This window comes from Arachis hypogaea, chromosome 5 (assembly GCF_003086295.3).
Source record: "Arachis hypogaea cultivar Tifrunner chromosome 5, arahy.Tifrunner.gnm2.J5K5, whole genome shotgun sequence".
Lineage (NCBI taxonomy): Eukaryota > Viridiplantae > Streptophyta > Magnoliopsida > Fabales > Fabaceae > Arachis > Arachis hypogaea.
The window spans coordinates 92,076,402-92,148,490 of record NC_092040.1 but is presented as its reverse complement, the minus strand read 5'-3'; the positions used below and the strand labels follow the sequence as shown (position 1 = coordinate 92,148,490).

Below are 72,089 nucleotides of genomic sequence, written 5' to 3'. Positions count from 1 at the left end.
CAATGGGGCTATCCACTAGCTCCGGGTATGAATTGAGAATGAATGGATAAATGAAGGAATGGTAATGATAATGAAAGTGTATTTTTGTATGTGACTCCGATTAAGATGCAGTGGTGTTATCCACTTGCTCCGGGTAAGAGTCAATAAGTCGGGTAAGATGCAATGGTGTTATGTACTTGCTCCGGGAAAGTTCAAGGCTTCGGGTAAGACGCAAGGACTGTGTTCTATTGTCGCTTGCTCCAGATCGAGAACTATAACACTGCCTGAGTAAGAGACAGGGTGAAGTTGTCCCCTGCTCCGGGTACACAGGTAAGATGCAAGGGTTGCGACGTTGTCCCACTTACTCTGTGTTTGGTGTTCTGTCCAGGGTTAGCTATCGGACATGTCAGGTTTGGCTTTATAATCGACAGATGAGACTCATCAGCCATAGAACAGACATGCATCATATGCATATTGTTTGAATTGCTTTCTTGTGCATTAATTGGGATTGCCTAAGTGTTTATAATATACTATTTGTTATATTTGCTATACGTATTGATTGTATTCCACCTGTGTTTGCCATTGTCTGTTTATTTGTCTTTGCAATTTCATCGGAGATGGAGGAACGGAGGAAAGGCAGAGAGATTTAGTGTTCTAGTTAAAGTTTTAGTTAGATTCAAGGAATTCATTAAGTTTAGGAAGCCTTAGGGAACCACCCTGATTCTTGGTTTCTGTTTTAGTTCTTTAAGTTTTATAATATGAGTGTCGGTGTTCTAGGATTGCCTCTGGCATTCCCAGGACCTTATATCTTATGTACGTGGCACCTTTACCATGCTGAGAACCCCCGGTTCTCATTTTATACGGATATTTGTGGTTTTCAGATACAGTACAGGTGGCACCTCACTGAGGCATACTGGAAGCTTCTGATAGTGGAGATCATTGTCTTTGGGTTTTATTTTGGATATATGTATATATGTAGACTCTTTTATCTCCACTTCTTATGTATTTGATGTATTAACTTCCTCTTAGAGACTATTTTGAAGAAATAGGTTCTGTAACTTTGTATTATGGACTTATTTTGGGTTCTCCTATATTTATGTATATATACTTATGTGCTCAAGCCAGTTTATCTTCGCGAGTCAAGTCTTGAGCCTTGATATTTTGTATCTTGATCCTCTGCTCTTACTTTCCATATATATATATAAGAATCGTAGTTTCTTTTCCCGCAAGTTACGTTGTTTCTGAGCGTTGCGCTTTTAATTTTGCGATTTTGTTTTTTCCCTTTTCTCAAGGCTCCTAGTATACTGCACTCTTTCAATTATTTTATATATATATATATATATATATATATATATATATATATATATATTATTTTAGAGGTCGTAATACCGCACCACCTCTATTTTACATCCTAGGTGTAAAGCTCTGTGTGGTAGGGTGTTACAATAGGATCTCTCATGTATTTATCCTCTTCTAGACCGGATATTATTCATAGTGTGGGTGTGTGTTCTAGATTTTAATCACAATCCAAAGAATCACATCATTCTACTATGAAAAGGATAATTAGATACATTAATGGCACTGCTGATTTTGGTCTTTGGTATCTTAAAACTGATAAATTATGTGTAGTTGGGTATTGTGATGTAGATTTTGCTGGAGATCGTGTGGATAGAAGAAGCACTTCAGGAATTTATTACTTTTTGGACAATCCTTGAATGTGTGGTCAAGCAAGAAACAAGTTACTGTTGCTTAGTCAACAGCTGATGGCCGAATATATCTCAACTTCCTCTTGTTGTTCTCAATTAATTTGGCTTAAAACACAACTTGCATATTACAAATAACAAGTCAATAATATTCTTCTGTTTTATGACAATTTGAGTGCAATAAATATTTTCAAAAAAAAACCCTATTTTACACTCAAGAATTAAGCACATTGAAATAAAATTTTATTTCATAAGAAAACATGTGCTAAAGAGTACAATTGACAACAATATTTCTTTGTTTCTATTTGTTTTTAGTAATTTAGTTTTTTTTTTCCTCATAAGTCTAACTTTGTCTCTTGTATTACTTCTTCAGAATTTCTATCATTATGGATGCAACTAGTTGAGATAGAATCTCCAATAAAAATTAAGTTGTCTATCATTTGTATATAGAGAGGATCTCTCATCCCCACGAGGATCTCTCATCCCCACCTGCATTTTCACTTCTTTATGCACCTAGAAAAGATCTTCATATAAAGCTCCGACCTCTTTTCTTTTCATATTATTCTTTGACCTCATCACTAATGTTGCCATTGTATTGTCTTCTTCTTCTACATTTTGGTGATGACCTATCAATATCTCATATCTTCCATCTCTACGACCTTCATCTTCAATATACTGTTCCATAGCATTATTTTTTACTCTATATGTTTTTATTCCATGCCTGTTTCCTTCACAAAGATATCAAATTTTTTTTCCATTAAGATCCAACCTTATCAAATTATTGATTTAAAGGATCTAGTTAGTATCAATCAATACTGACTGAGTTGAAGTTTTTAAAATTTATCAAATTTTCATCTATTTTTATAACCGCCTACCACACCTCAATAATTTTAGTGAAATTATTTTCACACCATGCATGGAGAGGAACTCCAAAAATCTCGAGTCATATACTCTTCTCGTTCTATTTTTTAACTTTTGAGTTCAACTTATTATCTCTCCAAAATAGTTTAGGAGAAACGATAAATTCAAAGTTTTATTTATATTCTCAATTGATTCAAATGTGAGAACCATCTTAAATGAGCCCAAAATATTAATCTCAATTGGTGTGTGTAGGGTTGGAAGTGAGTCAAGTCAGCTCATGAGTTAGCTCGAGCTCGACTTGTTAATAGCTCGATAAGCTAAGTTCGTGAGCTAGTGAGTCAAGTTTGAGCTTGGAATTGAACTCCTAATTAAATGAGTCGAGTTTGAGCACAAGCTCAACTCATTAGCTCGTGAGCTGACTCGATTATATATATATATATATATATATATATATATATATATATATATTTAATATTATATATATACATATGAAATAGTTATATATAATTATATATATTAATTATCTTAATTATTTAAAATTTCATATTTATTTTTTACATATAATTTTGATGTAGGACATAAATAAAAAATTTATAATTTATTGATAGATAACAATATATAAAATTGATATTTTTAAATATTTTTTAAAATATATAAGTTATAATTTATTGATATAGAATTATAGATTATATATTTATGTTTCTATTATTTGAGCCAGCTCGTGAGCTTTTGGTGAGTCGAGTTTGAGCTTAAGAAATAGGTTCGATTGTTAATGAGTCGAGCCGTGAGCCAAGTTCAATTTTTGTGAGCCGAACTTGAACTTGGTCTAGCTCGACTCAGCTCGACTCACTTCCAGCCCTAGGTGTGTGCCAGTCTTTGAACAGAAGCGAAATGACTTCTTTCGCCTTCAAAGAGATTTCTAACTCTCTAATGATACTTCTTTCAAGTTTTTTTTATCATTGTCTGATCGATTTTACCATTTACTTCTCTCAGTATTACTACTTGTTTCTCTTGTATTCTTACTTCTTCATGTGGATCTTTCTCGGTCTTCTAGTTCATTAAAGTCTCCTTAAAAGTTTTTTTTTATCAATCAATACTCATTTTTGTTCTTCTAGTGGGATGAATCGACTCTCTTTCATATCTACTCCAGTTCTATACAAACCACTATTTTAGTTATTTCCTTATGGATCCCGCTAAGGAGACAATGGAGTATTTGTACAATGTGTACAATGGCTATTAAGTTATGAAATGAACATTCCTATACTATTTAGAATAACCAAGGATCGAACTCTTGACCTTTCAGATCTAGCGCTTTAATACCATGTCATGATACCACTCATCCCAAAAGATTCAGCTGATGGAAAAATGTAACACTAATAATTATATCTCTAATACTCCATAAACCTCCATTGTACATATTGTATAAATATTTCATTGGCTCCTCATACTTTTCCTTTCCTTATTCATTTCTATATTTAACTTTTGATACTATGAGATGAGTGCTATGTAATATACACGAATTTTACAAAAACAAATTTGCTTTACGTGTTTATCCCTTTTTTTTTTGTGACAGATGTCAATAACTTGTTCTTCCATTCTAAAAACCTTCCACAACTATTGAATGTTTGCTCTTTCTGATAGATTATTAATAAAAATTGTTAAAGTATCTTGTTCAATTTTTCTAAATTTATCAATCACTTTTGATTTCTAATACCTACTCCCATTGGAGTTTTCCTTCATCATCATCAACTATGTTGATTTTACTCTGTTTTCCTTTCATTATTATGCAATCACAATAGATGACATTGTTGATTATTAATTATGCAATTAATCATTATTATATTGATTATAATATCATTGTTGACTATTCATATTATTGTTTTAAGTTTTATTATTCCTAGAATTATTTGGAGGCAGTGTTGAGTGGAAAAGGTTTGCATTATTACTTGTTAATCACCTCTTTAATATGCCAAATAAAATTGCAAATTAGATCATTTTTGTGAGTTGATTCATTGATTAGTTTGCTAGTTAGTTATTTAGTTAGTTATGTCAGTTCATTAAGTTAGCTAAAATGATAGCTAAATTAATTACTCTTCCAATAGCTTCCAGTAGAATGTAACTTGTATAAATAGTAGCAATGTAACTAATTGATATGAGTGAGTTCATTCTTCTAATTTACATTAGCTTCATTCTTCTTTTCTGCTTTTCTTTTTTCTCTCCTTAATAATCAAATTTTCTACATTTTTCATTCTTTTCTCAAAAACTCATACCATAGGCTGTGTTTATTTTTAGAGACAAGACAGAATATGATACTGAGATAGAGACAATAGAACGGAGACGCTAAAAATTATTTTTTGTGTATTGTATTTAGATACGATGTACAAGACAATGATGTAATGTCCAGTATTATGTTTAGATACAAATGGACAAGACTAAAATATTATATGAAATGACTAAAATAGCCATGTGATTCCAAGTTTTTTACATCAAATACAAACTAATTTAATAAAGAATGAGAGTACATAAAAGTATAGACGGAATTTAAAAAAAAATGTTTAAAGAGGTCAAAAATTTTAATAAAAAAATATATAATAGTATTTATATTAAAATAAAATTTATAAATATAATTATTTTATTTTTAAATTTATTATGAATATGTAAGAATACATATGGTTAAGATTAACAAAAAAATAAATCTGAGTTTGATTAATAAAAAATTTTGTTTAGGTTAATAAGCTAAATTAATTTTAAATAAAAAATCAGTTTTAAAAAAAATCCGTTTTTACATGAAAAAAAAAAGTTTGCACATAAAAATCTATTTTTATTTAGAAAACCAATTTTTTTATCTAAAAACTGATTTTTCTTTTCAAAAAATTGATTTTTCTTTAAATTATATAAAATCAATTACAACTTATAAATTACTTTTTAGTATTTTAAAAGATCAATTTTACTTTTGATAATATTTATTTTTTAAAAATTTCAAGACTAATTATTTTTATTATTATTTTTATTATAAATCAAATAATATAATACAAGGTTAAAATGGTATTAAAGTAAAAATGATAAGAAGGAAAGAATTATCCACCCCAATAAAAAAATTCCCCAAAAAGAAGAGAGTATCTAAAAAAATAAGAGATAGAGAAAGAGTAGGAAAAAGAAAGTATCTTTCTGGGAACAAAGCAATAGTAAAAATAAGAAGGGATAACAGTGGAATAATAAAAAAATATCTATGGACAAAAAGAAAAACAAAATTAAAAAAAAAAGTCTTTGTCCATCTTCCAAATTCGGTGTCCATCATTGTCCTTCGTAAAAAAGTGGACACAAAAATATAAAAAATTGTCTCCAAAATAATGTGTTCAGTATTTATGCCTCTGCTTCTAAACAATTTTTAAACATGTATTATCTATCTCTGTGTCCTGCCTCCAGAAACAAACGCTACCATAAAAGAAATGAGAGTGTTCCGATCATGGATAATCCAAACGCTAAAATAGCGTACTCATACCACAACCTGAATCAATGGATGCGCGACAACTCGCTAATCTGCTCAATCAATTGAGCACGCTGTAAGCTCAAGTAGCAAAATCGAATCCGTGATTGAGCACGCTGTAAGCTCAAGTAGCAAAATCGAATCCGAATTCGGTTACAGATATATCCAGTCCATAATTCATACATCTAAGTGAAAATTCTGAAATTTTTATTGTTTCGATTATTCTGAACAGTACAAATTATCTTAGTTGGAACAATGCGCGTTGAAAGGAAAGAATAAATTAAAATTCATTGATGGAATCATTACAAAATCGAAACAAAATGATATGATGTTTGAGACTTAGAAAAAATGTAATACGTTCATCGTGTCCTGGATCAATTTGTCGCTGGACAATGATATCGCCGATCACTTTATTTGGATCGGAATAATGTTGCTTCTGATTTGTAGAATAAGGACTTGAAACATCGTTATTGTCAAAAAGACAGATTAAAAGTAATCAAATTGAAGGAGAAAGAAAAAAAAAGAAGAATGAAGCTGAAATAAATTTGAAGAATGAACTCACTCATGTAAATTAATTACTAGGGTGGGCATGGTTTGGATTTTTTTAAATCCAAACCGGATCCATTTTAAAACCAGATTTATGGTTCATAAAACCAAACCAGAACTGGATTAAAAAGAGAAACCGGTTTTAAACCGGTTTGAAAAAACAAAAACCGGTTTTAAACCGGTTTTAGAATTTAAATTCGGTTTTTATTTATAAACCGGTTTTAAATCCGGTTTTTACTTATAAACCGGTTTTAAATCCAGTTTTACATATAAAACCGGTTTTTTTTAATCCAAATCTAAAATCCAGTTTTTTTTTAAAAAATCCAAATCTAAAATCCAGTTTTAAATCCGGTTTTTTTAAAATCCAAATCTAAAATTCGGTTTTTTTTTATCCAAATCTAAAATCCGGTTTTTTTTATAAAATCCACTTTTAAAACAAGTTTTTAGAAATTTAATTTTCAAACCATAATTTTTTTAAAAGTAAAAATTAATACTAAAGTCATTTTAAAGTGTATAGATTCATTACAACTAGAATTTAGTTCTTTATAAATCTAATGACAATAGCTAATCTATATAACATTTAATCATTCTCAAGACATCAAAAGAATACCACCAAAAAATCTCTCTAAAACAACAACCACAAAGTATCAAAAGATGCCAAGTTGCCAACAAAATCATCAAACAACCACAACCTTTGAGGAAAATATATCTGCAAATAACAAAATATACATTTGTCATTTTAAAACAAATCTTTGAATGAAAGTATTAAACCAAATGAGAATATTAAGCATACCTAGTCATCATCAAGATTATCAATTGATGCCGCCATAGAACAAGCACCATCATTAGAGGAAAATATATCTGCCAAGGGAATCAAATTAATTATCAAGTCTATATTCAACAACTTTTAATTGGTAACTAATACCTAAATTCTAAAATAGAAAGATAACAAAAACAAAAATAAAATAAAATGAGAAGAAATATGAAACAAATTTTATACCTTGATCAACTTGTTGAAGAACTTCACCATCATCATCTAAAGCAGAGAAAAGATCTTCCTTAAGCCAATCTCCTGTGCAGACTAAGGCTTCTACCATTCTAGGTGTTAAGGAACTGCGGTATGGATCGAGGACTCTTCCTCCAGTACTAAATGCAGACTCCGAAGCTACCGTAGAAACAGGTATAGCCAATACCTCACGAGCCATATTTCCAAGAATTGGAAATCGGGTTGAGTTGACCTTCCACCAGTTTAGTATATCGAACTTATGGGAGTATGGCTCGCATTCTTCTTGTAAATATCTATCAAGTTCAGATCTTGTATTTGTTCTGCGACCGGTTGCTTGCAGAAAAAAGCCCATGCCATGAAGATCGGTATTAATGTTGTTGGCTTGAACATCTTGCGTATCAGCTTCACTTGCTTCCTCAGAACTTTGGTATTGCTGATAAAGTAACTTTATGCACTTGGACAACTTTGACTTCAATTCGCCTCCTTTTTCTTCTCCAAAAAAGTAATCCAAGAAGTAATTGACATACTCAATCTTTTGCATTGGATTAAGTACGATAGCAATCAATAACAACATATTCACCGAATCAGGATTGCCCCAATACTTCTCATACTTAACCCTCATCCTTTCTGCCATTGACATAGTACTAAAATCAACAGAATCACAAGAATGACGAATAAATCGTCCAATTGCAAATACTTCCTTCATATACATATCACTGGTAACATATAAGGTGCTGTCAAACTCATATAAGTAAAATTTTGAATTGAAGTCCAAGTGTCAGTGGTTAGACATACTCTACCACAATTTGCCGAAAGAAAATCTTGCAACTTCATCTTCTCTTCAGCATAAAGAGCTCCAATGTCACGTGCTAATGTAGTCCGTGAAGGAACTTTGAATCTTGCTTGTAGGGCATACACAAATTTTTGGAATTTCGGGCTTTCAACGAAGCGAAATGGTAGCTCTTCCCCAATAAACATTTCCACAAGTGCCCTTCGAGCCTCCTCTTGGTCAAATTTGGAAGCACTGGGTGAATTTAAAACACCACGCTCATCTATAGTCGGTGTGGTTGTTGTTTTTCTTCTTTTGTTCGAATCATTATTAGGATTTTGCTTGCATCTTCTCAAATGACCACCCATTGAGCTGGTTCCATTCCCATATTGTATTAAGCTACCACAATATTTGCATTTAGCCTTCTTCTCGGTAGCATTCTCTACATCAAAATGATCCCAGACAGCTGACCGATTCTTACGAACACCTGACGGCGGAGAAGATGGTTGAATGCTAGCGGACATCCCTGTTGCTTCAATATTACTGTTTTCAGTCATCTTGCTCTGCATATAAAGCAAGGTGTACATAACTCAAAAATTTGGTGCCAAACATGCTAAAATTAACACAAACTAATTCAAAAAAACAGCAGCCAATAAAACTTCAGCATGATTCATAAACTAATGCATGTTCATATATCTCGCAAAGAAAACACGGCCTAAAGATTATGAAAATTACTGTCCTGTACCTCAAAACAACCATAAATAGTTAAACTATGCATGTTCTTTGGTTTAAGAACAGAGGCATTTGGTGGGTGGTTGTGACAATTTTTTAGTATTTCCTACCATGTTTGTGTGTTACATGCAATTTCCATCTTTGCCATTAATTCTTGTAATCAAAGATCGGAATGGTTTATTATAAAATTAACACATGTAATTATGAAATTATGTTTAAATTAATTTACAATATCATCCTCCTTGCTTTCCAACTCCAAACCTCCATAAGTCCTGGCCACATGACCATTCTCATCAGTCTCAAATTAAAAGAAAAGACAAATTCTTTGGAGCTATCAGATCATATCTATTTATTATTTTTTATAAATTAAAAGAGAGAACAAAGTGGCCCCTCAAAGCAATATGAGGTTGAAGAGATTTCTCAGTATGATTGAACATAGAATTTTCAGGTTGTAGAATAAGCCAAACAGTATCATGCTACAAATGGATGCAAGTTTTAAATACAGTGCTCAAAGATCAAAGTTACAATATAGCATTCAATTGTTCAAAAACTACAAATGAATAATGTCAAAACTCAAAAGGCTACAAGGGATTTCTCATAAAAAACTCACAATAATATTAATGTGCCCAAATTTCAAAGTCTATGCAGGAGGTGAAATTGTAAATTACCCAGAATGCAGGAACCTCTATTTATTATGTCAAATTTCTCAATTGCAAGAACTTAATAGTAATGAGTGCAGTTCTCTTCTAAAATTCAAGAACATGCAAATTTAACTATTTATGGTTGTTAGCTATATATATACCAATATGGACACCCTGCTACTTTACAAAGATGGTTAGTTTCACTTCTGTGCCTTTCAATCATCCAGCAATTCTGGCTGGCAGAACTCTGAAGGGTTCTGTTTTTGGAGGTCTAAAAACCATGTCAGAGCTCTCAATTGTAGCTGACAAATGCCAAAAGGAGGTACTTTAAACTTTAAAGACACTTAAGTCAATAGATACACTACATTATCGTTTCTGGAATATGCTTAATTCATTGATGAAAAAGTCTCACAATTATTTAATGTATTCGGACTATTTATTTACATTTTCACAGGAGTTCCCTCTTCAGGAGCTATTCACCCATGAGGTCCCATTGACAGATATAAGCAAAGCATTTGATCTCCTCAGAGCCAAATTGTGTCAAAGTTGTCATCAAGATATGATTTTCTGACAATTGATGGATGTAAAATTCAAATTATGCAGCTTCAGATAGTTTTATAGGAGAATATTCTGCTTTAAAAATCACAGAAGTTGCAGTCCAACAATTGTTCTGTGTGAATATGAATAAAGAATTGTTTGATGCATGTGTGTATAAGTTGGCAGTTATTTTACTTCACCATTGTAATGCAAAATCAAACAACTTTGTGATATGCAATGTAACTTTTTCTTCAAGTGCAAATGTTTTAATAAAAAGTAAGGTGTTCAGCTCCTACTTTGAAATTTATTCAAACAGACAAATAATCAAGTTTCAGTGAGTAACTTTGCTTATGTAAGCTCCTAATTGCAGGAACAAGTGAACAATGCTATATGATAAACACAAAATTGAGTAACTGAATTCATTGTCAATTTGTCACTATACAACAAAAATAGACATACTCTTTGGGGTTTATTTAAAGATAAACAAAAATAGACATTACTTAATGGTAAACCTATCTAACCTTGAGGGTACCCAGAGAACGGAGAAGAACAGAGCTGGGTCACGGCGAGAAAAGGTGGATGGCGCCTTGAGGGTACCCAGAGAACGGAGAAGAACAGATCTGGGTCACGGCGAGAAAAGGTGGACGGCGCCTTGAGGGTACCCAGAGAACGAAGAACAGAGCTGGGTCACGGCGAGAAAAGGCGGACAGCGAAACCGCGGATGGCGGAACAGAGCAGTGGCGCGACGCGCTTGAGGTGGTGGTGGCAGCTACGAAACTGCAGTGCCAGTTGCCTGCTCCGGTGCGGCGGTGCCGGCTGCGGGCGAAGGAGAAAGGAATTCGCGACGGTGCTCTGGATCTGGATTTTTTGAGAATCAAAAGTTAAGAATTAGGGTTTTGTGAGATTTGGATTTTAATCTGGATCTGGATCCGGATCCGGATTAAAACCGTTTAAATGGATTGGACTTAAAACCAAATTATAAAATAAATTTGGTTTGGTTTGGATTTTTTTTTGTTTAAAACTGGTTTTTTTTTAAAGGTTTGGTTTGGATTTGGTTTAAAATCCAAATTTTGGATTTTTTGCCCACCCCTATTACATTGTTACTATTTATACATATAACACTATTAAAAATTACTATAAGACTAATTAATTTAACTATCGTTCTAACTGACTTAATGAACGGGTATAACCAACTAAATACCTAACTTGCAAACTAATTAATGAGTCAAGTCATCACCGTTCTTTTTTTTTTTTTTTTGGGGGGGGGGGGGGGGTGGTTAGAAGTCAAGTCACCATTCTTGTAATGGTAATCAATCTTGATCCACCAAATGCTTTGTATGTGTTAATACACTCAGACAGTAAGGTTTAGGCCATGATGATTTTAATATTATCCATCTTCCAATTTTCGAAAATAAATTTTTTAGTCCTAAAAGCCTGTATGTTATCCCTTTTACTAGAAAACCAAAAAAACAACCCTCCAATACGTTTCAGGCCCAAGAAGCAGGCATTTGTTGGAATTTATGGAGAGAGAGAGGAGATCGTAAGGAAAGGGAATTTTTTATTTTAATAAATAAATTAATTATAATAATTATTAAAATAAAAATTTAAAAAATATTTATTAAAATAAATATTTTTATTAGATTAATTTAATTTAAAAAATAAAAATAATTATTTGTTAAATATTAATATTTATTTTAATAAATATTTTTTAAATTATTTATTTCAGTAATTATTATAATTAATTTACTTATTAAAATAAAAAAACTCAAAGAAAAGGAGAAAGGGAGAAGAGTATTTACAGTTTTTTTTAATGAAATTAACGTTTTGTTTTTTTATTCAGATGGAGATAAATTTTGATGGATATCAAATTTGTGGGTAAAGTATGTTTTTATTTTTAATATTTGTGATTTTTTTAAAATATTTATCATATTTAATTTTATTTAATTTTATCGTTAATATTTTTTATTTGTATTAAAATTATTTTAGGCGGTTAAAATAAAAAGTATGCAATAATAGTAGTTTTGATATGGAGATAAAATTGAATAAAATTAAAAAATAAAAACTATAAATATCAAAAATAAAAAACATATTTTACTTTTTGGTGACTGAAATAAACTAAACAAAAAATAAATAAATAAAATAAGGAACTGTTTAAATAGAGGGACATTTTCATTTAAGACTATTGTTAAACTCTTTCCAAGGTGAAAGAAGCTCCACATGCGAAAGTTGTAATTTTATCGTCATCTTTGCCATAGTATCTGCACTGTGTTTGCATCTCTTATAATTAAACGAAAGTCAACACGCCAATTCCAATGCATGATATCTCTTATTTTGAGCATCAATAGATCAATAAACCAAAAACCATCTTGAGTAACAAGATTAAATGCTTCCACACAATCTATCTTACAAATAACATCTCGTTGACCCACATCTCAAGGTAAGAGATATCCCCTCTAAATAGCAAACAATTCTCCTTGAAGAATACTATTACTCTCAATCATTCCCAAACACCCCCTTTGCCAACTCCCATTACAATCTCTAATAACACAAGCAAAACCAACACTATCACCCGAACCAAAATAACTAGCATCACAATTAATCTTAAAAGTACCAATGGATGGGGGATTCTAAAAACCATTTAGAGTAGAGGGAAGGGACATATGTTGTAATTCAAAAATATTCCTAATCCTAAGCTCCTTTTCTGAAGTTAATGCCAGACAAATCACTTTTTCTGGAGGCCAAGTTTCATGAGGATTAAAGATGTCATTATTTCTTACTCGCCATATCCACCAAAGTCCCGAAAAAAACTTGAACGGATGCTCTCTGATATGATACAAGAACCAGTTCTTCAAATTTAAAGGATGACAAGAAATATCCAACCTATGCCAGACAAGCTGAGCTTTTGGACAATCCCGAATATAATGTAAAACTGATTTCTGGCTAGAAAGACATCTTGGACACCTATCCAATGACGACATCCCTCTTCTAAAGCGAAAATTTGCAGTAGGAAGAGCCTCCTTAAGACACAACCAAGCCAAAAACTTATGCTTTTCCGGAACAAGCTGATGCCAAAGCCAAAACCAATTCTCCCGCTCCTCCCAACCAAACAGCTGCTTACACAACCACAAGTAACCATTGCGTGAGTCATAGATTTTGGCAGCAGACCCACACCAATACCAACTCACTTCCGGACTTGCTTGTTCATCTAGATTGTAAGAGAGAATATTAACTTTCAGATTTTGAGATAAAGGAGAATAAAGAGTATCCAAATGCTACCTACCAACCGACCAAATATCTTGTATCTGGAGATTCAAATCAGAAATGTGAACATAATCCATCTCATTAGATAACCGTCCTTCTCTCCTCCAGCTAAAAAACTAAAAATTCTGGTTCGAATCTCCAATACACCAAGCAAACCCATCCTTCAACACTTTCCAAGCCTTGCAAAGACACCTCCAAATGGGAGAGTCCTTGGTCTTAGGATAACTAAAACAGTCATATAGAGATGATCGATATTTGGCATCCAACAATTAGACCCATAGCTTGTTTGGCTGTTGGAAAAAAGTCCAAACTAGCTTCCCAAAAAGAGAAATATTTACACAATAAGGATCTCTAATCCCCAAACCTTCATATTTTTTTGGAGTAACCAGTACCTTCTAACTAACAAGATTCAATCCTCTTCCATCAACTTGTCCTTTCCAAAGAAAATTTCTCATCATAGACTCCAATTTACTAATGATTCCTTTGGGAAAAATAGAGACCTGCATCTGGTACGTGGGAATAGCAGCTGCAACAGAATTAACCAAGGAGAGTCTACTAGTCCAATTGAGTAAACTCCCTTTCCAGCTTGCTAGCCTACTCCGAATCTTATCCAGGACACCATTGAAAGCTGAACGAGTCACCCTAGAATGGCTAAGGGTAACTCCAAGATACTTGCCCAAGTCCTGGACAAATCTGATAGAGGATACCCCAATGAAAACATCTTTCCTTGTTGCAGAGACATTCTTGAAGCAAAGCGTTTTAGACTTCTCCACATTAATCTCCATCCCAGATGCTTTGCAAAGTCTCTAAAACCAACATCACATTTTGCGCTTGTCTCTTTGTAGCTTTACAGAATAGAAGCAAGTCATCCGCAAACATTAAGTGAGATATTCTTGGTCCCCCTCTAGAAATAGCAACTGGCTCCCACAAGCCCATATCAACCTGATGACTAATAAAGTATGCCAGTCGCTCCATACACAACACAAAAAGATAGGGTGACATAGGGTCTCCTTATCTAAGACGTCGGCTAGGAGTAAAGCCATTCAGACGATTTTCATTCTAAGGAATAGATAAAGAATAAGTCGTGACACAATTCATAATCAAATTAATTGTGGGAATAGGAAAACCAAAGCTCTTAAGCGTATGAGCTAAAAACCTCCAGTCAACTCTGTCATAAGCTTTCTCCATATCAATCTTAAAGGCCAGTGTGCCTTTCTTTGATTTAGTCTTCTTCATAAAGTGGAGGACTTCTTGAGCAATAATGATGTTATCAGGAGTTCCTCGTCCCGGAATAAATCCTCCTTGAAGTGGGCCAACAATCTCCACAAGATGAGGACGAAGCCTATTAACAAGGACCTTCGTGATGATCTTGTAAACTACATTGCAGAGACTAATGGCCTGAAATCTTTCATAGATACCGGTGATTCAACCTTTGGAATAAGAACCAGTAAAGTCTCCAACATTCTCGGATCAAGAGTAACACCGGAGAATGCCTGCTTAACCATCTTCCAAACATCAAGACCAATGATCTCCCAATATTCTTTGAAGAAGAAAGCTTGAAACCCATCAGGATCCGAAACTTTAAAAGAGTTCATGTGAAAAACAGTTGTTCTGACTTCCTCTATAGTAACTGGCAGGGACGGACATAAGGGGGTCGAGTGGCGGCCATGGCCCCCCTCCAATTTTTTTTAATAGTAATAAGTTATTGTGTATAATTTAATTTTTTAAAAAATTATTTAGTATTTAATCTAATATAAATAAAAGTTTAGTCTAATTTAAATATTAATGATTTTTAATTTCTAAGTTCAGTCTAACTTAGAAATAAAATAAAAGATGAATTTCATGCTAATTGTCTTTTAATTATATTGTAAAAAAAAATTATTGAAAAATTTGACACAAATTCTATTATCGGTAAATTTTATGATACGAAGAATCGACCACTTCGTTAGTAAAAAGTATACACATATTTTTTTACTTTAAAATATATTCTCTATCTGTATATTTTTGTAATATATTTTATATTATATAATTTTTTTACATAATTTTTAATATTATATGTATTATTGCCCCCCATAATATCATTTCTGGATCTGTCTCTGATAACTGATGTCGTAATATTATTGCAAGCTTCCTCATTCATGATGAATTTGTTTAAAATTTTCATGATGAATTTGTTTTTCAATATGCATATTTTTTATGATTAAAAATAATTATTTATTCAATTTAATTAGGCTTTAGTCAACCAACTCGTCTTTTCGTTCTTTAAATATAAGGCGAAGTCTATGGTGTAGATACCATAAATTATCTACATGTATAGAAGTAACGTGTTATAATTTCCTTAGTAACACCTAGTTCTTTTTTTTATCTTTTCTTCTCTATGACAGCAGTCATATCAATGACACATTACAATTTCAGATTTTTATCTCCTTAAAAATATATAATTAGCAGTACTATTAAATTAGTAATCAAAGAATTTTTTACCAAATATACTGGACCAACTTTTTAATTATATCTCATATAGTTAAGCCTTGTTATGATCTATTTTTTTATTTTTTTAATAATGCAATATATTTTTATAAGTTACGTAGCATGGGTTTTTTTTTTGCACCGTTTATTTTTTTTTTAGAACATTGTTTCTTTTTTCTTTAACACTTTTAGTTATGATAAATAAATTACAAAAAATTCTTAGGTGGTAGATCTTAACATAATTAATATTCGTGACTTTTTGGTCTTCAAATTTTTGTTGAGCATAGTCTACATATATTTTTAAATAACTTATTTATAAATTAAAATTTTATAAAAAGATAATTAATATTCACAATTTAAATCATATAAGTAATTTCATCAAAATAATATTTTAAACATACACATTTATTATTTATTCATAAATATATTTTTTTATTTATATTATATCTTAATAATAACATGTTCAAATAATATTTTAGTATTTATTCATAATTATGTAATTTTTCTTTTATTTATACTATATGTATAATAATGTGTTCAAATATTATTTAATAATATAAACAATTTGTAATTTTATAAGAGAAGAATCAATTTCTTTTTGCAAACTTTATATACTTGGGTGTTTTTAAATCTAAATAAATATAAAAGAAATTAAACTTCATTATTTAATTTATTATTATAGAATTTTTATTTTAATTTAAAATAATTTATTCGATTAATATAACTAAAATTAACTATAAATTATTTTATATAACACATACAGATTTAATAATTTATATAACACATATAGCAATATTTAATTGGATCTGTATGTGTTATATAAAAATAATTTATAATTAATTTTAATTATATTAATTTAATGAATTATTTTAAATCAAAATAAGAATTCTATAATAGTAAATTAAATAATAAAATTTGATTTCTTTTATATTTATATATTTGGATCTAAAAACACGCCAGTATATAACACTTATAAAAAAATTGATTCTTTTCTTATAGAATTGTAAATTATTTATATTATTAAATATTATTTGAACACATTATTATACACATCGTATAAACAAAAAAAAACACATAACTGTGAATAAATATTAAAATATGATTTAAACATACTATTATTAAGACATAATATAAATGAAAAAATATATATTTATAAATAAATACTAAATGTGTATTGCTTAAAATATTATTTTGGTGAAATTATTTATATGATTTAAATCACGAATATTAATTATTTTTTTATAAAATTTTAATTTATAAATAAATTATTAAAAAATATCCATAGACTATATCCAACAAAAAATTTGAAGATAAAAAAGTTACGAATATTAATAATATTAAGATCTACAACATAAGAACTTTTTGTAATTTATTCACCATATTAAAAGTGTTAAAGAAAAAAGAAATAATGTTCTAAAAGAAAAAAAAATAAGCGGTGCAAAAAAGAAAACCATGTTGTGTAACTTATAAAAATATATTGCATTATTTATAAAAAAGAAATTAGATCATAACAACAGGTTTAACTATATGAGATTTAATTGAAAAGTTGTCCAGTATATTTGATCAAAAACTCCTTAATTACTAATTTAATAGTACTGCTAATTATATATTTTTAAGGAGACAAAAATCTGAAATTGCAGTGTGTCATTGATGTGGCTGCTGTCATAGAAAAGAAAAAAAAAAAGTAGAACTAGGTGTCATTGAGAAAACTATAACACGTTACTTCTATACATATAGATAATTTATGGTATCTACACCATAGACTTCGCGTAAATATAAATCCTTGTAGTTTTTTTGGTATGCAAAATCTACTATTGATATTTATTGAAGGCCATCCATTGAACATGGATCACATTAATTAACTTTACCTGGTGTTAGGCAAAAAAAAATGAGGACAATTTATTGAATTAAATAAATTGATCTGTAAAATTATTAGAATACACATTTTGAAAAGTAAATATCGAAATGTATTTTTTTTATAAACTATGTAAACTACGATAAGGATATTATGGTTTACAAATGAACGTAATTCACTATAGGAATGTCACAGATTATGTTGAAAGAAAATCATCACATAAACCGCTTTAGGGGTGTCGCAGCTTATGTGTGAATTGCCAACGTGCATAAACCGCGATCCTTTTCGCTCTTGTATCTCCATTTTCTTGCTCTGCATCATTATGCGTCACTATGTTCCTGGCATTAGTCCACTGCATTGCTTGATTCTCCCATCATACTCCCCAATTCTCAGGTTATTCCGCTTTCTTTTATATATATATATATTCAACAACCTTTTTTATTATTTTGTTTTAATTTTATTAAAAGATCAATTTTTTTAGAGCATGTGATGTTGTGTTTATTTATTTAGTTTTATTTTTTTTAGACTATGCTTTTTCTAGCTATTGATTCATTTCATTAGCTAAGTTTTCTGTCTAACAATCTATATAATATCAAATATAAAATAAATTACAATCTTAAAATAATTAATTGTATTTATATAGATAAACCATTAAAAAATAAGACTAGTAAGTTAATCTATTATTTACCGTATTTAATTCAGGTAGTGCGTACTCAGTACTAAATAAAAAAATTTAACAAATATACTTGTTCAATCCTAAATTTTAGAACTAAATTGACTATAAATTCAACAAATGTATTTCATGTTTGATATTATATAAAAAAATTATTAATTTAATAAAAAATTAAATAACTAAAAACGTACATTTAATAAAAATATATTTTTATATTTTAAAATATTAAAAAATACATTTTAAAAATAGACCAGCCAAACATATTTTTGTTATTTTCAACATTTAAAAATAAGGTATAAAAAATTTAAATGTAAAAAATTGAAAACAAAAATTATCTATAAAAAATAAAAATAAAAAACAAAAATCTAAATATATTCTTAACAACCCCCTTCTCTTTTTTTGAAACATCCAAGCTTATTATTGTTTAAATAGAAAAATTCAATATGATCATTCCTTATCCATCCTAATATTCTAATGAAAGTCATTTCGCCTGCGAATAATAGAAGAATGCCACTACTCTATTTTGTAGGTGTCCCATTTCGCAGGTATATAAAAAGATGATTTCAATCTCCAATTCGCAAGCACCATAACTGAAATAATGTGCAATTCTATTTTTAGTGATGAGATGACAGACATGGGTGATGCAATGAAATTGGTGCAAACTACGCTAAAGTTAAAGGTTCAGGTTGAAAAAATGTTCAATTGGAAAAAAAAAACACATATACACAGAAACTAGGAGACCCTACCACCAGCTTTCGTTATCCACTTTGCAAAATGTGTATTCTGGTAACATTGACGGCCAGTTTATTTATAATAATAAATTATCCAAAAAATTATTATCATTTTGTTTTAAGTAAATAAATATAAGATAAGTCAGATTCACAGCTTCTAATTTACTAGTAAAAGAGCAATTTTTATTTAAAATTTGAATAAAACTTGAATTAATTCTGCTATATTATCAACAGTATTTCTGCTAACTTCTACCAACTCTTGTTTATAATTGTGTTTAATGGAAGTGTCTTTGTGGATGTGTCTAATAAAAATATCTTTTTTATAACTGTGCCTAATGAAAGTGTCTTTATATATGTATTTCCTAAATATATCTCCTTATATATGTGTGTAAAATATAATAATTAATTATTATTGACAATAAGTTGGCAGATAGTATATTAGTACCTTATACTTTTCCAACTTGAATTATGAGATGTATTATGTGCAGGAACAGTTATCATCAACATAAAGCGTCAAAGTAAGGTGCAGGACCGTCGTCAAGAAAATAAGTGCGGACGGTTATTCAAATTTAAAAATTGACGAAGATCATTATAAGAATAATTGTTAGTTGACATTAGATTAGTCTATAAATAGAGTTTTGAGCAAACATTGTAATGAGTTTAGTTCTTTTAAAAAACACTTAAAAACTCAAAACGCTCTCAGCCCCTTTACATCACAGAGTAAAACTTGGAAATCTTAAGTATTCTTCTGAACTCAAACACTTGTAATTTGCCTTTTTCCTATTTTTATTAATAAAATTTCTCTACTTTTATGTATTCTCTTTTACGTTTATGTTTTTTTCTTCATTTTCTCTTTAATTTTTTGTTTGCTTTAATTTCTATAATTTACTTTATCTCCGGCATTTTGCATTTCTTTGTTTATTTGTTACTTTCATTTCTTTTAAATTTTATTGACGTTACAATTGTGACATTGAAATATTCACATTTTTCTTTTAAACATTAACAAACTTTGAATAAAAACATCTATGGACTTAGAATAAAACTTTACAATAAAGTAAAATACTTAACAAGTTATCATTAAGAATTTTAAATTTATGTGCGTATTACCGCATGCCGCATTCTTCTTCATCTATGTTACTGATGTATTTTCTTCTTGATCACCTTTGCTGGTTTTTTTTCTTTTTTTTTCATCTTTTTTTATTATCGTCGTCATTGACATTGTAACCACCACCATCACCTCTTCCTTAACCCTTTCTTCTTTTTTTCATTTAAATTTATTCTCTTCCTTCATTGTCTTTGTCATCGTCTTAAAAAATTGTTTACTACTCAAAAATTAGTCTAACTTTTTAATTATTCAAATAAAACACATATCAAAATATAAAATATATATATTAGACATAATTTAAATAATATATATACAGCAATTAATTTGAAAATTGAATTTTAGTATACATATAATGTTTTTATAAAATTATATAAATGAAACAAAATAAATAGTCTTATTACCATAGTTGTAAAAACCGGATCGGACCGGCCAGTTCGACCGAAAAACCGGTGAACCGGACCATGTACCGGTCCGGTTTAGTATATTGACCGTTTGAGGAAATAAACCGGTCAAAATCGGTACGAACCGATCAAACCGGTCAAAACCAGCACGGATCAGAACCGGACCGGTTCAGTCAACGGTCAACCTGCGCGTCGATGACGTCACGCTGACGTCAGCACGCGGGTTGTTAAATTTGAAAAAATACAATGCAGAGAGTAGGAGTCGAACTTGGGTCTTCTGAATTGAAGACCAAGTTGACAACCACTGCGCTACCTATTTCTTTAATACTACCAATGCTTTTTATAATATATATTTCAATTTTTAATAACTAATACATATATATATATACATGAAAAATACTTAACTCAATATTTTTTAAATTAATTATTTTTTAATTAAAGTATAAATTAATTAATTTTAAAATAAAAAATAATAATGAATATAAAAATAAAATAAAAATTATTTATTCTAAGAAAAAAATTAATTTATATAATCATTTAATTATATAAAAATATTTAGACCTTGAAATTATTCTTTGGATATAATTCATAGATTATTATTCTTATTGTGTCTAATTAAGATACTATATAGTAGTATGAACTAATTATATGTCTATTTTTGTATTAGTTATTTATAGAATTCGACTTAATTGTTCTTAAAATGTTAGTAAAAATATGTATTTTTCAAAATTTAATTTTAGGCTTTTGACTATTTTTATTTTTTATTTACATAGTACCGAGTCAACCGGTTCAACCAGTGACCCACCGGTTGAACCAGTGACCCAGTGACCCAGTAACTTGACCGGTTCGATTACCGGTTCGGTTCTGACAACTATGCTTATTACCTTAGATTTTTTTTTTTCAGAATCCAATTCCATCACAGTGTGCATTGTATTGCTCACTTCTCCAAAATACATAAACATAACAATCCTGCTATCCTATCACATTTGATATTGAAATTCGTTGATGGAATGTCTTTTTGTTATCATAACCTTCAAGCCATGCTTCATAAAAAGCACAGTGGAATGAGCCGGGGTAGTAGGATGATTTTCCACCACTTGTATACGATAATTACGCAGATGGCACCATTTTCATTTGAACAAAAGATAAGTCTTTTCCCATGCATGATGACCTTGGACCTGCGTTAAAACTAAAGAACTTATAAGATGGAACGTGTATTGTTTCTCCTTTCTCTGAAATCCATCTCTCTGGCTTGAACTCCAAGCAATCTTTTCCCCAAATCTCTTCAAACCTTCCCATTGCATAAGTAAACAACAAAATAATTGTATTTGGATTAACACAATGACCACTCGGAAGTGTGTCACGTTTCATTGATTGTTTACGTTTAATAGGGAAAGGTGGAAATAGCCTCAAACCTTCACATAGAGCAACATGTAGGTAAACTAGCTTCTTCACATCCTCTATCCCTAAAACTTCGAAGACTTGCTTAGTTCATTTTGGTGAACCATGGTCCCATGAATTCGCCGGTGCCACCTTTTCGTCTCAAAACATTTGTTATAAAATTATGAATATTATTAGAATAATAATAAGTAGTTGAGAGTTAGTAGTTGGTAGCTAAATATTTATGAGGTTAGTTTAAAAGATCCTTATAAATAGTATGACTCTTTATCATGTAAACAACAACTTTAATACATATCTTTAATTTTTTTATCTTTATTTTCTTATTATGGTATCAGAGTTCAAAAAGAGCTCTGTTGGTACCCATGGTGAAAACTTCAAGCCCAAATAATCAGTCTCCATTGTCTTCTTCTCTTCTAATGGTAGAATCATCTTCTAACGTAGCACAAGATTCCACTAGCCCGTGAAAATCCAATTTATGTCCTTGTTACTCGTGTCCTTACTGCCAATAACTATCACTCTTGGTGTCGATCCTTTTCTATGGCCATTATCTTCAAAAACAAATATGGCTTTCTCACTGGTTCTATTTCTTCTCATCTGACTGATGATCCTCTGTTTCCAATATGGGAGCGTTGCAATAATCTGGTGTTGTCTTGGCTATTTCATTCTCTCTCTCCTTCTATTACCCAAAGTGTTGTTTATTTTTCTATTGTCTCTTCTGTATGGATCGACCTTAAAGAGCATTTTTTCCAAAGTGATCTTCTTCGTATTGCAGAACTGCAAGAAGAAATTTATGCTCTTAGACAAGGAAATCAGTCAGTAACAAAATTTTATACCTCTTTGAAGACATTGTGGGAAGAGTTTGATAACTCACGTCTTCTTCCCGTCTGTAATTGCCCAGCCAAAACATATCGCTCAAAAGATTTTATCATTCGATTCCTTAAAGGTCTTGATGAGTGTTTTTCTGTAGTTCAATCACAAGTTCTTCTTCTTGATCCTCTTTCGCCTGTCACTAGGGTCTTCGCTCTTGTCGTTCAACACGAACGTCAACTTCAAAATGCATCTGGAATTTTGGACGATCGACGAACCATTGCTGCTGTCGTAGAAGCTGGTCGTCCTCCTTTTGGCCGTGGTCGTGGGTATGCCTCTTCAAACCCAGGACGCGGCAGCAGCGGTTCCTCGAAGGTTTGCTCTTACTGTGGTAGATGGGGGCACACCTTGGATGTTTGTTACAACAAACATGGCTACCCTCTCGGCCACCCGCGTCATCCAAGGAGACCACGATTCCTTGATCGTGCCTCTGACTCTATTAATGCCAGCATTGTGCGAACACCGCCTCCTGACTCTCCCACGCTGCCAGTTTCCTTTTATGCCCTAGTTCATGAAGAAATAACTCCTCAGAGAACACACACAAAGCAAGCTTTGGGCCTCACTCCAGCCCAACACAACATCCTTTTAGCATTTTTAAAAATGGCTAAATCTCAATCTTCAGACAACAAGGATAAAAGCCTCTCATCCTCCAACCAAATTGGGTTTCTTCCTGACCCAACTTTGGGTACCTATTATTTGTATTCATTTCACACTTATTCTATTTTAAATAATTTTACTGCACAAAATAAATTTACAGGTACTTGGATCATTGATTCTGGTGTCACAGATCATATTACTTCCAATTTATTTTGTTCATATCTTTTTTTAAAATTAATCCGGTTACTGTTCATATGCCTAATGGTTCTAAAGTTACTTCTTTTTAAAAAGGCGTTGTTAAATTTTCAACTTCATTAACTCTTTATGATGTTCTTTACCTACCTCACTTCAATTCTAATATTATTTCTATTTCAAAAATAATTTTCATGATTAATTGTCAACTTACTTTTTCACACTCTTCTTGTTTCTTACAGGACAATAATTTGAAGATGATTGGTTTGGGTAACATGAGAGAAGGGTTGTATGTCCTTGAAACCTCCATCACAACAAATAATCTATTTTCTACTCATACAATAAACACCACTCATTCAACACCCATTACACCTTTCAATTTATGGTATTTTCGTTTAGGACATCTTTCTGGACAAAGATTAAAATTTTTACATAGACAATTTTTCTTTATTTCTATGCCTCATGATGAGCCTTGTGATGTTTGTCATTTTTCCAAGTAAAAGAAACTTTCATTCTCTCCAAGTTTTAATAAAGCTAATGTGATTTTTGAATTATTGCATTTTGATATATGGGGACGTTTCGACAAAATTCAATCCATAATCATAAATATTTTTTAACTATTGTTGATGATTTCAGCCGTTTCACTTGGGTAGTTTTATTGCAATCAAAAAGCGAAGTACAAAATCATGTTAAGAATTTTATTGCATTGGTCAAACCGCAATTTCTCTTACATGATTTCTTTTCTTCAAAGGGCATAATTCATCAACGTAGTTTAAATGTGACTCGTGCTCTCATGTTTCAATCTAATTTACCTTTATCATTTTGGTCCTATGCTATCAATCATGCAGTTTATCTAATTAACCGAGTCCCTTCTTCTATAAATAATTTTAAAACTCCTTTTAAAATTTTATTTAATAAATCTCTTAATTATAAGATATAAAGATTTTTGGTTGCTTATGGCTAATCGTTCTAAATTTGATCCAAGGGCAAAGAAGGCTGTTTTTCTTGGTTTTAAAAATAGAATTAAAGGGTACATTGTTTATACTTTGAAAAATAAAAAGTTTGAAATGTCCAGAAACATTATTTTCTATGAAATGGTAATACCTTTTGCCACTAGTACTAAATCTGTTTTAAACATACCAAACTCACACATGTCTGAAACAAAACAATTCCATGAAGCACCAACCGAACAGCCCATTTCCCTTTCCAATGGGCCTCAACCATTACCCATTGACCCACCCATACTTCATCATCACCTAATACACCTAATTTCATCTCTTCTCCTCCTTCACAATCCTTAACCTCGTCTCCTGCTTCCCAATCAGACATAATCTCTCTTACACCGTCCTCAACCATTCATCCTACCATCTGTCACAGTCTTCGTCAAAGACATCCCCCAATCGTCTCGCTGACTACATTTGCGGCTCTTCTCTCACTACTCCAACTCCATCATCTTCAACTTATAGGTATCATATTTCTTCTGTTCTGTCTCCGACCTCTCTTTTTCCTTCTCATCAGAAATTTATTTTATCTTTGCATTCTGAAATTGAGGCAAAGTCTTTTCAAGATGCCAATAAATATTCTCATTGGCACAGTGCTATGAAAGATGAACCTGTTGCTCTAGATTTGAACCAAACTTGGTCTGTTGTGAATTGTCCTCCTGGTGTAAAATCCATTAGCTGTAGATGGGTGTATCGGATCAAGCGTCACCCCTGATGGTTCTGTAGAACGCTATAAGGCTCGTCTTGTAGCAAAAGGATCACACAAACAGAAGGGATGGATTTCTTGTAGACTTTTTCTCCGGTAGTAAAACCAGCCAACTTGTATTGGTTCTAGCTTCCATGAACAGGTGTCTTATCCATCAACTAGATGTTAACAATAATTTTTTGCACGAATATTTATCTGAATATGTATACATGACCTTGCCTCCTGGAATCAGTTCTAGTAATCCAAACCAGTGTTGTAAACTGCTGAAATCATTGTACGATTTGTGCCAATCAAGTCATATGTGGTATGAAAAATTATCCAAACTTTTAATTTCTTGTGGGTACCAGCAGACTCTATCTAATTACAGTCTTTTTGTCAAATTTATTGGTGCCGAAGTTTTCGTCATATGGTGTATGTTGATGATATTGTTCTCACTGGCAATTCTATATCTGAGATGGCTACCATTAAATCTATTTTAAATCAGTATTTCAAAATCAAATATTTGGGTACTTTTAAATATTTTTTGGGCATTGAAATTGCTCATTCTGCTCAAGAAATTTCTTTATCTCAAAGAAAGTATTGTGTTGATTTATTAGAAAATTCTGGCTTGTTGGGTGCTACCAGCATCTGTTCCCATGAACAGTTCTACAAAGTTACATCAGGACAATAGCCATTTGCTTTCTGATCCTTTAATTTATCGTCATGTTGTTGGCCACCTCCTCTGTCTTACTGCTACCCGGTCTGACATTACATACGCTACACAGCAGCTTAGCCAATTCATAGCTTCTCCTACTGAATCCCATTTTCGTGTAGTAAATCAGGTTTTGAGATATTTGAAGTCTAATCTAGGCAGAGGTCTTTTACACCATCGAAACATTTTTTTCTGGGGCTGGGTACTAAGATCGTGACAGTGAATTTATACAAAACTGATAACTTGGATAGGCAATAGGGAGTGACCGAAAGGGGTCAGGTAAAAAATGGGTACGAGATAATTTTTGTATGAGCAATGATAATTTACGATGGTGTATAAAATCTGTACAAACGTTGAATAATGAACATGCGGATATGCCCCAGTTGAACCACGTGATTATATTTGTATAATATAACCGGTTGAGAGATTGAATACTTGTCCTTTAAAGGACAAAATTTTCTTTCATATTCTAAGGAGTTTTATTATTGCAGAGGTCTTTTCTTTTCCCGTAACTCTTCTGTTTATATATGTGGATTCAGTGATTCTGATTGGGCGGGTTGTCCAGATACTCATCGTTCTTTAACTGGTTATTATTTTTTTTGAAAAGTCTCTGATCTCTTGGAAAACAAAGAAGCAATCCATTGTTATCATGTCTTCAACAGAAGTAGAATATAGGACTCTTGCAAACACCACCTGTGAGCTCCAATGGTTGATCAATATGCTGCATTTTCTTCAAATTCCAACTGATCGCACTCCTATTTTTTTGTGATAATCAGAGCGCTTTACACATTGCAGTAAATCCTATTTTTCATGAGCGAACTAAACACTTGGAAGTTGTTTGTCATGTAGTCCGTCAAAAGGCTCAAGTTGAAATGATGAAACTTTTTCCTGTTTTTTCTTTAGGACAATTGGCTGATATCTTTACTAAGTCATTATCCCCTCATCTCTTTCATCTTAATCTCTCAAAACTAAGAGTTCTTGATATTTTTCATCCTCTAGCTTGTGGGGGCGTATTAGAACAATAATAAATAATTGTATTAGAGTAATAATAAATAGTTAAGAGTTAATAGTTGGTAGCTAAATATTTATGAGATTAATTTAAAAAATCCTTATAAATAATATGACTCTTTAACATATAAATAATAACTTTAATACATATCTTTTATTTTCTTATCTTTATTTTTTTGTTAGATATGTATGCTGCAAGTTGCTATGGACTTGTGGTAACATGTCAAGGATTGACCAATCTATCAAGAGAGGGATTCTAGAACATCTACGATGTAAAACATATAGAAATAGGAGGATTATTGGTAAAATGAGAAACAGTATCGAGACGTTTGGGGAAGATTATGCAACTTTTTTATATTGCTAATTGGGCTCAAGATTCGATGGTCCCAAAACATTTGGACCATTAAATGGTCCATAACAAAACATGTTTTTTAAGTTTTTTTAATAACGGCTAAATAATCTTTTTTTAAATTTAATTACAAATTAACTCCATATATTTTATTTAATTATAAAAAAGATTTTTTATTTTATAAATAATTATTTTATCATAAATCTATCATGTTTATTAACAATCAAGAACAAAAACAATAACGAATTAATTCTTCCATTGATCCTAATAAATTTTTTGGCTATTCCAATCGATTAAAAGATTAAATTTGATCCGTCACGTTCGTGAGGAATCATAAAATCGTGTTTCCTTGAAAACCAATCGATTGGATTACAGTTTACCACTAAACAATTGATTGAAAATTGCTGGGTAGGGTGTTTTTCGCAAAAATCAATCGATTGGTCATATTACCCAATCGATTGAACGATGACTAATAATGTGTGTTTCTTACAATTCAATCGATTGTTTAGAATTTCCAATCGATTGAATGCTTCAAAACCACCTGAGGTCTCACAATTCAATCGATTGCTTTTGTTACTCAATCGATTGAATTCACCAAAACAATATGAATTTGTCTAATTCAATCGATTAAAGTGTGCTACCCAATCGATTGAAATATGTACTACGCCTATTTCAATGTTGTTGTCGTTTTTAGAAATTATCTTGTTATTCATCTATCTTATCTTTAAAATTTTATCTTCAATTTTTGCGATTTTATTTTGATTTAGATACTATAATCTTATCTTTTCCTTAATATTAACATTATAAATTGATGAATAATCCATCACCAATTATTCAATATCACCATTGAAATCGTGTATCATTTTCTTTGATTATTAAAAATTTTATTATTTTTTCCTTGAATAATCCATCACCAATTATATTGGGTAGCACACTTAGAGTATATTAGAAAAGTACGTTAATAATTTGAAGAGAAAAATTATTAGTGTACATTTATTTTTTTAAAATTATCCTTATTGAACTATTTTACTTTTATTCTTTCAAAACATATTTCAATCAAAATATTTGTAACAATAATTTACATCCAATAAGAATATGTTGACGAGGTTACTGTAAAAAAAATAGGTAGAAATTTTTTTATTTAACGAAATTGACAAAAGATTTTTTTAATAATAAACCTCTCTTTAAGAGTAATATTGGAATTTAAATTTAGACACTAATTATCATTATATATTGCATATAAGCATCAACAGTATATTATTAAAATAGTATGATAATAATTTAAAGAGAAAAATTATTCTTTGTACATTTAATTAAAAAAATTACCTTGTTTAAACTATAGTATAAGTGGAGCCATTTTTATAATCTTACGATTGAGAGTGAGTAATTTTTTTAAGTGAAGCAGTTACATCATTCTGTCATGGGTTAATATAAAATTTACAGAATGTAAGTACGTGATTGAGTATGTAGTTTTAGATTATAAAGATAGGGGTAAAATAGGAAAAAAATATTGGACACCAAACACTATGTATTCCCATTATATATTTTTATAGATAAGTATGGTTTCTTAAAATTTTGGGTGTCCAGACCACTACTCGCCTCCCTCTAGGTCCGTCCCTGATTGCTAGCTAATTAATAATAAAAAATAATAACATCTATTTACTTTTTAGTATTTCTCAATGTTTGTGAATTAATAAAAGATAAAAAATATTTTTTCATTACACAATCAATTTCACTAATAAAGTATCGAAACGAATAATTGCAAAATTAGAAATTATATTCACTGACCTCCATTTTGTAATCAAAACGATGGTTTATTCTCTGAACACTACAATGAAAAACTTGATTGGACCTTTACTGATTAATGCAACGGTGATTAACGATGAAGAAATAGTGGATATTAAATAGACGGATAAAAAATTAAAAAAAATGGATATTGTGTAGATGGATGTTCCAAAAAAAACAATGAAATTTTTAATAATCAAAGAAAATGATACACGATTTCAATGGTGATATTGAATAATTGGTGATGGATTATTCACCAATTTATAATGTTAATATTAAGGAAAAGATAAGATTAGAGTATCTAAATCAAAATAAAACCGCAAAAATTGAAGATAGAATTTTAAAAATAAGATAGATGAATAATAAGATAATTTCTAAAAACGACAACAAGATTGAAATGGGCGTAGTATATATTTCAATCGATTGGGTAGCACACTTCAATCGATTGAATTAGGCAAATTCATATTGTTTTGGTGAATTCAATCGATTGAGTAACAAAAGCAATCGATTGAATTGTGAGACCTCAGGTTGTTTTGAAGCATTCAATCGATTAGAAATTCTAAACAATCGATTGAATTGTAAGAAATACACATTATTAGTCATCATTCAATCGATTGGGTAATATGACCAATCGATTGATTTTTGCGAAAAACACGCTACCCAGCAATTTTCAATCGATTGAGTTATAATTCAATCGATTGGTTTGATAGTCCAATCGATTGGTTTTCAAGGAAATACGATTTTATGATTCCTCACGAATGTGACAGATCAAATTTAATCTTTTAATCGATTGGAATAGCCAAAAAATTTATTAGAATCAATGGAAGATCTAATTCGTTATTGTTTTTGTTCTTGATTGTTAATAAACATGATAGATTTATGATAAAATAATTATTTATAAAATAAAAAATTATTTTTATAATTAAATAAAATATATGGGATTAATTTGTAATTAAATTTAAAAAAAACTATTTAGCAGTTATTAAAAAAACTTAAAAAATATGTTTTGTTATGGGACCATTTAATGGTCTAAACGTTCTGGGACCACCGAATCTGGTGCCTGCTAATTGGTATATTTATTGTGTTGATGAACTCTGCTAACGGTAAAGAAAAGTTAAAGAGTTATTAAAATTTATTATTTTTATTATTATTTAGTTATTAATTTAATTTTTTGGTCTAATTCTTTTAGTCTAATAATTTAATAACATATTTTATTTTATATTTTTAAATGTTAACTTTATTATTATTATCTTAGCTTTATATATGTGGACGATGACACTAGTATATTAATATTTTTTTTCGTTAGAAACAAATAATAATAGTTGACATATAGTAGAAGTAAAATGGATGGGAGACTATTATGTATGATAGAAAAAAAATGTTGGGGGATCGATTTATGTATTAATTTTCTTTGGGACTAAAATGTCTGCTTTTAAAATTCTTGGGGATTGATTTGGGTAATTACTTTGCCGAAAAATAAATTAGGAACTAATTTGTCTGTCGGAGTAAAACTTTGAGAATTAATCTGTGTATTAATTTTTCTCGGAAACTAAAATATCCGCTTTTAAAATCTTTGGGGACAAATTTAGGTAATTACTCAATACCCTAAAGTAAAAAAAACTAATGATAAAGTAATAAAATAAATAATTTATCATTCTTAAATTAAAATAGTAAAATATATATTTTATAAAAATTACAAAATTAATAATAATTAATTCCTCACTTTAAAAAATCTAAATTCTTCATGTGAAGAAAAATATGAATAATGAAGCACATTATCAAAACCTGAGTGCAAGGTTGAGGTGGTGTGGTACCGGCAATCATCGATGGGTCGGCGGGGGAGGTCACCTGCAAAAATATTCTGATGTCAAAATAAGCGTCTGTGTGATAAGACGGCTAGATTAAAATTATGGTAATGCACCTCAGGAGAGGGGTAGATCTCTCTCCTTTATTTCATCAGTTCGGGTGGGCTCTCCTGCTCATGCCTAACCCCTTAGTACATTCTCTCGGCTGTTCCGGTCTCTTTTGAGATGATGTCATGCATTATGCATTTCGTCGTATGATCGGGTTGTGAATCCGCTTGATGGACCCCCAATCAAAGTTGGGTTTGGCCAAAACAGTACCCCCAATGCGCCGAGGTGCGGAGCGCACAATTGGCGCATTAGTTTGCCCGCATTCTCGCTGCAAGAAATTATCGGAATAGCGGCCGATTTAGCGACCGATTCTGGTGGTCACTAAAACCTTGGTCGCTAAGTAGAAAATAGTGACCAACTTCGGTCGCTAACCATTAGCGACCGATTTTCGGACAAGGCTACCAACCTGCACCAAAGAGTATTGGTCGCTAACATAATTAGTCGCTAAATGTTGACCAAATTTCTCGTCACTAAATCGGTCGTTGAGTAAATCGATCGCTAAATGCCGACCAACTTTTCGGTCACTAAATCAGTCGCCATAAAATCGGTTGCTAAATCTGTCGCCAATGCCTGATTTGAAAATCTAAAATCGGTCGTTAAATTGGTCGCTAATTCCTGAACTAAAAATCTAAATTGGTTACTGAATTGGTCGTTGTTCCTAATTTTATAATTATATATTTTTACTAATTTCACATTTACCACTATTAAAACTTAAATTTCATAAATAATTATATTTTTACAAAATATAAAAAAGAATCAAGTATAGATTAATTTTTCAAATAAATACCAAAACATTCACAATGTCTACATAGAAATATAGAATTTAAAATATTTAAAATTCCTAAATATATTAAATTTATAACCCACAATTTAGACTAAAACATGGTAAAAATAATTCATAAACATAACTATGCTTTATTTAATATCTAGTTAGACTAAACAAGCTTCTAGTCACCAAAAAAAAAAAAAAAACAAGCTTCTTTCATTTATTTATTTATGTTTTTGGCAGGAGGCTTACTTTTGATAAATATCTGAGTCTTGTTCTGAATCTTTGTTCTTAACTCACTTCCCATGTGTTTTCTTGCGATAAACAATATTGTTAATAAGAAAATGAAGTAGCACCTTTCCCAGTTTCCTAGCTTCAAAATTCTCATACGTGTCCAACACTCCAACTACAGGTACGTACTTTGATATGCCAAAAACCTTATGTTTTGAGAAGAAAAGAATTAGCCCCACCATTTGTTCAGTGAAAGAGATACCGTAATCCAAAGGGAGAAACCACAGGTTCATAGAGAGAGAAGGAACACAAAAACCCTTGAGAAGCTAAATAGTCCCACATCACCTGGGAGCAAGAAAGGGAGGTGAAAATGCACTGTACAAATAAAGATTAAGCAACAACATTTCAGTATACTTACCTGGACGGGGTCAATGGTTGATCAAGAAGGCCCATGGCTTAGGTTGGTGACCTCCATTGCACTTAAGAGGGGTGCCCGCCTAAGGTCTCCTCAAGTAGGAGAGCCTACGTCATAATTTGTGGCAGCGGGGACTTGCGTTCGCGCAGTCCCTACCTAATTTCAGTTTAAAGTCTTTTCAATCTATATTGTTGGTTTTCACCCTTTGAGTTCAAACCTTTTGCTTATTACCACGTCAGGGGGCCGAATTCTCAACCAGCCGTTCAAGCTTAAAATTAGTTGCATGTAAATAAAATTAGTGCATCGCCAAGTCAATCATCCTTCATGGTTAGCAATGGAAAAGCGTGGAGCTAATTAAGAAACCTTTACAGTAATAGAGGTAACAGGAATATTAAGTGATTAAAGAGAATTAGAAAGTAAATATTTGATAATAAAATGATACAAATGTGCAAACACATAAAGACATTTGCTTCAGCTATCTAAGAAGTTCGGAAAGTTCAGCAGTATATCAAGACATGTGTAGGTGGAATATTAAGTGATTAAAGAGAACAAAGCTATATTGGTTTGTAATTACAATGAAGTAAATCATGGAGAAACCATCAATTGTCCAGTATCTTCCTCAATAAGCATCAGCCAGAACAGCTCCAATGAGAGGTGTGAGATAACAAGTGCCTTGCCAGGTGGTGACCTTTCTTGCAGCAGAGACATTTCCTTCATGTAGTTTGGTGGTAAGGTAGGTAATAAGATTTGTTGCAATGCCATAGTAAGCCAAACGTTCACAGCACTCGTTGCCTGTAATCCATATTACATAGATTTGCAATGAACAAAATAGATTATGCAATGCATAAGAAAATAAATGAAAAAAAAATGTTTACCTAGGATAAATGGGCAAGCTCTCCAATTGTCAGTATTCTCCTTAAGTACAGGCCTCCCTTTAAAGTCAACTGAGCCATCTCCAGTGTATCTTCTGCTCTCTTCATCCTTCAGATATGAAATAAAATGATACTTTTTCCCAAATTCCACAACATATTGTTCACTGCAAGCTTAATTGTTCACTATAAAAGCAACTTTAATTTGATTGTAAGCAGATTCATTCAAAATTTCGATTTCACTAGCGCCGCATCTTTTTTTTTCCTTATAAAAAGAGAGCCGATACGCGTAGGTCTATAAAATACAAACCTTTTCCACCAACTCTGCACTTTCTAATAACCATGCTTGAGAAGTGACAAGGTCCATGTGTCTCTTTGCAAGGATCTGAAGAAACAAAAAAATAATGAACTTAAGCTTCAACTTTTCAAATTATTCCGGAGGTAAAGCAAATTTTGATTGGAATGTCATAAAATATAATGGATATATATATATATAGTGAATCAGTTAAAAGAAGAGGCTATTAGTGCAAAGGAAGAACTAAATGGTTTGAATAACGCAATTGAATCGGTAACCGGTGAATTACAGAAGGCAAAAATTGAATTGAACATATATAAGGAGAGAGACATTGAATCGCAAGTGGAGATCGCATTACTGAAATCGCAGTTTTAGGAGCACAGATTGGCTTACATTCACGAAGAACATGAAAATCAAGATTCGCAGGGCGAATTGAATATGATAACAAGGATCGGATCTGAAACTGGATCTGGATCTGAAGAAGTCAGAATGAACATGGAGAACAAGAATGGTGAAATCGCAGTGGTGGCTGCGGGTGCAAAATTGTCATGTGAGTTAGCATCAATGAAGAAAGAGCTGAGAATGGCGGCGGCGAAGATCGCGGAGTTGAGGGGGCGAGCAGAACAGGCTCTAAGCAGGACTCGACGGAAAGTGACTTCTCTCTCCACTCTGTCGGAGAGTGAGGGAGGCAGCGAGAGGGACGTGTGTGAGGAGAGAGCCTAGGGTTAGGGTTGAAAATTGAAAAATGATGGTTTTTTTAATTTATTTTAAAATTTAGTAGTATTATTTAAAATACTGACCGAGCGACTAATTAATTTGTAACTTTTATTTTTTTAGTTGGTCACAAATTTGGTCGCTAATGGCAATCGATTTAGTGACCGACTGCTCTAATGCTAAGATTTTATAATTGATCGCTAAAATCGATCGCTATATTAACCCTTATCAATTGATTTAGTGATTGCTATCTTAGCGACCAACTATTTTATCAACATATTTTTAAGTCGGTTGCTAATTCGGTCGCTATATTATAAAATAGCAACCGATTTAGTGACCGAATGCTTTAAAATCAGTATTTTATAGTTGGTCACTAAATCGTTGCTATGTTAACACTTAGTAACTGAATTAGTGACCGATTTCTTAGCGATCGATTTAGCGACCAACCACCATAAATCTTGTTTTTATATTGGTCGTAAAATCAGTCGCTAAATTAAAAATAGCGACCGATTTAGCCACCAATATACCCTAAAAGCTTGTTTTTTGTTTTGGTTGCTAATTTGGTCACTAAATTTAAAAAATAGCGAACGATTTTAGCGACCGACTAGATTAACTTTGTCATCGGTAGCAAAATCGGTCACTAATTTTTATTTTAGTAACCAATTTAGCAACCAAAAGTGGGTGGTCACTAAATCGGTCGCTAATTGAAATTTAGCAACCAATTTTTTTTTAAATCCTAAAAAAGTTTGATTGGTCGCAAAATCGATCACTAATAGTGACCGATTTTGCTGGTCGTTAAAATTAGTCACTATTTTAAAACTTTCTTATAGTGTCTCGTGAAAAGTGGTCTTTACCCAACCTAGCTTTGTCGGTAGGGCTCACACTCCTAGTGCTTTCCTCGTGCGTAGGAATTGCCTTAGCCATTACTCTAAGGTGTCGGTTCGATTATCATGCCCAAAGCATTAAATGCTCTTTAAGTGATTTGAAAGCCAGTGAAAATATCTATTATGCCCCTAACCTTCATGCTTTTCCTTCCCTAGTAGCAGTTGCCACTCCCACTTCATTTTCTTTTTTTTTTTATTCCCATAACTGCCCATCACTTTTCATTTTCCACCATTGCTACTACCGCTTGCATTATTGTGTTCCTCTATGATCATCCTTTCTGTCCTCTCTCGTGGGTCTTATTCTTTCCCTGTATTTGCCATTGTTTGCTTCCTGCAATTTTCTACATTCATCATTACTGGTAAGTGACTTACTCTTTTACATTATTTTTCTTTACTTTTCACCATTACCATGCTGGTTTTCTTGTTGTTGTTACCTTTTGGACCAAATCAGTTTTATTAGATAGTTTACAGGGGGTGGCATAGGCTTCCTTTTTGCATTTTAGACTAGAATGGTTTAGTGTAGGACAATTTTAGTTTAAGTGTAGAATAACTTAGCTTAGGTTTAAAAACTTCACCCGACCTAACTATTTGAGTGGTGCCCCACTATAGGTATGGCGCAGCGACCCCTTGTGAATTGGTATGCTTAGTGTACTATCAATGTCATGAGCACGTCCTCCAGGGTGACCGTGGAGGAATTAACAAAGTTTCGTGACTTAGGAGCATCCTGTGGAGGTAGCCCCGAGGAGGCAAACTACGAGCTATTGGTGTCGGGCCCTCGGGAGCGCGTCTGCCAACTAAAGCTTGACGCTTCACGCGTCCCTGATTGGATGTGGGTATATAAACCCATATTTACTACTTTGGGAGTTCGACTTCCCTTCTCCCCCTTCATTATGGCTCTCTTAAATCAGTGTGATGTTGTCCCCTTGTAACTTCATCCGAACAGCTGGGCTGCCATCTGGTATTTCGAAATGGTCTGCGAGTACTTGGAGCTTTCGGCCACCGTCGAAGTCTTTGTTTTCTTCTTCTTACTCACGAACCCTTCCCAAGAGGGTAAGCATAAAAATGGGTACCTTTCTTTCCGGGCTGTGCAAAATCGTAAAATCTTGGGCCTCTTTAAAGATTATTTTCATGGCTTTAAAGAGACTTTTTTTTCAAAATAAGGCCAGTCCAAGGTTGTCATCCTTTCTGGTTTACCCTTGAGGGGGAGAGGTGCATTCTGACCTATTGGAGCTTCAGCGCCGGCTCGAATTGGTTGATCAAAATGACCTATGAAGATTTAGGTCTGCAGAACTAGCAGGTTGCTGATGTCTTGCTGGCAATATTTGGTTCACATCCCCTTAACCCTTACCTCCTAATGGGTGACCTGGAAGCCGGACGAAACTGCATAAGTAAATTCATATTTCTTTCTATTATTCTGACGATGTCACGTTTTACATACTAATGCTTAATTACCAACTTTGTAACTTGGTTTTCTTTTTCTTTTATAGTTGGAATGGTTGCTAGGAATACCTCAATTAGCCGTTTGATGACTCACTTCTTCCCTGGGGATGATGAGAATTCTAATTCCTCCACTCCTTAAGCTGAGATATCTCTCAAGCCGATGAGCTAGAGGTTCAATCTTAGCCTTCGACTGGGCCACCTCTCGGGCACAATGTTGATGATAAGGTTGACCATGGCGAACCGACAGTGGTTACGCACTCTTCCGGTGCTCAGTTTGAGGATCCTAAAGTGGTTGTGATCTCTAACCCCAAGAAAATGAAATCCATCTCCAGTTGGGGTCAGGTGCTCTCCGTGATGAAAAAGAACTTCGACGCGGGCTTCTTTATTAATTCGCAGCTGTTGCCTGTAAGAACCGCCCCTCACTCCTTCTAAAAAATTCAATTTGAAATTTAAAAACCAGTTAGGAGATAGGTTTATAATTTTAAATTACGGATAGAAATCTAACAACCGCCATTTTGAATTTAAAATACCACAGTCACACCTATCACCAGAAGTATATAAATAAGGGTACACTTGTAGGTAGAAGATTACCCCTCTCAAACACTAATCCTCCCCCTTCTCTTTTTATAAAAATATTCTATGTACAATCACAAGAGTCAACTTCATAGTCAATAAAGAGGTGTTAGAAAAAAAGTAGAAAATTATGTTTTATTACTTTCATGCTTGGCATGCATTATGTTCTATTTTCTATTTTATAATCTATATTGCTGCCATGTGATGCTCTTATATTATTATCATGATAATGTGTTTATGGCATTATTCCTCCTTTTTCTTATGCTCTTATACTGCATGACGAAGATGTATCACAATTTGAAAAAGATGTTCTGGTAGCCAGGAATGAAAAAGGATTTGGCTATAGTCATGAATAAATGTCTGTTTTGTCAGAAGGTAAAAATTGAGCACCAGAAACCATCGAAGGTATTGCAACCCCTTGGCATTCCAGAGTGGAAGTGGGAGGACATATCGATGGAATTCGTAATGGGACTGTCTCGTAATCAAGCGGGACGTGATGCCATATGGGTTATTGTAGACCGGCTTACAAAGATTGTCCATTTTCTACCACTCAAGGCGACCGACTCATTGGAAAAACTAGCCACGCTATATATCAAAGAGATCTTGAGGTTGCATGGGATGTCATCAACCATAGTATTGGATAGAGACCTAAGGTTCAGCTCTAGGTTTTGGAATGCGTTGCAGAAGGCGTTCGGGACAAGACTGTGCTTAAGCACGTCGTACCACCCCCAAACAGACAGACAAACAAAAAGGACCATCCAGACGCTGAAAGATATGTTAAGAGCTTGTGTTCTAGACAGACCATGGAAGTGGGAGAGTCACCTACCACTGATTAAGTTTACTTATAACAACAGTTACCATGCTAGCATCAGAATGACACCATATGATGCCCTTTACGGACAAAGATGCCAATCTCCTTTATGCTGGTATGTACCGAAAGAGTGAGGATACTTAGGACCGAAATTAGTAAGACAGACCATAAAAGATATCAAGAAGATAAGGGAAAGAATACTTACCACCCAAAGTCAACAAAAGAGCTATGCAGATCAACGAAAGAAACCCCTCGAGTTTCAGGAAGGCGATCATGTATTCCTAGAAATCACCCCACCACCGGGGTAAGAAGGGCTCTTAAAGTGAGAAAATTAAGCCCACGGTACTTAGGTCCATTTCAAATCCTTCGGCACATAGGGAAGTCAGCATACCAGATTGCCTGACCACCGAATCTGTTGAGATAACACAACGTATTCCACGTGTCGCAACTCCGAAAATACTAGCACGATCCAAGCCATGTGTTGCAGCAAGAGGATGTAGCACTCAAGAATGACCTAACTTTTGATCTACCAGCCGTGAAGATCATAGACAAAAGCGTGAAGCAACTAAGGAACAACACGATACGACTAGTAAAAGTGGTATGGGGTAGTGGCAGTTCAAGGGACTACACATGGGAAATAGAGGCAGACATAAGACAGAAGTTTTCGAACTTATTTACAAGTAACGATCATGACAAGAATTTTTTTCCTTCCCACCAGTAGAGATTTACTAACATAACACCTAAGCTATCTAATGACCCTCATCCACCAATTCAAGGCGTGGAATTTGGGGACAAATTCTTTTCTTACGGGGGTGGTAATGAAGCATCCGCTCCTCACCCCTTCTAGAAAATTCAATTTGAAATTTAAAAATCAGTTAGGAGATAGACTTAGAATTCTAAATTATGGATAAGAATCTAACAATCGCCCTTCTTTTGAATTTAAAATACCCCAGTCACACCTACCATCAGAAGTATATAAATAAGGGTACACTAGTAGGTAGAAGATCACCCCTCTCAAACACTAATCCTCCCCCTTCTCTTTCTACAAAAATATTCTGTGTACAAATACAAGAGTCAACCTCATAGTCAATAAAAAGGTGTTAGAAAAAAGTAGGAAATTATGTTTTATTACTTTTATGCTTGGCATGCGTTATGTTCTATTTGTTATCATCTATATTGATGTCATGTAATGCTCTTATATTGTTATCATGATTATGTGTTTATGGCATTATTCCTCCTTTTCCTTTTCCTTACACGCATGCATTATGTTCATCGTCAAAGTTTCTTCTATACGCAAATCCATCATTATTTATAATTTTTTTTATCAAGAGTACATGCATATTTTTGTGGTTTTATGATGAATGTTATTCCTATAATTGTTACTACTATCTTACAAGCTATTTAAGTCAAGAGTATGTACTTTTTCATAAACTTTGTTCGATTACTCAATATACCATATTTTTCATTATGTGCATTAAAAATATGATCCTTTAACTTATGCCATTATGTTATTAATATCTCTTTAATTAGAGAGTACATGCCTATCTTGTGCCATATAACTATGGTATCATTATTTCACATGCCCCTTTTATCTTTATATGTGTCTATCTTCGTGCATGATTTTCTTCTTGGGTATGTTTAAACAACCATATTTGTAAATTGAACTGAGGAGATGATCCTTCGCTAAAGGAAGGCGATCCCAAAAGACAAGATATCTACATGATACTTCGATAAGGGAAGGTGATCGATCGAGATGATCCTTCGATAAGGAAATGTGATCGCCAAAACATTTGGGATAAGAACCTTCGGTAAGGAAAGGGGATTCTCACCTTTTGTACCGGATTGAGCTCAATACCTTCCATAAAGTTACAAGTTAAGAAAGGAAAAAGTATAAAGGAAAAGTTTGCTTGTGCTATTAATTTCAAAATTACATCCAGCTTAAGTTATGATTATGTTGAGTGCCTATACAGTATTATTCCTCTATTTGGCTTATATATGTTGATTATGTTATTATTTTACTGAGATCTTTTAAGTTCTCACCGTTTCTCTTTTCCAGACTATCTCCAGAAGAGTATGGGACAGAGGATAGAAATGACGTAGCACCCTTCGAGGGAGACTTCTGAGTATGATCCCTCAAAGTACACGTGGATAGTTACGACCACTACTACCGTGCTCCAAACTATCTACTTAGGTCGAGATTTCATAAGAGAATACCCCCAACTGCCTGTCATAAATTTCCTAGATACGAACACTTCAACATCCAAGAAACGATCACCCGAAGTTGTCTACCTCGAATCAGATTCTGAGATAGAGAAGGAGGAGTCCAGCAGCCCTAGCCAGGAGGAGGACCCAGAGGAGAAATTGACCTTTTGCGGAAGTCCAAAGATGGAGTACGTGCCCTATTCTCCCACTTCAACACCCCGTCAGATCTTAGTTTACCCACACAGCAGAATTAGATCGTCACCCCACAGAAAAAGTGTTGGAAGAGGATTGCTGGTACTCCGATTCATAGAAGACTGAAGGATCCGACAAAAGATAGGATATGATACAAGGAGGGGAGTTTCTTCGACAAAATTAGTTAGAACACGTCGGGTTTTTTGTCATAGTTATTTTTAAGCATTTCTTTTTTTCAGAGACCGTACTCATGGGAATCTTGTTGTTATTTTATTTGCTCGAACTTGCTTATGTGTGTTCAATTCCATCTTTTAATCGCTTATTGATTTTTACCCAAAACTCGGCATGTGTATTCTCCTTCTTTCTTGCATAACGATTGAGTTAATTTGCTTCCCAAAAGAGTGACACCCTATCTAAAGGCCTTCAAGAATAGGTTTTAACTTAGGGTGTTACATTGCCGGTCAATGAAAACTTCTTCCGGGACGAGGACCTGGCCGACCAAGCGAGGTGGACGTATCGGAGCCTTTTCCGAGCCGCTGCTATCACGAGGAAAGTGGAGCCGGTTTTAGCCCAGTGTCAGGTTCTAGATGGAAAGTATAGAATGGCTCAACGTGATATTACTAACTTAAAGACCTCGGTAGACGTGGCTCACCTTGAGGCCTCAAATATGAAGAAACATAAAAGAGAGATCATCAAAGAATCCCGGGACGCAATAGCTGCTACCGAGGAGGCGATCAAAGCCCAAGTCTTGTTGTTTGCCCCTGACTTCGACACCTTAGCTATTGGTGCTTTCAAAATAATTCAAGATGGCAAGATCGTCGACATAGTGAGGAAGTAGCTAGCTTTGATTTTGTAACTTGTTTGTAGTTTTAAACTCTTTTCGTTGTTGGGCCGATGTGTTGCCCTTTTGGACTTGTAATTTTCAACTATTTTGTTGTTGGGCCGGTATGTCGCCCTTTTGAACTGCCAATTTGTGGGCTCTTTGTACTTAAGATGGTTTATTTTCATGTATAATTTTGGTCATTTACTTACATATCATTTGTTTACTTGGCCGTTCAGCCATATCTCGATGGATATCCATTTGTCTTTGCACAGGGAGCTCCCGGGGTGATCAGTCCTGGGAAGCCGTACCTGTAACTTGGTAATAATTTATAAACAATAAATTCTTGCAAAAAATATAACAAAACACGAGACTCACCAAAACCCCTTGCCGCCGTTCCGAGATGATGACAAGGGGAAAGAGTATCCCTTCTTTCATATGTCATGATAGTACAAGTAGGCTTGCAAGATCAAAACAAAGTAAATAAAAATGAACACAAGGTAGGAAATGAACATGAGAAAAAAAAGTAACCAAATCGTGACCAACAGTCAGCACATAACCAGAAGATCGTTAAGCCTTATGAGTAGAATCTTATGAGGTTCGCTGCATTCCAAGTCCTCGATATCTCCTTTCCATCTAATTGCTCAAGATTGTATGCGCCTTTACTTTGCACCTCTTTTACCCTGTAAAGTCCTTCCCAGTTAGGGGAGAGCTTCCATTCCCCTGGGGTCAGCGGACTGATGTTGTTGCATCGTAATACCAGGTCTCCCTCTTCGAATATTCTGTTGTAAACCTTGTGGTTGTAGCATAGTTCCAACCTCTACTTTAGTGCTACTTTTGAAAAATGGGCCATTGTCCTAGTTTCATCTACCAAGTATTTCTCCCGACGTTTTTCTCCTGACATCATGGTAAGTACCTTGGCATCTTTCTTTGTTACAGACCTTGATTTTGGTGGGGCGTTTTTACCGACCACCACATTCACCACCACTGTTGGGGTTGTGTCTGGGTTCTTCGGAGAGTCTTGCCTCAACTTGATAGTCTGACTTCGATCCTCTTCAAAATGCTCTCTTTCTTTTCTCTTTGGTTCCCGGATGAATTGTGAAAATTCATTCAGCTTTTTTTTCTCGGATAGCCTGTTCTAGCGTGTCCTTTAAGTCAAAGCAATTTGTGTCTTGTGCTGGAAACACTTGTAATAATTACAATAGAGGTTATTATTCCCTCCAATCCGGTCTTTCAACTGCCTCGGCTTGTGCAAGATGCATTTTTCCCTAATCTGCTGGAAGACTTCGATTATCAGGGCGATTAGGGGGTGTAACTTGTGAATTTGCCTATCCAAGAAAACGACTTGAATGATCTCCCGAATGCCATTTCTCTTAGGTCGTCCTTTGACTTCTCCAGATTGATGGCTTGATGAGTAGGTGGGATGGCTAGCTGCCGTTTGTTGGCAGCTACCACCTGGCTAACCTCCTCATCGTTTATATGCTTCCTTGTCACGTCTTGTATCTCCTACATTATCCAAACAAGCTTGGTGGTCAAGTATTTCTGGAAGTCCTCGTTCACTAGGCCGTTAGTGAGGCACAAGCTAGCCACAGATTCCATGAGAACGTCAATCTCTAAGCACTCATCATTAAAACGGTCCATGTATTTTTTTGTGGAGTCGCCGACCCGTTGTGTTATCCCCAAGAGGTTAATCGAGTGTTTTGCCTTGGCGATGTGAGTGGTAAAATAGGCTAGGAACTTTAGAGAAATATCCGAGAAGGTGGCTATGAAACCTTGTGGGAGAGAATTGAACCAACAGATTGTCAGTCCAGCCAGGGTTACGGAGAATGCCCAGCATCTGACTGCATCTCCCACACCTTTCAGGTTCATCCTGGTCTCGAAAGTCGTGATGTGCGCTTGTGGGTTTTTGGTACTATCATACCTCATGTCTGTCAGTTTATCAAAGTTTTTGGGTAGGCAGACCTTGAGGATGGAAGAGTGGAAGGGAGTGGCATCAATCACCACAGGGCCTCGACGTTTCCTCTTCTGCTCCTCCTTCCGTTTCTGGCTTCTCGACTTGTCTCGAGAGTAGAAAGGCTGGGATTGACCGTCGGCTTGGTCGTGCCTGTCGTCCTCTTCTTCCTTCCACCTTTCTCCCAATCTCCTCACGGGGAACCGGGTGCGAGAATAACTGGGCCGAGGACCTGCATGCGAGCCAGTGTTATGGTTAACCTCACGGTTGTAGCGGTCCCTCGCCGCCAAATCTTTCTCGAGGTTTTGAATCTTGTCCCTAAGTTCTTGCATGATCCAAGAGTTGGCGTTGCCTGTACCTCCAAATGGATGCATTTTGGGAGATTGCTTGTGGGAGCGGTCATTGTCAGAAGTGGTTAGTCGGTAGTTTCGAGAAGTTATTGTGCTCACCCTACTCATGAAGCGACCGCCATAGCTTGTCCACTGGGCAAAAAGCCTCCATCCTCAACTCGCGTCAGGCCCATAAACTAACGATGTCATTGTTTGATTGTCTGGTGGAGCTGTGGTTGAAAAATCGTTAGAACGGCACAATTTTTCAAAATTCAATTTCCAATAAATATTATCAACACCATATGACCACCTTATTAAGTATGGTTCATATGTTTTGAAATCAAATTAATCCAAAATTGCATTACATTCCTCCATAAAAAATTGGATAACAATCTCAAATGCTTGCACTAACGCTTTTATATTCGAACTTCTGTTGGCAAAAGCTCAAGTATAAGCACAATCAATTTATTTTTTCATTAATATATATCCATCGACTGTTATATATTGTTTTGAACACATATTTTACAAATCTACCATGATAAACCATATCCTCCCGCGATCCCCGGCTTCTCGACTGGCGGCCTCACCACCTCCAAATTATTCATCAAAGTAGTACCTTTTTTGCTATTTAACTTTCATTCATTCAAATTATTTAAAATCATATCACATGTCTTGTCCAAATTAGTAATTTTATTTTCAAAGATTTTTTAATTCCTAGCATTTTTTTCAAGTTTAGGTTTTGTTAATTTGTATTTAAAAAGACTCATTTTAAGAATATTTAAAAAAAATATTAAATATTATTAAAAATATATTTTCTTTTACTTATTATTTAATATATTAAAAACTTAATTAAAAATTTTTATTATAAAAAATTAAATTCTTGTAATTTGTTCTGGTACGCAAATCTATTGATATTTATTGTTGGCCATCTGCGTGCCCATCCATTTAACATGGATCACATTAACTTTACATAGGTACATACATATACACATGCATTTTCCGCATAACATTTAATACTACTACTTCTGCTCGGTTCATGGAATGAATGAAATTAGTGCAAACATCCTCATATTCTATGAACAAAATTACAAAGTGCAAGCATATATATATAAGGTTAATTTAACCAACGTATTATTCAGTATATTATCCAACCTTAAACTAAGATAATCCCACCACATAAACACACAAAAGCAATGTCAGCTCAACTCTTTGGAAGATTTGTCACAAACAAATGGTAACATATATATATATATATATATATATATATATATATATATATATATATATATATATATATATATATATAGATGGTGAATTTTACCCAATTCCCTCTGAAATAACATGTAAATTACCCTTCATAATGTGTCACACTTTAATTGGTCATTATCTTAACTATAGTTGAGTTATTTTGTAATTTATTATTTTAGATGGGTAATTGTATAATTTTTTAAAATATTAAAATTCTACCCCGTTAATTGAAGCACGTTCTCATATAATCTCTTTCTACAGTGCATCATTCCCTTAACAGGTCATTGAATTTCCATGGCTCGTAACTTCTCCGTTCTTTCCAGTCTAGCCACCGACTTCATTTCTATCTCTTGTCCTCTCATTCAATCCCTTTTTTTGGCCATAACCCATACTCCTTACCAACATCAACATTAATGTTAATTCAGTTATTAAATTTTTTCATTAAAAAAATATATCTTTATTTAATTACATGATGGAATATATATTTATATGTAAAATATAATATAATAAAATAAATCTATTCAAAATACTTAAAAGTATATTTAAAATCATGAACATATAAATATAATAATAAAATTTGTACTCTAACCAAGTAAACATATTTTTTATCATACATAAATTATTTAAAAAATAAATATATTATTAAAATTAATAATACAAATTTAAAATAATAAAATCCAATTTTCTTACTGTATTTTTTATAATATTTTTATTTTTTTAATTTATAATTTATTAGTACTTTATTATTTAATTAATGATTAAACAAATTATTTTTATAAAAAATAACGTAAAAAATAAAATTTTAAATAAAAATATTTAATATTAAAATTTTTAAATACAAAAATAATTTGTATAAATATTTAAAAGATAAATATAAATATATGCATAAAATAAATAAAACAGATAAAATGAGAGTACTCATGAGAAATAAATAATTATTTTTGTCTTCTTTATTTATTTTAAACATATATTTCATATTTATATCTTAAATATCTATACAATTTATTTTTGTATTTAAAATTTTAATATTAACTATTTTTTATTTAAAATATCATTTTTACATTAATTTTTAAACTGTTATATTGGTCTCTTCTTTAAAATTATACAAAAAATGATTTCTCATGAAAATAATTTGTTTAATCATTAATTAAATAATAAAACATTAATAAATTAAAAATTAAAAGAATAAAAATACTATAAAAAATACTTGTAAGGAAGTTAAATTTTATCATTTTAAATTTGTGTTATTAATTTTAACAATTTATATTTTTTTTAAATAATTTATGTATGATAAAAAATATATTTACTTGTTTAGAGTACAAATTTTATTATTATATTTGTATATTCCTGAATTTAATTATACTTTTAAGTACTTTAAATAGATTTATTTTATTATATTATATTTTACATATGAATATATATTCCATATATTATTTTTAATGAAAAAAATTTAATAACTGAACTAACCATTAATTATGTTGGTAAGGAGTGATCCACGGCAAAAAAGGATTGAGTGAGAGGATAGGAGATAACAATAAGTCAGCGCTGTATACGGGGTAGAATTTTAATATTTTAAAAAATTATACAATTACCTATCTAAAATAATAAATTACAAAATAACCTAATTATAGTTAAGATAATAATCAATTAAAATGTGACACATCATAAAGGATAACTTACATATTATTTTAGAGAGGGCTGGTAAAATTCACCTCTCTATATATATATAGACTCTGGTTGGAGTAGCTTTTTCTTTATCGTTAGCACAAAATAAAAAATCATTAACTCAAAGATTAGTCTAACTTTTCAATTATTCATATAAAATACATATCAAAATACAAAATATATATTAAAAATAACTTAAACGATATATATATCCATACACAAATACACTGACATTTGATATTGAAATTCGTTGATGGAATTAAAATTGTCTTTTTGTTATGATAACCTTCAAGCCATGCTTCATAAGAAGCACAATGGAATGAGCTGGGGTAGTAGGATGATTTTCCACAACTTGTATACGATAATTGCGCAAAATAGTAGATGCCACCATTTTCATTTGAATAAAAGACAAGTCTTTACCCAAGCATGTCCTTGGACCTGCATTAAAACTAATAAACTTATAAGATGGAACGTGTATTGTTTCTCCTTTCTCTGAAATCCATCTCTCTGGCTTGAACTCCAAGCAATCTTTTCCCCAAATCTCTTCAAACCTTCCCATTGCATAAGTAAACAACAAAATAATTGTATTTGGATTAACACAATGACCACTCGGAAGTGTGTCACGTTTCAATGATTGTTTACGTTCAATAGGAACAGGTGGAAATAGCCTCAAACCTTCACATAGAGCACCATGTAGGTAAACTAGCTTCTTCACATCCTCCATCCCTAAAATTTTGCATTTTTCTCCGACAGCAGCGCCAAAAACTTTTTCGATTTCTTCAAGAATTTTGGCCTCGACTAATGGGTGTGTAGCAACAAGCCAAAAGAACCATGTAAGACCCGAAGTTATGGTATCTCTTCCAGCTACAAAAAGATTGAATACAGCATCTCTTAGAAACTTATCATCATGGACCATTTTACCCTTTTCTTCACCCATCATCATCATAGCACCGAGCAAGTCATCACCACTACTTTTGTTGCATTCATGTAACTCTTGGCGCTTTGTTGCAATGCATGAATATAGAAATTGGTCAAAAACTTTGCATGCTTTTGTCATCTTCTTTTCCTCACCAATTTGAAGCCATTCTTGAAACTTCCAAACACTTCTTGGCACTATGTGTCTATAGAATATGGACTCCTCAAATTCGTCAAAAGCCTTCTCAACTTCCACCAATGGAAACTCAATTGAGAGACTCTTAGGATCATATCCTAAAACCATGATGCATGTCTCGTCGAACATTAATCGACTAAACACATCTTGAAGATCCAAAACATTTCCATGTAACCATGCATGATCAAGTATCGGAAGCAAGCTATTCTGAACCTTCTCTTGAAAGGTTTTCTCCACCGTCGTCTCAAAACTCTGTTGCCGGAGCAAGAAATGATGCATGGTCCTAAGGTATCTCCATGACTCTGAATCTGCAGTCACAATACCGTCTCCAAAAGCTTGGAAGATCTCGCGAAACTCTGGGCCCTTGACATAGTTGTCAAAGCTTTTGCTCATTATGTGATGAACATTCATGGGGTCACTGGTGACCATATAGTTCACTTTGGTGAACCATGGCCCCATGAATTCACCGGTGCCACCTTTTTGTCTCAAAACATTTGTTGCAAAATCATGGATATGGCACAAGTTGCTAAGGACTTGTGGTAACATGCCAAGGATTGGCCAATCTATCAACAGAGGTGTTCTACAACATCTTCTGCGATGAAGAACATGTAGGAATAGGAGAATTATTGGTAGAATGAGGAACAATATGGCCATTTGAAAAGTTTGGGGGATGGATAGGATTATGCAACTTTTTGATATTGGTACGTATATTTGCTGTGTCGATGAACTCTTGCCCGCTACTATTATATATACAGATGGAAGGATAACGCCTAAAGTGCCTAAATGCCTAAAGTGCCCGCTACTATTATATGAGATTATATTTAATGCCGTGTGATTACTTATTTTTTTTTTATTAGTTTAGTGTTGGTGAAATTTTAATAAAAGTATTGATTCTTTAACTTTTTCTTATCGAATTCTTTTATTTTATAATTATTTATGTTAAATTATTAAAAAATATCTAAAAACAAAAATATATTTTTATTTATGAGCATGACTATTTTTTTTTAATTTTTGACTTAAATTTAACTTTTGATTATTATCTTAATTAGAGGTAAACGCGGATCAGATCAGATCGGATCTGGCCAAAATTTCAATCTGTTCCGCACTAAAATTATCGGATCGGATCAGATCCTATATCCACAATTTTTTTAGCTTGGATTCGATCCAATCCGATCCGCAAATTTGCGGATCGGATCGGATTGGATATATCCTCAAAATACAAAAATATTTTTAAAAGTTTAATTTGATTAAAAAATATCAATAAAATTTATTTTTTTATTCTTTTAAATATGTTTACTCTTAAAATAATATTAAACATATTTTTTTTAAATAATAAATTAAAATAATACAACATATATGATAATTATTAGTTGAAATAAAACATAAAAAAATATTACTTATTTATTTCTTTATTTTTGCGGATACGCGGATATACGGATACCTACACAAAATCCACAATTCGATCCGATTAGTATGCGGATTGGATCGGATCGATCCGATCCGATAGCCTTGCGGATCAGATCTATATTCGCAATTTTCAAATCGAATTCGGATAAACACCGCAAATAATATGTGAATCGGATCTGATCCATAAACACCCCTAATCTTAATTTGTTATTTCTAATTTTACTGTATATGTGGTTTTCTTCTTTTTGACCTTTTTCAATTAAAATTTGCTCAATAGCAATTTTCTAATTGGTAAGGACTAAGGTGAGTTTGGTAGATTTGTAATTAAAACTTGTTTTTTTATTTATATTTTACTATTGATTCTCTAAAATTCAAATAAAATAAAATAATATTAATTTTATTCTCATCAAAAAACCTAAATTGATAAGTAATTTTATTTATTCATTTTATTATTTATACTCATAATAAAATTATTTTATATTAGTCAAAATATAAAACAATTTAGATGATTATATTTAGGTTTAATTATTTGTTAATTTTTACACTTTAAGTAAATTTTTAATTAAATCCTTATATTTTTTTATTAAGTTATTATCGTAACAAAAATATTAGAATTAACAAAATATTCTATTAAATTATATAAAATATTCAGTTAAATATTAAATATATTTATTTTATTTAATAAAATATTTTATTAATTTTAATATTTTTATCATAATAAAAATTTAATTACAAAAATTAGTATAGTATAAAAATTTAATAATTTAATTAAAAATTTAATAAAATTATAAAAATTGACAGAATAATTAAACTTTGTATTATTTATATCGCTATACGTAATATATACAGCCGACAAAGTAAAATAGGAAAATTTCCTAACACTTATCCAGGAGCAGTCTTTGTTCCATCGATGAGAACCTGTCTTCGTAGCTATACTTCCTCAACACGTCCACAATCTTGGATTTAGATATATATGAGTTAGAAAAGTATAGGGTATCAATATAATATTTATCAAGTTATTGATAATAATAATTAATTATTATATTTTAAATATATATATAAAAAAATATATCTAAAAAATATATTTATAAAGATATTTTTATTAGACACAATCATAAAAAAGATATTTTTATTAAGTACATTTATAAAAATATTTTTATTAAACATAATTATAAATAAAATTTGACAAAAGTTAACAAATTCTTGTTAATAACATCACGGAATTGATATGAGCTTAATTAACTGTTTAAGTGTATGTTTTGTTTAATGTTTGATATCATTCAAAAGTAATTCCTTTTGCAACTTCGTTTGGTAATCAATAAGGATTCTGCAGCCAACTCTTTTTTAGGCTGCACTCTAAGGTTTACGAAAAAAATATTCATAATATAGTAAAAAAATTTAAATTATATAAAAAATATCAAAATTATATTAAAAAATTTTAAATTTCATTATGTCTATGAGTTATAATTTAAATGGCACAATTTTTTTATATTCATTTAATAGATCGCAGATTTAAGTCTTTTTGTCTTCAATAAAAAAAAAGTTATAGATATTTCTTTTTTCTTAAAAAACTATCTAAGTTATATTAAAAAAAATTCACAATATACTAAAAAATATCTAAATTATATCAAAAAGACATTCTACATAAAAAAATTCAAATTATATCGAAAACACTAAAAAAAAAGAAAAAAAGAGAAAGAAGAAGGCAGCGGAGGACGTGATGTGATGGAGAGGACGGTGACTTGAGGGAGAGCGGCGCAATAGAGGATGGTGACGCAAATAAGGGAGAGGACGGTGACTTGAGGAAGACGCGGTGCAATAGAGGACGGTAACGCAAGGAAGGACGCGCCCACTGTAGCGCGATGGAGAAGTGCATCGCGAGGACGTGAATTAAGATAATGGGGTTCACTTATAATAAATGTTACAAATTTAAAGGTGATTAAAGTATTACATTGTCACTTTAGAGTACGTATAGTTTTGATGCACGGACATTGACATGGACACGGGATACTACACGACACGGGACACGCAGACACGTAAATTTTAAAATCTTATAAGACACGGGGACACTCATACATATAAAATATAAAGTATTTTATTAGATAAATTGTAATGATATTTTAATATTTTATTAATATTAAAATATAAATTAATTTTTTAATTATTTTTAATGTCTTATTTTAATTATATCAAGTATTTAAAATATCTTTTTGTTTTAATAAATAATAATATATACTATATCTAAATTTATTTCAAAAATATATGTAAAGAATAAGATTGGACACACTGACACGTGATGGTATTTAGGTGTGTCCGGAGAAAATTTTTTTATTTTTTATTAAGACATGATTGAACGAGTGTCGAACGAGTGTTAGTGAATATCGTGTCCAAAATATATCCGACATGTAAACATACCAACTCAACAAAATATCCGTACTTTATAGATAATATAAAACTTAGGTTTTTGAATTTCAAAATTAAGTTTAGAAGTGAATTTGACTGAGTTAGAAGAGAATTGGCTTCTATATTTTTTCTTATCTTTGTTTTAACTTTTCTTTGTGTTCTTCCTGGTCCACATTAAACAAAGTAAGTTTTCCAAAAGTATTATTGAACTTACTTCGTTTTCAATTTAAAAGTTATTAAAAAATTACTATGATTAATTTATTTTTTTTTTCAACCATACCTTTGTCCTTCATTGAGAAATTAAAGAGTTCTTTCATAAAGTTATTTAGATACAGAGAAATATTTTTTGATACTTGGCTTTAAAATTCCAAGCAAGTGGTCATTGCAAAATTAGTCTATTTAACGAAGTATTTAGGCACAAAACACTTTTATATTAATTTTCATGAATAATGTACATGCTCTAACCAGGCTAGTGTAAATGCACACAAAATCTACTTTCCTAATTACTACCTTTCCATACATGTCAATTTACAAAGCATAAAACATCATATTTATCTTGTATTTTTTATGATTTGTACATATTTAAATTTATTTGTTAAAATTTATTTATATGCCTTAATCTTAATTATTTTAAAATTGATAATTTACTTAAACTAAATATTAATTTTATACCATATGAAAATTATGTATATATATTTTTCTTTTTTAATTAACTCAAAATGATATTTTATTTTTAAATATATTTTATTTTATTATAAAAAATAAAAAAAATATAAATAATATAAATAATATAATATAAATTATATCCTATTTAGTACTTATGCAATTTAATGTGATTTTAGCTATCGATTTTGTTAGGTAGACAATTACTTTTGTAAACAAGATGAACAATAGACTCTAGAATTGACCCAATAAAATAAAAAAATACTTCGCTCCAATTTTTCAAATTACCTCTTAAACCTTAATATTAGGATAACCATATGCACACTTAATGAATTGAACATCTAACCATTGTTAACTGTATATGAGTAAATCGAATTAAAAGAAATAATAATCTAATTAAAAATAATAAATATAATCATTTGCATACCTATTAAATTGAATATCCGATATATCTATTGTTTATATTGTTTAATATTTTCATTATTTACCTATATTTTTTTTTAATATTATTTAAATAATATTCAGTTTCTTAGAATTATTACGTTTGACAAAAAAATATCCGAACATAAATTACATTGACATTAATTTATTTTAATTAAAATTAGTTATTTAAAAAAAATTATACTACATACAAAAAATTGTGATACTGTAGAGGTCTCAATCTCAGTGATGCCAAATTATCTGAAATTAATGGTTAAAATGTATTGCCGTCAAACCTCCTAATAGCAAATGGACAATAATAAAGAATTTAACACTGGTTTATGGTGGTCTACTGACTGTCGGTGGATTCATCATGGATGTCGGTAATGCCATACTAATTAAAATTGATGAGTGATAGTTGGTTGTTGAACGTTGTAATAATGACAAATTAACGATACACTCTAGCGTGTAATGATTAGACGGTAAATTCATCTTCTAATGCCAAGCTAATTAAAATTGATGAAGGATGCCCTTGACTTGTTGCCATCGAATCTCGTAATGATAAATTTAACCTAGTTTTTTAAAGGATATATGTTGATTAAATAGAAAGGGTAAAGTCTATTTTTTATATCAAAAATAATATTTTTAATAAATTATTAGACAAGTTAATTTTGATCAAGTTTTAAGTGATCAGGCTTCAAGTGAAAAAAAATATTACTTGTCAGATCAAGTTATAAGTATATATTGAGATGACTTTAGAAGCAGTTATGTACTCAGAATTTTATTTATAAAGTAAAACCTGTTTAAAATCGATTACGTATTCACATATAGTACTCTATTTAAATTATAACGGTACAAGTATATTTATATGAACAAGTCTTTCAGAAGCGATTCTTAGCCATAGTTAAATATAACTGTAATTTTTAATTATCATAATTTATTTTAAATAAAAATTTTAGGATCAGAATAAAGGGTTAGAATTATTAATTGGCAAAGTACTTTGAACAATTTTTTTTATAATCAATGAGCCAAAAGCTCAAAGACACTATTATAAAAATTATTTTAACAAAAAAGAGACGCTCATAATATCAAAAAGAAAAATAAGATGAAATATAAGAAGGTAAACTCTAAAAAAGATGATAGCCAAAATTTAGAGATGGTAATACCATTTGAATTCGCGAGTATCTACCTGCTCCTACCCGCTCGGGGCGGATAATTACCCGTCTTGCACCGGGCGGGTTTTTAGCGGGGCGGATTCTTGGGATGGGCGGAACAGGATCGGGTTTAGGTAATACCCGTCCTTACCCGCCCCGCTATATATATAATATATATAATTTTAATATATAATGTGTATAATACATGTAAAATAATTAGTAAATGATTAATAATATTGTATTATATTTTAATTTTTACTTTAATTTATATTATGTATGTGATGATGGTTATATAAATTTTAAAATTTAATTTTATTTATTGGATTTTAATAATTATAGGGGCGGGTGGGAGCGGGACGGGTACCTGCAAGGGCGAGTTAGGGTTCAACGTTTTACTACCCGCGGGTAAAAGCGAGGCAGATTCTTGTTGTACGACGGGCAGAATTGGGTAGAGCAAAAACCTATTCCGTTGCCACCTCTAAGCCAAATTCTAAAAAATACTCTTTAAACACTCATGACACAACAATTTGATTCTTTAAATTTATGATGAAGCTCCCAACTCAAAAACTTGTTGAACGTGTCCTTAATAGCCACAATAAAGGTACGAGCTACATGGATAATATCATGCAGATACTCAAAATTGCAACTTTTGAATCAACCTCAATAGAGAGATTAGCAATACCCAAATTAATGGCCAATTCCATACGAAGAAATATGCCCCACAATTCGGCCACAATAACAGTACAAACACCTAAATTAGCGCTGAAAATTGTCTCTCATGATCCCATAAAATACCACCACACGCAACCTTTCCGTCCTTTAGTACTGAACTATCTGTGTTTAATTTAATGAAAGGGAGATTTAGGGGAGACCAATGGACCCCTTTTTTTCATAAAAGAAGCAATATTTTTCTTTATTCTAGTAAACTCATACTGTGTAGCAGTCTGGAGCTAACCAAAGAGCAGTCAAAATTAAAATGTGTTCATGATACAAGAGAAGAGAAGGGTGACAGGTTCTCCAAAAGCCAAGTTTGAAGGGTTTGTTGAAGAAATTATTAAGACCCAATGAATTGTCTATACACTTCCACGTCGTACACGAAATTCTACAATCACGGAGGACATGGAGCATAGATTCAGGAGAGATTTCACATATACTACAAACATCATCTTGAGCCATCCTCCTTCTGAATCACAGAACAATGGTGAGTAGGCATCATTTTCAACTAGCCAACGAAAAGCTCAGATTCTTTGAAGAAGGGGGGGTTAAGCTTCCAGACCTTCAAAAACAAATTTGAAGCCAAGTCCTCAGGCATTTTTAGAAAAATGGAGTAGGCCGACTTAATGGAAAAGGAGCCACTTGATTAGTGCAACAAAGCCACTTTCTCATCCCTAAAACTCGCCTCAAGAGGTTTCGTCGCGAAAGAAATGGGAGCCCAGTCCTCACCCAGTAATTCCGAAATGCGATCAAGCTCCCAATCCAAGCCTCTAACATAGTTGCTAACTCTATCTTCCAACCTATCCTCCGATACACCATTTTGAACAAAATCAGCAAGCTGATGAACACCAGGTAGCCAGTGATCAACTCAAAACTGATTTGTATTACCAGCAACTAATTTCCAAATAAAATTTTCTTCAAACCGCCTCAAAACTTGACAGATTTTATTTCACACATTAAAACAAGATTAGAGTTTGGTTAATAAGAGTATCAACACCACTATATTTATTTCTCAAAACCCATACCCACAAGGGCTTATTATCATGAATTAGTCTCCATGTTAGCTTCATCATGTTTGCATTATTCAGGATTTTGGCCGATCTCAAACTCAGACCCCCTTTCTACTTGGGTCGACATATTCTTTTCCAACTGATTAGGTGAGGCTTCTTCCCATTAGAATCACTGTCCCAAATAAAATTCCAACAAATTTTGTCAATTTTGTCACAAACGCTTAAAGGAAGCTTCATAGTTTGCATAATATATGACGGAATGTTAGCTAAAGCAGATTGTGTTATTGTTACTCGTGCAACTAAAGATAAATTCCTTGCCTTCAAAACACTTAGTCTACTCTGCATTCTCTCCTCAATAAAGTAAAAATATTCTTGCTTGGTTTATCCATGAAGCAAGGAAACACCAAAATACTTCTCCAAATTAGAGGTCAAATGCATACTAAGGGCCTCACTCATTTCCAACTTCCTAGTAAATGACACATTATCAGAGAAAAATACACAAGATTTCTCATAACTCACTTTCTGGCTAGAGCCATGACAAAAGAAATTTAAAATATCTCTAGTCAGACCCCCTTGCTCTATAGATGCCTCACCAAAAAGCACAATATCATCAGCAAAACAGACGTACGACAACTTTGGTTCTCCACAACGAAGCATGATAAGAACCCACATGTTATTATTAACTGCAACAGAGATAATCTGGGACAACCTTTAATACAGAGAACAAATAGGTACGATGAGTAGCATTTAATGATGAGATCAATTAGGTTCTTAGGTAGTCTGGCTTCCACAAGAGTATCATGAACATAGTTTTAGTTAAGGCAATCATAAGCCTTCTCAAAATCAATTTTCACTGCCATATAATTAATAGGCCCCTTTTTGCTTTTATAGTATGAATAGCTTCCTGGGCCATTATAATGTCCGCACTTTGTCTCTGGAACAAAAGCATGCTGAGATGAATTAATCAGCTTTGGCATTACCACTTTAAGCCTTTGAGCAATGATCTTCACGACAAGTTTGTATAAAACATTACAGAGTCTAATGGGCCGAAAGTGGTTAAGGTTCATAAGAGTTTCCTTCTTCAGAATTAAGGAAATGAATGTCTGATTGACTTCCTTAATAGTCTCATGATTATTGAATATATTTGCCACTCAACTTATTGGAGAGGATTTTACTGTATTTCATTTACTTTTGAAGAACATAGCAGGTAGCCCATCTAGCCCTGAGGCCTTCCAAGCACCCATTGAAAAAAGAGCAGAAGAAATCTCCTCCGGTGTCACCACTCTACGAAGCTCACTCCTTTCTGCCATATTTAGCTTTGGGAATAGACCAAGAGCCTCTAATTTCACATAAATACTATCCTCAGTATAAAGATTTCAAAAATATTGAACTCTAAGATCGCTGGTCACATAGCAAATTTGCATCCTCTACCCGGCCACCCTTAGAATTCTTTAGCATAGTAACTCTATTTTTCCTTCTTCTCGCCATTGCCATACTATGGAAGTAGGAAGTAGTTTTATCTCTGAAATTGATCCACTTACATCAAGAGCATTGTTTCTAATAAATTTTCTCTTGAATTAAAATAGCTTCCACCTCCTTCCAAAGCAAAGATTGTAAATCATCAAGAAAGGTATTATTATGAAACTGAAGATGCTCTAAAATACCATTTAGACGAGCTAGAATCCGAGCTTTCCTACGAGCGAGATTACCAAACACATCCTTATTCCAAATTTTTGCCGCTTCTGTAAAAGTACTCACATTAGTTTCTAAGGAAACATCATTTCTCCAAGTCCTTCCAAGAAAATTATCAAAGTCCTCATGCGAAATCTAGGCTGCCAGAATCCAGAAGGACCAAGAAGCTTTAGAAGAAGCGAAAGTCACCTCAATATTCAAAAGAATTGGGATATGATCAGACTTTAATTTTGGGAGACGCTTGATCATAGCTTGACTAAACCTTTGGGACAAGGTATTATTTGCAACATACCTATGCAGCCCGTCTACGAATTCCACTACGCTGCTAAGTGAAAGGTTGACCATGAAATTCAATATCTTGAAGACCATAATCTAGAAGACACCCAGAAAAATGTTACGAGTCTTGAGATAGGCCAGAAGTCCCACCAGTATTTACCACCAAGAAAACACAGTTAAAATTGCCCCCTGTGCAACATTCTCCTAAGGTTTACCATGCTAAATCCTTCAACCCACTCCATAGTTTAGAATGGAGACTAAGATGGAGGATCCATAAACCTGGGTAAGATACCAAAATGGTTCTTGCCCATAAGCAATTTGAAGATGAATAAATTGCCTATGAGATGTCACCATTGAGATATCTTAATGAGAAGAGTTCTAAAGACACTAAATACCACCTGCAAAACCAACTCCTTCTACCAAATACCAATCCGGCAAACCAAACTTCCTCGCAATATTATTAGCTTTCGTACCATTTATATGAGTTTTTAGAAGACATATAAAATTAACATGATAACAAAAATATAGCTCTATAAGCAAAACAGAGAATCTTTTACTCTCCACACCTCTACAATTTCGTGTAATAATATTCGTACTAAAATAGGAAAAGAAGGTGACCACGATGCTTTCTTGTTTATTACCTAAAACAAAAGGCACTTGACCATCACTGAGAGATATAGCCGCAGGAGCCTTACTCAGATATGGAGGTTTTTATTTTTGCATACTGCCTTCAACCCCGTTGTGAAGCAAATTCACCGCTTTCATAACTTTCTTGGATGGGTAATGGGTTGAACGTAGGAACCTTCGCCCAAGCACAAAGAACCAGCATGTATCTAGCTTGCTTAATGAGCTTCAAGGAGAGCCAATAATAATCAGTTTTCTTTCTCAACAAATTAGGGGTCATATAATCTATTTTGTCCTTCCTCTTATCATGTTGAAAAACTTGATTATTAGGAGTTCCAACATTATTTATTTTGTTCCTCGAAAATTCTACCATATTGTTTTTCTGAAGATCTTTTTAAGCCACTTTATTTGAAGGGCCCACATGATAGTGTTATTTCATAATAGAAGGCTTGTTAGCATTACTTGAAGAGATTTTTGGCATTCCATCATGGACTTCACTTTTCTGGTTCGCTAGTGGAACATTTGTTTCTGACTGTTCCTGGGCCAAGACTTCAAATCTAGAACCTGCCTTCTTAGTTTGACTTTTAGTAGACCCAGCATTCGGGCGTGCTGTAAGCCACCAATTGTGTTTTTGCATCTTTTTAGCCAACATCCACGACCCAAAGTAACTGGGATCTTGATGATTAAACACCCCTTTTGAATTACCCGCATTGGGATTTGGTTCCCTGAAATCTGCCTAATCTTTGTTCAAATTTGAATTGTGACCGCTAGTTTTTCCTTTTTTTGCACTTTCTAATTCCATCCCATCCAGCACCGGATCCCCTAACAGCATTGAATCCGTCGCCAGTTGCACCTTCTTCTTTTGCCTTTTGAAACATTGATCCATCCTATGAACATATTTACCACAATCAAAGCAAATCAGGTGGAGACCCTCATACTCAATCTTGAAATCTCTATCCAGTACTTGAATAGCTGGCACCAATTGCTTGTTCAAATCAATCTTAACACAAATGCAAGCAAATTTTTTCCTTGTACCTAATTTCCACCCGCCCTCCAAAGGAATTGCTCTGCGTATAATTCGACCGAAAGGCCTAGAATCGAAATTCACACCGCGAGCTTCTATACTGGTTGATTAAAAGGGAGAAAAAATGGCCTCCATCTCTGCACTAGAAGGTAGTGATTTGCCACCTGCCAGGGATCCTCAAAAAGAGCATGACAGTAGTCCCCTTCATCCTAGAAATAAACCAGAAAAAAATCTCATGTGAGATCCATAACATTAACATTCCCTTTTCGTGTCCAAGCTTTAATAGCACAATAACCAATATTTTTCCCTAGGAGTTTAACAATCAAAGAGCCTTTTCATGGTTTACACCACATGTCATATTCCTCTAATGAATTATCAACCACATGTTTAGGATTGAAGGGAGCTGGATCTGTATGACCTATTCCGGTGACTTCCTCCAGATCATACTCTTCTGTGACCATTTGAACGATTTCATCCGAGGAGAGGACCATACCAGTATAATCACGAATGAAGCTATCCCTATATAATAAAACTTTTTTCAAGGACCCTCTAAACACTTCACCTCCCATCAAAACCCTATTTGAGGGAGTCATAGCTTGCTTATGCGTTGCCTCCAACTCATCAAGCTCTGTTTGCTTACTTAGTTCGGGAATCTCCTCACACATATCTTCTATCTCATGCCCCTTGGCTTCAACAAGAACTTCATCTCCATTCGATTTTGCCTTTTTCATGTTACACCTTACCAAATTTTCTTCCTCTGCAGTTGTTTTGTCCACCACCATTGTATAGTCACTCATTCTCACTTTCTCCCTATATTACAGAAGGAGATGCGACAGAAAGGATCCAAGAGCGAGGAGCAACAAACGCTAAGAGCGAAGATAGAAGGTGTGCATGACAGAAGTTTAAGGTTTTATCTCCATTGGTCTCTCCAAAGTCGCTTAGCAAATATTTTCTGTACTCTAAACATCTTAATGTCATAGATGCAAATGGATTTATCGAAGAAAACTAATTATTTTTTCTATTTTTCCTTTCCGTTTTCGTTTATTCTTTTTAGTTTCTTTTTCTTTTACTTTTTTTTCTCTTATTAATTTTTTTATATATATTTTTTTTTCAATTTTTTTTACTTTCATTATAATCTTTAATTAAAGTTTATTATTTATTTATATTTTAGTTCTTTCTTCTATTTTTTTATTTTAAAATTTTTTATTGATATTATCTTTTGGCTTCGGAACACGTAATATTTGATAGTCGATTATTTACATTGACGATATAAAAAAATTTGCATAACACTATTACATTCGAAAATTTCAGATTAATAATCTCTGTTGGAGCCTCTTCCAACAATACCATGTTTGGTGGGCTCAGTGCTACTTTATACGATTTTGGTGTTATGCTATTTAATTGTACAAATAACATGTGGAAAATGCATATATATTTAAATGCTCAATGGATGGCCATCAATAAATATCAATAGGGATTTCCGTATCTATAAAAATTACAAAACGATAATGTCAATGAATTTCGTTAAGTAATAAAAAATAATGCTGAGAAGATAATAATACAAAATTAATTTATTTAATTTAGTATTTATAATTATATATTTATTATATATAAAATTGTATTTTAATAATAAGTAAAGAATATCAAATAAAAAATTTGAGTTATTTAAGTTGATTTTTATTATTTTTTAAATTTTTTAATTTGACAAAATTCGTTATCGATGGATTTGTCTTATTCTAAAATAAATGTAAATCGTTAATTGTATTGCTGGCCCTATGAATTAAAAGCGATGTTTGCTAGCTAGACAATTCATCTTGAATGATGTTAATGATTATGAAAATCAAAATAAAAACACTTATAAATAAATTATTAATATTTTCACTTATTAACTAGTAATTATAAAATAAAAATATTTTTATTCTTATAATATCAATTATCATTTTTATTGAATAAAGTTATCTATTATTTATTAATTAGTAAAAATATTATTTATAGTTATTACTTATTACTTAAAGTTATTTAGTAAAATAATTACTAGCATTTAATTTTAAGGGTGAAGTATTAAATTGGTCCTTACGTTTGGGCGTAATATTGTTTTGGTTCTTAAGGTTTAAAGTGTCCTATTTGAATCCAAAAAAGTTTCATTTAGCTTCAATTTAGTCTCACCGTGAGGTCAAAGTTAAATAATTAACGGAATGTCCTACATTACGGCAGTATAAGAACAGGGTCGATAATTTAGAGAACAAGTAAGGCACAAAATCAACTGTGGGTGCATCAATACATTTATTTATCATTCTCCTTAGTTCTATAGAAAATATTTTATTTAAATTATAAAAAGAATGATAAATAAATGTATTGATGCATCCACGGTTGATTTTGTGCCTTTGGAGCTTGTACTTGTTCTCCAGATTATTGACCTTGTTCTTATACTACTGTAATGTAGGACATTTCGTTAATTATTTAACTTTGATCTCACGGTGGGACTAAATTGAAGCTAAATAAATTTTTTTTATTCAAATAAGACACTTTAAACCTTAAGGACCAAAAAAGAATTACGCCCAAAAACTACAAAGGAAGCGAAAAATTGCGGTGGTTCATATAGGGATTTGCGGCAGTTTTAAACCGCCGCGAAACGAAATTTCAGTGGTTTGTTAAGCGTCGTTTATTAGGGGGTGGTAATATGATTTTGCGGCGGTTCTACCGAATTGCTGGCACAACCGCTACTATTTGGTCAGTGGATTTTAAAAAAATTGTGGCGGTTTTAAAACCGCCGCAATTCTATGTATGGTATTTTCAAAAAATTGCGACGGTTTTGAACCGCCACAATTTTATACCTGAGCTTATAAAAAACTGACTAATTACAATAATTTAGGCTATTTTTCTTTACTATAACCTATTTTCTTTAAAAAAAATTTAATTAAAGAATCAAATGTTTTATTTGTCTTCCATCCACATTCTCTGTTATGCATAAACACCAAGAAAGGTAGATTAGTATTGGTAAGCCATAGAATATACAAAGTTTGAGGTATAGACAAGTAGCTTAACACAATCAAGTGGATAAAATTCAATGTTAAACTTCTGCAGTATTCTCAAGACTAATGTTTGCTTTGAGAAATGTACATATAAAATAAAAATGTCTACATTGGTTGAATCTCCCAAGGTTAGTTACAATAGTTCTATGAACACATACCTAGCAATTTTTACAATGCTCATGAGTGGAAGAGAGAGATATGGTGAAGGAAGAACTTCTAAGTTCTCTGATGGAGGTTCTTTTAAGATGTCCTCAAGTCAATTTCTATTCCATAAATGAGCAACCATCAAGGTGGTCCATCTATCAAACAATTGGCAGAAGAAATTAGAGACATGTTCAATTGATTTTTAGTACAATTATCAGAAGAGACGATTAAAGGATTCTTGATAATACAATACACAAAGTGTAACACTAATTGAAAAAAGAGCAGGCACTAGCAAATCCAAATTATATAAATAATACCATGATGAGGAATTGATGATGGTTGCATTTAAATTAGACTGATATAAGCAATAAACATATTTCAAGTACTACCATACAACACAGTAGAGCTAGACAAGACTAATACTAATTACTTAAAGTATAAGTTTACAAAAAAGACCATCTGAAAAGTGAAAACTCAGAAATTCTGATCCTCTGAGTTCAGTAATATCATAATAAATTAAAGATAAATTTCTGGTAAAAAACAAGGTGATCTACTCTGTCAGAGTATATATACTCAAAGGACCAAAGAGAAAAGTTGACTACTTTAGCACTAACTGAAAATAGAATTCTTAACTAACTTGCTATTACTCTAACTAACTTTGACTCTTTCATCTCTCTTTAACAACTCAGAATGGAACCTTAACTATTCTGATCTTGACATTATAATGATTGAAATATAATGATATTCAAGCATTACATTGTGTTGGCCTTATTATATTAAATGTATAATATGATGACTAAACAGCAATGACATATATACATAATGTAAATAAAGCTATAATGAGAGAGTTAGGGGCTGAAAAGAGATTAGCATGAAAGCTCCATGAAAGCCGTAACAAACTCAGCATGGCAATGTAATCTTGGCAATTGCCACACCACTTAACTTCTTTGTAAAAATTATATGAACCTCCAGTCATGCAATTATTATTATTATTATTATTATTATTATTATTATTATTATTATTATTATTATTATTATTATACATGGCATGGAACATAATTAAGAAGAAGTAGTTCCTACTTGTGATAAGTTAATGTCTTCGTTGTGAACAAAAGCAATGATCCAACCATAATAATCTTCTTCTTCCATTTCGATACCCCCTTCTTCTTTAGGGACAAAAACAAGTCTAATGCAGAACACATTGCTGCTTTCAAATACATGATATTTCATTCTTATAACCTTTTCCTAATTTTATTTACACATTATTCAATTTTATAATTCATCAAATTAAACAATACTAAATGCATATATAATTATTAATTGTACCTCAGATAATAGTTGTTCTTCAAAGTATAACTTAGCCAGATCTTCGTATTTTGGCATATCTAACAACTCAAACACACAAACCCAGCATTATTAAACACAAAAACTAAGCTTTAATAATTTATAAATAAATAAATAGATACCTATAGAAAAGCTTGCATTGGGATCCACCATTTGGGTGTATGCGTATTTATTCTTAACTCCTATAAAACTTTCATTGAGCACAGGAAAATCCATGAACTGATTTTGAAAGTGCAAAAAATGGATTCCAATATCAAATTGCAAAGTACACAGATGAATGACACTTGAGCTGAAGAAATTATGCACAAATAGGGATTGAGAGTAAAGCAGAGAACTAACAAATTAATATAACCATACATCCACTCTCCCTTCTTTATAACCTCTTACAAAATAATTTTAATCTCATCACCTGAACAATAAGACTCGTACATTCTTTTGAACATGCTGACATTCACTTAACGGAGTTTTCAAAGATGAATGCATAGTGCTAAGCCTATTAATTGGCCCCATTGATTTTCTTTAAGAATGCTAAACGATGAAGAGTAGTCACTATTTCCTTATGCTCTGTGCTTCCTTGCTTACACATTAGACCCAGCAAAGCATATTTTTATCAAAGAGAGTTCTTCGTTTTAAGAATTCATTAATACCGTCTTATCTAAGTTACATGTTGAACTGAAATCCTTGAAAACTGACATGGGTGGACCTAAGTCAATTATCTCTTTACTAGTAAAATCAAAACATTGAGTTAGAACATGTTGCAATGATAATCACTATTATTGAAATTGGGATCCAACATCTAGCTCCTACTTAATGTAACAAAATTCTCTTTCCAGCTAATAACTTTAATACAAAAAAAAAACACGTAAGAACAGAAAATATAACTCTGGTTCAAAGTTCAAACTAGGAACCTCAAATTTGACACATTTCAAAAAGCTTTCCATACACAGAATCTAACACCACCACCATGTTATACACAGAATCTAACAACACTACCATGTTAGATGATGTAGATAGAAGCTTAATTTTTTTTCTTGATTCTGTATAGTTATACAATTGGGGCAAAATTGGGAGCAGCAAAATTGGGGCAGAATTAAATTGGGAAAAAGGAGAAAGGGGAAGAATGAACCAGAGAGAAGGGAGAGGGAGCGATTGAGCAGCACACAACAGGGGAGTGGGGAGGGTGCCGACGACGACACTGGGATGGACGCCGATGATGTCACAGATGTGCACCGCGGATTGATGAAACTTGGATGACCACTTTCTCTTTTCTTTCACGCGACCAAGCTAGACGGCGTAGGGAGCACACCAGTGAAAGAGAAGTACGACAACAAGGACAAAGTTGCTGGAATTGACGGAGGGAATGTGTCACGGCAGCAGGGTATCTAGGAGAAGGTGATTGGCGCCTTTCCTCTCCTAGGGTTCGAGCGAAAAGTGAAAGAATGACCCCTTCTATTTTTTGCCAAATATTTTATTAAACAGTCCAAAAATATGTTCTTTGAGGCGGTTGGGAGACAAAAACGCCACCGATCTCATCAGTCAGCAATGCTTTAGGTGCACACTACCATCACCGCTGCTATTCTGTTAATTGGTGGCGATTCCAGAAACGGCTGGTAATTCGCGTCCGCTATTTGCCGTGTATCTTGTAGTGAAACGTAGGAGACTAATTTAGTACTTTAGAAAATAGTTATTTCTAACCATGAAAGATTTGGACGCTGACAAAACTGACCATCAAAAATTGAAACTAAAGTTATATCCATATATGATAAGTTTCGTTTGACAAAAATGATCAATGGTTAAATTTTTGTTGATAATTCCATAAATATCCCTCTCCTTTTATCTTCCTTCCTCATATTCCTTCCATAACCATAATTATCTTAGCTGCGAAATCCACCATCCTCTCTCTCTCTCTCTCTCTCTCTCTCTCTCTCTCTCTCTCTCTCTCTCTCTCTCTCTCTCTCTCTCTCTCTCTCTCTCTCCCTCCATTTTAATTTTTTTGAGCTCGAAATCGTTGTCTTCAGCACCGTCGTGTTATTCTTTCCATGGTTGAAGACGGAGATAGTATCATCGTCGACATCGATATCACCAGAGAAGATTGAGATCAAGGTATGCTTGTACGAGAATGTGATGTGTTTGTTAGGGTTTGTGGCAGTTACGCTAATCACGAATTTTGAGCTGAGAAGCAGAGGCGACAGTAGCATCCACAACGGCTCTTCTGGTGGTGTGGCTGTAGGCAGTAGGTTGGGTAGGTGGCTTCATAGAGCTTCCCACCAGAGCGTGTGTTCTGGCATTTAGGTAGGCTGGTTTCTGAAATTCCAATTGCAGATCTAGAATTGTTGTAATTTGAATTTCTGGTGATTATGGCAAGATGCAATTATCTGGGAGAGGTGAGAGTAGAGAAGTAGATCTGGAGGAATGGTAGATTTCGCAGCGGAGGTGGTAGTAGTTATAGAAGGAATATGAGGAAAAAAGAGAAAAGAGGAGGGATATTTACGAAATTATCAACAAAGATCTAAGAATTGGTCATTTTTGTCGAACGAAACTTATCTTATATAGGTATAACTTTAATCTCAATTTTTTATAGTCAATTTTGTGAGCGTCCGAGTCTTTCATGGGCAAAAACGGTTAATTACTTTTATTGTCATACTATATTATTTTTGGTTTATTTATAATTCTCTCATTGACTATTTATAGATATTATTATATTATTTTAATTAGATCATTAGTTACAGATTTACAGTCTTGACCTCAAAAGGGAAAAATAAACAATATCCAAGTACTTATAATTTTATTTCCTTCGCCACAACCGTTAAAAATGAAACTAAAGGCCACCAGATATCTTACAAAAATAAAACATGAAACAAACATGAACAAGAACAAAAACAAATAGTAAGTGATATACTCCAAGCTCTATGCCACCCGATTATTCTATCAAACATGAGCTTCAATCCCACTTTAATGCATTCACTCCATCCAATTGTTGACTACTATTACAACTCCTTTATCCACTACTTCTTTTTCAACTTAAATACTCTTTCCCACTATCATTTGGTTTATCCATGGTTCTGAAAATCGAATCGGACTAATCAGTCAGATTGATTTTACGGGAACTGAATGTCTTTGTGGTTCAATCTAAATAGAAAAGCTGCAATTACAAAAATCATTTGTAGACCGTTGAACCGGCTAAAACCGATCGGTTAAACCGAATCAAAACCCTGGCCGATTTAATAAAAATGATGCCGTTTTGAACTTTAAGGAATCACACGTGCCTATCTTCACTCTTCAAGCCTCAAGATTCAGTGAACTGAATAAAGCTTCTCCCCCAAATCAAAAGAAAACTTATAGAAACTCTAGCTTTTCCACCACCACCGCAAGGAGTGTCGCCGTCCGTCGCACTGAGGTACCACCGTCTTTGTCTTGTTATCTGTGCTTCTTCCTCATTTAACAATCGTAACTTATTCAGTTATTCCTTGAGCTCGGTGTTAGTTCTGGTCTTTGTCTGCTTCATCACACTCCTGCCGCCGTCTATCGTCGTCTTTGTTAAGTGACGAGAGAGAGAGAGAGAGAGAGAGAGAGAGAGAGAGAGAGAGAGAGAGAGAGAGAGAGAGAGAGAGAGTGCGCTGCGAAGGGGAAAGAAAGGGTAGAGGTCGTAGGAAGAGGCAACGCGAAGGGTGAAGTCGTCACTACTGCCGCCGTGTTTGATCATGAAGAGGGCTACCAGAGCTTCTGCGTCTGTCGTGCCTTTCCATCATGATGCCACTAATTTCATTTGCCACTGATTTTGTCTATTCTTTTCAGTATCTTATCGTGAGTTTCACTGAAAAATTATTGTCGTATATTGTGCTTTATAAGAATTTTTATGTTTACTATTTGGATACTCATGGATATCGTAGCTAGCTACTCAGAGATTTAATAATTGGTTATTCATCATCATCATCATATCATGTTCTAATTCTCCCCCCTATAAATGTATGTATGGTTGCTTCCATTAACAAAAACAAAAAAGTTCCCCAAATTTGATATATAAATTTTATATAAAACAATTTTTTCGGATAGATTACAGTTGAACTGGTTAGATCAGTAAATTAGTAAACTAGTAACCAGAGCAATTCGATAACTGGTTCAATTTTCAAAACCTTGGATTTAACTATTTTCTCCATGTGTTGATGTGATGGCTTTCTAACTTTATTACATATTAAAGTACCACTTTACTAATCTTTTAGAGCTAGTTCAGATGTTTGTTCCTTTCAAATTTTAAATCTCATGGTAAACTTTTTATTGATGTTCTCTTCACCTAGTTTAGAATCATCATTTTAATCACTAACACATACAACAAGTGCACTTCCTCTTCTACTACAGCTGAAAAATATTATTTACTCTGTCTATTTCTGGGACAAATTTGTCTTTTTTGGCTCTTGAATCTTTTTTTAATTGCAATGTTATTTATTTTTATTTTTTCTTTTAGTTTCCTTGTATAAATATTTCACCGTAATTTCTTCATCGTTATGTGGTAACATGAATTGAGATCTTAGTTTTTAGGTTCTTTTTACTTCCTCCTCTGAGTCTTCTATATCATTATCATCACTTGTTCTTGAGTCATTCCTTCTCTCCTTTCTCTGGTTCTTGTGTGCTTTCCTTCTTTATTTAGTAATTTTTTTCTTGTTTCTTGCCTTTTTTTTCCTTTTTTTACAATGTGTGTCTTCTACTCTTTTGTTTGTATCACCCCCTATTTTTCTTACCTTTGTTTTACTGTCGTCCTTTTTTCTAATTGCTTCTCCAATTTTATCACCCTTTTGTTAAATTTTTTACTTCTCTTCCTTCTTTCTCTCCTAGCCTAGCTTGTGCCGGATTCTCCTCAATGACATTTTTGACATTAGATAGATTAATGGTCCTAAACAAGAATTGTTTTCTTTATCTCCATTTGTTTCTATAGTAATTTAGTTTTTTTTTCTTGTAAGTCTAAATTTGTCTTTTGTATTATTCCTTCAGAATTTCTATCATTATAGATGGATCTAGTTGAGATAGAATCTCCAATGAAAATTAAGTAGTCTATCATTTGTATAAAGAGAGGATCTCTCATCTCCACCTACATTTTCACTTCTCTATGCACCTAAAAAAGATCTTCATATAAAGCTCCAACCTTTTTGTTCACATTATTCTTTGACCTCATCACTAATCTTGCGATAACATTGTCTTCTTCTTCTACATTCTAGTGGTGACCTATCAATATCTCATATCTTCCATCTCCACGACCTTCATCTTCAATATACCGCTCCATAGCATTATTTTTTTCTCTTTATTTTTTATCTCCACGCTTGTTTTCTTCACAAAGATATCAATCTTTTTCCATTCAGATCCAACCTTAGCAAATTATTGATTTAAAAGATCTAGTTAGTATCAATCAATACTGACCGAGTTGAAGTTTTTCAAATTTATCAAATTCTCATCCATTTTTGTAACGGCCTCCCATACCTCAATAATTTTCACACCATGTATGGAGAGGATTAAGGAACTCCAAAAATCTCGATTCATACTCTTCTCGTTCTATTTGTTAACTTTTGAGTTCGTCTTGTTATCTCTCCAAAGTGGTTTAGGGGAAACGATAAATTCAAAGTTTTATTTATATGCTCAATTGAGTCAAAAGTGAGAACCATCTTAAATGAGCCCAAACATTTAACCTCAATGGGTGTGTGCCAGTCTTTGAATAGAAGAGGAATGACTTCTTTCACCTTCAAAGGAATTTCTGACTCTCCAATGATACTTCTTTCAAGTTTCTCTATCATTGTCTAATCGATTTTACCATTTACTTCTCTCAGCATTACTACTTGTTTGTCTTGTATTCTTACTCCTTCATGTGGACCTTTCTCGGTCATCTAGTTCATTAAAGTCTCCTTAAAGTTCTTTTTATCAATCAATACTCGTCTTTTTTGTTCTTCTAGTTGGATGGATCGACTCTGTTTCATATCTACTCCGGCCCTATACAAACCACTATTTTAGTTATTTCCTCATTCTTTTCTATATTTGACTTTTATACTATGAGATGAGTGCCATGTACATACCATTCATTTAGGTTCTTGACAACTCTAAACATGTAATTTATACGAGAATTTACAAAAACAAATTTGTTTTACATGTTTATCCTTTTTTTGTGACAAATGGATATCAATAACTTGTTCTTCCATTCTAAAAACTTTCCACAACTATTGAATGTTTGCTCTTTCTGTTAGATTATCAATAAAAGTTGTTAAAGTACTGTTCATACCCGGGCCTAATAGATGAAAGTCAGACCCAATAAAACACTAAGGCCCCCATTAAAGGCGGCCTTCATGATAAACTCGACCTCCTTAAAGAGGTCAGACACCGGCATAAGGAGCGAAGCTCTACCTGTCCCGAGGCAAGTAACTACCCCCAGAAATCTCTTCTACCACATCTAGAAGGTAGATCCCAACAAACTCCCAATATAAAGGGAACGCTTATCCATCAGAAAAGATGGAGCTACTTCAATAAAGGTGGTTATTGACTCTACTATAAATACATTGGCACCACCCAGGTATAATTTACGTTCGAATCTACTAAAAACTTACTTAAAACCCTTACTAAGTTAAGCATCAGAATTTTTTGCAGGTACCACCCCCATCTCCTCACGAGGAACTTGGATAAGTGGCATCTCGACACAAAAGAGGTCAGACGCTGCCACCACAAGGGATCTGGACCTTACGTTCAGGTCCAAATTAACGTTTCAGGTAACTCTCGGAACAAGTATGTTACGTTGTTCAGTTCTTCTAAATTTATTAATCACTTTTGGCTTTCTAATACCTACTTCTCCCATTGGAGTTTTCCTTCATCATCCACTCCCTTGATTTTTCTCTATTTTTCTCTCATCATTATGCAATCACAACAGATGACATGTTGATTATTAATTATGCAATCAATCATTGTTATATTGATTATTGATATCATTGTTGATTATTCATATTATTGTTTTAAGTTTTATTATTCCTAAAATTATTTGGAGGGAGTGTTGAGTGAAAAAGGTTTGCATTATTAGTTGTTAATCATGCATCTCTTTAATATGCCAAATAAAATTGCAAATTAGATTATTATTCTTGTGACTTGACTCATTGATTAGTTTGCTAGTTAGTTATTTAGTTGGTTATGCCAGTTCATTAAGTTAGCTAGAATGATAGCTAGATTAAGTCTTCCAGTAGTTTTCAGTAGAGTGTAGCTTGTATAAATAGTAGCAATGTAACTAGTTCGCATGAGTGAGTTCATTCTTCCAATTTACATCAATTTCATTCTTCTTTTCTGCTTTCCTTTTTTCTTTCCTTAATAATCAAATTCTCTACATTTTTCATTCTTCTCTCAAAAACTCACACCATAGAGATTGATGAGAGCTCCATCTTCTTAGCACGCAGTTTTCACATGGTGCGGTGAGCATGGAGAAAATGAAAGTGTTTCAATCATGGATAATCCAAACACTAAAACAGTGAACTCATACGCACAACCTGGATCAATGGATGTGTAGCAACTCGTTAATCTGCTCAATCAATTAGCACGCTGCAAGCTCAAATAGAAAAATTGAATTTGAATTCAGTTACAGATTTAGCCAATCCATATTTCATACATTCAGGTGAGAATCCTAGAACTCGTATTGTTTTAATTATTCTGAACAGTACAAATTATCATAGCTGTAATATGTTACTGCTTTGCGCATTGAAAGGAAAGAATAAATAGAAATTCATTAATGGATCCATTACAAAACCGGAAAAAAATGATGTGATGTTTGAGACATAAGAAAAATGCAATATGTTCATCAGCGTGACCTAGATCAATTTGTCGCTAAACAGTGATGTCGCCAATAGCGTTATTTGGAATAATGTTTCTTCTGACTTGTGGAATAAGGATTTGAAACATCATTATTGTCAAGGAGACATATTAAAAGTACTCGAATTGAAGGAGAGAAAAAGGGAAGAAGAAAAGAAGAATAATGGAGCTTATATAAATTGGAAGAATAAATTCACTCATGTGAATTATTAGTTATATTATTACTATTTATACAAACTACACTCTATTAGAAATCAGTGAAAGACTAATTAATTTACCTATCATTTTAACTGACTTAATGAACTGGCATAACCAACTAAATAACTAACTTGTAAACTAATTAATGAGTCAAGTCACAATTCTTGTATTGGTAATCAATCTTATGATCCACCAAATGCTTTGTAAGTGTTAATACACTCATAGACAGTAAGGTTTGGGGACTAAATCTCTATTTTAGTCTATGAGATTCACACGATTATCTATTTTTATTTTCGAAATTTAAAATTATCTATACTAATTCTCTATATTCGAGTCCGGGTACCAATGTGGTCTCTCGACTCTTTCCAACGATGACTGGGCAAA

General features: G+C 32.6%; 2 protein-coding genes, 1 long non-coding RNA gene and 1 other non-coding gene across 4 annotated transcripts; 2 read left to right on the top strand and 2 right to left on the bottom strand.

The window, feature by feature from the left end:
• The first annotated feature begins 24,995 nt into the window (after nt 1-24,995).
• Nucleotides 24,996-25,958, top strand: LOC140184723 (uncharacterized). The gene is made up of 2 exons (XR_011882244.1): nt 24,996-25,276; nt 25,406-25,958. It is a non-coding gene; the product is annotated as an uncharacterized lncRNA (long non-coding RNA).
• A 6,712-nt stretch (nt 25,959-32,670) lies between these two features.
• Nucleotides 32,671-32,830, top strand: LOC112804835 (U1 spliceosomal RNA). The gene has a single exon (XR_003203455.2). It is a non-coding gene; the product is annotated as a U1 spliceosomal RNA (small nuclear RNA).
• A 244-nt stretch (nt 32,831-33,074) lies between these two features.
• Nucleotides 33,075-34,603, bottom strand: LOC112801927 (protein NRT1/ PTR FAMILY 8.3). The gene is made up of 4 exons (XM_025844878.3): nt 34,233-34,603; nt 33,855-33,929; nt 33,551-33,656; nt 33,075-33,467 (listed from the first exon to the last, which is right to left on the bottom strand). The coding sequence occupies exons 1-4, from the start codon at nt 34,245-34,247 to the stop codon at nt 33,295-33,297; spliced, it is 369 nt and encodes a 122-aa protein (XP_025700663.1). The 5' UTR covers nt 34,248-34,603; the 3' UTR covers nt 33,075-33,294.
• Nucleotides 34,604-46,796: 12,193 nt separating this feature from the next.
• Nucleotides 46,797-48,482, bottom strand: LOC112799762 (alkane hydroxylase MAH1). Its single transcript, XM_025841792.2, has one exon. The coding sequence runs from the start codon at nt 48,431-48,433 to the stop codon at nt 46,928-46,930; it is 1,506 nt and encodes a 501-aa protein (XP_025697577.1). The 5' UTR covers nt 48,434-48,482; the 3' UTR covers nt 46,797-46,927.
• Nucleotides 48,483-72,089: the final 23,607 nt, after the last annotated feature.

Coding starts and splice junctions, on each gene's coding strand:
- LOC112801927 (XM_025844878.3), bottom strand. Junction 33,657..33,854: donor GTGCAGAGTTGGTGGAAAAG/GTTTGTATTTTA, acceptor TCATATCTGAAG/GATGAAGAGAGCAGAAGATA. Junction 33,468..33,550: donor AGCTTGCCCATTTATCCTAG/GTAAACATTTTT, acceptor TATGGATTACAG/GCAACGAGTGCTGTGAACGT.
- LOC112799762 (XM_025841792.2), bottom strand. CDS start 48,433: ATGGCCATATTGTTCCTCATTCTACCAATAATTCTCCTATTCCTACAT.